This window comes from Salmo salar, chromosome 04 (assembly GCF_965601325.2).
Source record: "Salmo salar chromosome 04, fSalSal1, whole genome shotgun sequence".
Taxonomy (NCBI): Eukaryota; Metazoa; Chordata; class Actinopteri; order Salmoniformes; family Salmonidae; genus Salmo; species Salmo salar.
In genome coordinates this window covers 94915792-94987880 of record NC_138294.1, presented here as the reverse complement: position 1 = coordinate 94987880, position 72089 = coordinate 94915792, and the positions used below count along the sequence as shown (strand labels likewise).

Sequence of the window (72089 nt, the reverse complement as noted above, 5' to 3'; positions counted from 1 at the left end):
TCAGCATTTCACTGTAAGGTCTACTACACCTGTTGTATTCAGCATTTCACTGTGAGGTCTACTACACCTGTTGTATTCAGCATTTCACTGTGAGGTCTACTACACCTGTTGTATTCAGCATTTCACTGTGAGGTCTACTACACCTGTTGTATTCAGCATTTCACTGTGAGGTCTACTACACCTGTTGTATTCAGCATTTCACTGTGAGGTCTACACCTGTTGTATTCAGCATTTCACTGTAAGGTCTACTACACCTGTTGTATTCAGCATTTCACTGTGAGGTCTAGTACACCTGTTGTATTCAGCATTTCACTGTGAGGTCTACTACACCTGTTGTATTCAGCATTTCACTGTGAGGTCTACTACACCTTTTGTATGCAGCATTACACTGTGAGGTCTACCTACACCTGTTGTATTCAGCATTTCACTGTAAGGTTTACTACACCTGTTGTATTCAGCATTTCACTGTGAGGTCTACTACACCTGTTGTATTCAGCATTTCACTGTGAGGTCTACTACACCTGTTGTATTCAGCATTTCACTGTGAGGTCTACTACACCTGTTGTATTCAGCATTTCACTGTGAGGTCTACTACACCTGTTGTATTCAGCATTTCACTGTGAGGTCTACACCTGTTGTATTCAGCATTTCACTGTAAGGTCTACTACACCTGTTGTATTCAGCATTTCACTGTGAGGTCTAGTACACCTGTTGTATTCAGCATTTCACTGTGAGGTCTACTACACCTGTTGTATTCAGCATTTCACTGTGAGGTCTACTACACCTTTTGTATGCAGCATTACACTGTGAGGTCTACCTACACCTGTTGTATTCAGCATTTCACTGTAAGGTTTACTACACCTGTTGTATTCAGCATTTCACTGTGAGGTCTACTACACCTGTTGTATTCAGCATTTCACTGTGAGGTCTACACCTGTTGTATTCAGCATTTCACTGTAAGGTCTACTACACCTGTTGTATTCAGCATTTCACTGTGAGGTCTACTACACCTGTTGTATTCAGCATTTCACTGTGAGGTCTACACCTGTTGTATTCAGCATTTCACTGTAAGGTCTACTACACCTGTTGTATTCAGCATTTCACTGTAAGGTCTACTACACCTGTTGTATTCAGCATTTCACTGTCAGGTCTACTACACCTGTTGTATTCAGCATTTCACTGTGAGGTCTACTACACCTGTTGTATTCAGCATTTCACTGTGAGGTCTACTACACCTGTTGTATTCAGCATTTCACTGTGAGGTCTACTACACCTGTTGTATTCAGCATTTCACTGTGAGGTCTACACCTGTTGTATTCAGCATTTCACTGTAAGGTCTACTACACCTGTTGTATTCAGCATTTCACTGTAAGGTCTACTACACCTGTTGTATTCAGCATTTCACTGTCAGGTCTACTACACCTGTTGTATTCAGCATTTCACTGTGAGGTCTACTACACCTGTTGTATTCAGCATTTCACTGTGAGGTCTACTACACCTGTTGTATTCAGCATTTCACTGTGAGGTCTACTACACCTGTTGTATTCAGCATTTCACTGTGAGGTCTACTACACCTGTTGTATTCAGCATTTCACTGTAAGGTCTACTACACCTGTTGTATTCAGCATTTCACTGTGAGGTCTACTACACCTGTTGTATTCAGCATTTCACTGTGAGGTCTACTACACCTGTTGTATTCAGCATTTCACTGTAAGGTCTACTACACCTGTTGTATTCAGCATTTCACTGTGAGGTCTACTACACCTGTTGTATTCAGCATTTCACTGTGAGGTCTACTACACCTGTTGTATTCAGCATTTCACTGTAAGGTCTACTACACCTGTTGTATTCAGCATTTCACTGTGAGGTCTACTACACCTGTTGTATTCAGCATTTCACTGTGAGGTCTACTACACCTGTTGTATTCAGCATTTCACTGTGAGGTCTACTACACCTGTTGTATTCAGCATTTCACTGTGAGGTCTACTACACCTGTTGTATTCAGCATTTCACTGTGAGGTCTACTACACCTGTTGTATTCAGCATTTCACTGTGAGGTCTACTACACCTGTTGTATTCAGCATTTCACTGTGAGGTCTACTACACCTGTTGTATTCAGCATTTCACTGTGAGGTCTACTACACCTGTTGTATTCAGCATTTCACTGTGAGGTCTACTACACCTGTTGTATTCAGCATTTCACTGTGAGGTCTACTACACCTGTTGTATTCAGCATTTCACTGTGAGGTCTACACCTGTTGTATTCAGCATTTCACTGTAAGGTCTACTACACCTGTTGTATTCAGCATTTCACTGTAAGGTCTACTACACCTGTTGTATTCAGCATTTCACTGTCAGGTCTACTACACCTGTTGTATTCAGCATTTCACTGTGAGGTCTACTACACCTGTTGTATTCAGCATTTCACTGTGAGGTCTACTACACCTGTTGTATTCAACATTTCACTGTGAGGTCTACACCTGTTGTATTCAGCATTTCACTGTAAGGTCTACTACACCTGTTGTATTCAGCATTTCACTGTGAGGTCTAGTACACCTGTTGTATTCAGCATTTCACTGTGAGGTCTACTACACCTGTTGTATTCAGCATTTCACTGTGAGGTCTACTACACCTTTTGTATGCAGCATTACACTGTGAGGTCTACCTACACCTGTTGTATTCAGCATTTCACTGTAAGGTTTACTACACCTGTTGTATTCAGCATTTCACTGTGAGGTCTACTACACCTGTTGTATTCAGCATTTCACTGTGAGGTCTACACCTGTTGTATTCAGCATTTCACTGTAAGGTCTACTACACCTGTTGTATTCAGCATTTCACTGTGAGGTCTACTACACCTGTTGTATTCAGCATTTCACTGTGAGGTCTACACCTGTTGTATTCAGCATTTCACTGTAAGGTCTACTACACCTGTTGTATTCAGCATTTCACTGTAAGGTCTACTACACCTGTTGTATTCAGCATTTCACTGTGAGGTCTACTACACCTGTTGTATTCAGCATTTCACTGTGAGGTCTACTACACCTGTTGTATTCAGCATTTCACTGTGAGGTCTACTACACCTGTTGTATTCAGCATTTCACTGTGAGGTCTACTACACCTGTTGTATTCAGCATTTCACTGTGAGGTCTACACCTGTTGTATTCAGCATTTCACTGTAAGGTCTACTACACCTGTTGTATTCAGCATTTCACTGTGAGGTCTACTACACCTGTTGTATTCAGCATTTCACTGTGAGGTCTACTACACCTGTTGTATTCAGCATTTCACTGTCAGGTCTACTACACCTGTTGTATTCAGCATTTCACTGTGAGGTCTACTACACCTGTTGTATTCAGCATTTCACTGTGAGGTCTACTACACCTGTTGTATTCAGCATTTCACTGTGAGGTCTACTACACCTTTTGTATGCAGAATTACACTGTAAGGTCTACTACACCTGTTGTATTCAGCATTTCACTGTGAGGTCTACTACACCTGTTGTATTCAGCATTTCACTGTGAGGTCTACACCTGTTGTATTCAGCATTTCACTGTAAGGTCTACTACACCTGTTGTATTCAGCATTTCACTGTGAGGTCTACCTACACCTGTTGTATTCAGCATTTCACTGTAAGGTTTACTACACCTGTTGTATTCAGCATTTCACTGTGAGTTCTACTACACCTGTTGTATTCAGCATTTCACTGTAAGGTCTACTACACCTGTTGTATTCAGCATTTCACTGTAAGGTCTACTACAACTGTTGTATTCAGCATTTCACTGTGAGGTCTACTACACCTGTTGTATTCAGCATTTCACTGTGAGGTCTACTACACCTGTTGTATTCAGCATTTCACTGTGAGGTCTACTACACCTGTTGTATTCAGCATTTCACTGTGAGGTCTACACCTGTTGTATTCAGCATTTCACTGTAAGGTCTACTACACCTGTTGTATTCAGCATTTCACTGTAATGTCTACTACACCTGTTGTATTCAGCATTTCACTGTCAGGTCTACTACACCTGTTGTATTCAGCATTTCACTGTGAGGTCTACTACACCTGTTGTATTCAGCATTTCACTGTGAGGTCTACTACACCTGTTGTATTCAGCATTTCACTGTGAGGTCTACTACACCTTTTGTATGCAGCATTACACTGTAAGGTCTACTACACCTGTTGTATTCAGCATTTCACTGTGAGGTCTACTACACCTGTTGTATTCAGCATTTCACTGTGAGGTCTACACCTGTTGTATTCAGCATTTCACTGTGAGGTCTACTACACCTGTTGTATTCAGCATTTCACTGTGAGGTCTACTACACCTGTTGTATTCAGCATTTCACTGTGAGGTCTACTACACCTGTTGTATTCAGCATTTCACTGTGAGGTCTACTACACCTGTTGTATTCAGCATTTCACTGTGAGGTCTACTACACCTGTTGTATTCAGCATTTCACTGTGAGGTCTACTACACCTGTTGTATTCAGCATTTCACTGTGAGGTCTACTACACCTGTTGTATTTAGCATTTCACTGTGAGGTCTACTACACCTGTTGTATTCAGCATTTCACTGTGAGGTCTACTACACCTGTTGTATTCAGCATTTCACTGTGAGGTCTACACCTGTTGTATTCAGCATTTCACTGTAAGGTCTACTACACCTGTTGTATTCAGCATTTCACTGTAAGGTCTACTACACCTGTTGTATTCAGCATTTCACTGTCAGGTCTACTACACCTGTTGTATTCAGCATTTCACTGTGAGGTCTACTACACCTGTTGTATTCAGCATTTCACTGTGAGGTCTACTACACCTGTTGTATTCAGCATTTCACTGTGAGGTCTGCTACACCTTTTGTATGCAGCATTACACTGTAAGGTCTACTACACCTGTTGTATTCAGCATTTCACTGTGAGGTCTACTACACCTCTTGTATTCAGCATTTCACTGTGAGGTCTACACCTGTTGTATTCAGCATTTCACTGTAAGGTCTACTACACCTGTTGTATTCAGCATTTCACTGTGAGGTCTAGTACACCTGTTGTATTCAGCATTTCACTGTGAGGTCTACTACACCTGTTGTATTCAGCATTTCACTGTGAGGTCTACTACACCTTTTGTATGCAGCATTACACTGTAAGGTCTACTACACCTGTTGTATTCAGCATTTCACTGTGAGGTCTACTACACCTGTTGTATTCAGCATTTCACTGTGAGGTCTACACCTGTTGTATTCAGCATTTCACTGTAAGGTCTACTACACCTGTTGTATTCAGCATTTCACTGTGAGGTCTAGTACACCTGTTGTATTCAGCATTTCACTGTGAGGTCTACTACACCTGTTGTATTCAGCATTTCACTGTGAGGTCTACTACACCTGTTGTATTCAGCATTTCACTGTGAGGTCTACACCTGTTGTATTCAGCATTTCACTGTGAGGTCTACTACACCTGTTGTATTCAGCATTCCACTGTGAGGTCTACTACACCTGTTGTATTCAGCATTTCACTGTGAGGTCTACTACACCTGTTGTATTCAGCATTTCACTTTAAGGTCTACTACACCTGTTGTATTCAGCATTTCACTGTGAGGTCTACACCTGTTGTATTCAGCATTTCACTGTAAGGTCTACTACACCTGTTGTATTCAGCATTTCACTGTGAGGTCTAATACACCTGTTGTATTCAGCATTTCACTGTGAGGTCTACTACACCTGTTGTATTCAGCATTTCACTGTGAGGTCTACTACACCTGTTGTATTCAGCATTTCACTGTAAGGTCTACTACACCTGTTGTATTCAGCATTTCACTGTGAGGTCTACTACACCTGTTGTATTCAGCATTTCACTGTAAGGTCTACTACACCTGTTGTATTCAGCATTTCACTGTGAGGTCTACTACACCTGTTGTATTCAGCATTTCACTGTGAGGTCTACTACACCTGTTGTATTCAGCATTTCACTGTGAGGTCTACTACACCTGTTGTATTCAGCATTTCACTGTGAGGTCTACTACACCTGTTGTATTCAGCATTTCACTGTAAGGTCTACTACACCTGTTGTATTCAGCATTTCACTGTGAGGTCTACTACACCTGTTGTATTCAGCATTTCACTGTGAGGTCTACTACACCTGTTGTATTCAGCATTTCACTGTGAGGTCTACTACACCTGTTGTATTCAGCATTTCACTGTGAGGTCTACTACACCTGTTGTATTCAGCATTTCACTGTGAGGTCTACTACACCTGTTGTATTCAGCATTTCACTGTGAGGTCTACTACACCTGTTGTATTCAGCATTTCACTGTAAGGTCTACTACACCTGTTGTATTCAGCATTTCACTGTGAGGTCTACACCCTGTTGTATTCAGCATTTCACTGTGAGGTCTACTACACCTGTTGTATTCAGCATTTCACTGTGAGGTCTACACCTGTTGTATTCAGCATTTCACTGTAAGGTCTACTACACCTGTTGTATTCAGCATTTCACTGTGAGGTCTACTACACCTGTTGTATTCAGCATTTCACTGTGAGGTCTACTACACCTGTTGTATTCAGCATTTCACTGTGAGGTCTACACCTGTTGTATTCAGCATTTCACTGTAAGGTCTACTACACCTGTTGTATTCAGCATTTCACTGTAATGTCTACTACACCTGTTGTATTCAGCATTTCACTGTCAGGTCTACTACACCTGTTGTATTCAGCATTTCACTGTGAGGTCTACTACACCTGTTGTATTCAGCATTTCACTGTGAGGTCTACTACACCTGTTGTATTCAGCATTTCACTGTGAGGTCTACTACACCTTTTGTATGCAGCATTACACTGTAAGGTCTACTACACCTGTTGTATTCAGCATTTCACTGTGAGGTCTACTACACCTGTTGTATTCAGCATTTCACTGTGAGGTCTACACCTGTTGTATTCAGCATTTCACTGTGAGGTCTACTACACCTGTTGTATTCAGCATTTCACTGTGAGGTCTACTACACCTGTTGTATTCAGCATTTCACTGTGAGGTCTACTACACCTGTTGTATTCAGCATTTCACTGTGAGGTCTACTACACCTGTTGTATTCAGCATTTCACTGTGAGGTCTACTACACCTGTTGTATTCAGCATTTCACTGTGAGGTCTACTACACCTGTTGTATTCAGCATTTCACTGTGAGGTCTACTACACCTGTTGTATTCAGCATTTCACTGTGAGGTCTACTACACCTGTTGTATTCAGCATTTCACTGTGAGGTCTACTACACCTGTTGTATTCAGCATTTCACTGTGAGGTCTACACCTGTTGTATTCAGCATTTCACTGTAAGGTCTACTACACCTGTTGTATTCAGCATTTCACTGTAAGGTCTACTACACCTGTTGTATTCAGCATTTCACTGTCAGGTCTACTACACCTGTTGTATTCAGCATTTCACTGTGAGGTCTACTACACCTGTTGTATTCAGCATTTCACTGTGAGGTCTACTACACCTGTTGTATTCAGCATTTCACTGTGAGGTCTGCTACACCTTTTGTATGCAGCATTACACTGTAAGGTCTACTACACCTGTTGTATTCAGCATTTCACTGTGAGGTCTACTACACCTCTTGTATTCAGCATTTCACTGTGAGGTCTACACCTGTTGTATTCAGCATTTCACTGTAAGGTCTACTACACCTGTTGTATTCAGCATTTCACTGTGAGGTCTAGTACACCTGTTGTATTCAGCATTTCACTGTGAGGTCTACTACACCTGTTGTATTCAGCATTTCACTGTGAGGTCTACTACACCTTTTGTATGCAGCATTACACTGTAAGGTCTACTACACCTGTTGTATTCAGCATTTCACTGTGAGGTCTACTACACCTGTTGTATTCAGCATTTCACTGTGAGGTCTACACCTGTTGTATTCAGCATTTCACTGTAAGGTCTACTACACCTGTTGTATTCAGCATTTCACTGTGAGGTCTAGTACACCTGTTGTATTCAGCATTTCACTGTGAGGTCTACTACACCTGTTGTATTCAGCATTTCACTGTGAGGTCTACTACACCTGTTGTATTCAGCATTTCACTGTGAGGTCTACACCTGTTGTATTCAGCATTTCACTGTGAGGTCTACTACACCTGTTGTATTCAGCATTCCACTGTGAGGTCTACTACACCTGTTGTATTCAGCATTTCACTGTGAGGTCTACTACACCTGTTGTATTCAGCATTTCACTTTAAGGTCTACTACACCTGTTGTATTCAGCATTTCACTGTGAGGTCTACACCTGTTGTATTCAGCATTTCACTGTAAGGTCTACTACACCTGTTGTATTCAGCATTTCACTGTGAGGTCTAATACACCTGTTGTATTCAGCATTTCACTGTGAGGTCTACTACACCTGTTGTATTCAGCATTTCACTGTGAGGTCTACTACACCTGTTGTATTCAGCATTTCACTGTAAGGTCTACTAAACCTGTTGTATTCAGCATTTCACTGTGAGGTCTACTACACCTGTTGTATTCAGCATTTCACTGTAAGGTCTAATAAACCTGTTGTATTCAGCATTTCACTGTGAGGTCTACTACACCTGTTGTATTCAGCATTTCACTGTAAGGTCTACTACACCTGTTGTATTCAGCATTTCACTGTGAGGTCTACTACACCTGTTGTGTTCAGCATTTCACTGTGAGGTCTACTACACCTGTTGTATTCAGCATTTCACTGTGAGGTCTACTACACCTGTTGTATTCAGCATTTCACTGTGAGGTCTACTACACCTGTTGTATTCAGCATTTCACTGTGAGGTCTAGTACACCTGTTGTATTCAGCATTTCACTGTGAGGTCTACTACACCTGTTGTATTCAGCATTTCACTGTGAGGTCTACTACACCTGTTGTATTCAGCATTTCACTGTGAGGTCTACACCTGTTGTATTCAGCATTTCACTGTGAGGTCTACTACACCTGTTGTATTCAGCATTCCACTGTGAGGTCTACTACACCTGTTGTATTCAGCATTTCACTGTGAGGTCTACTACACCTGTTGTATTCAGCATTTCACTTTAAGGTCTACTACACCTGTTGTATTCAGCATTTCACTGTGAGGTCTACACCTGTTGTATTCAGCATTTCACTGTAAGGTCTACTACACCTGTTGTATTCAGCATTTCACTGTGAGGTCTAATACACCTGTTGTATTCAGCATTTCACTGTGAGGTCTACTACACCTGTTGTATTCAGCATTTCACTGTGAGGTCTACTACACCTGTTGTATTCAGCATTTCACTGTAAGGTCTACTAAACCTGTTGTATTCAGCATTTCACTGTGAGGTCTACTACACCTGTTGTATTCAGCATTTCACTGTAAGGTCTAATAAACCTGTTGTATTCAGCATTTCACTGTGAGGTCTACTACACCTGTTGTATTCAGCATTTCACTGTAAGGTCTACTACACCTGTTGTATTCAGCATTTCACTGTGAGGTCTACTACACCTGTTGTGTTCAGCATTTCACTGTGAGGTCTACTACACCTGTTGTATTCAGCATTTCACTGTGAGGTCTACTACACCTGTTGTATTCAGCATTTCACTGTGAGGTCTACTACACCTGTTGTATTCAGCATTTCACTGTGAGGTCTACTACACCTGTTGTATTCAGCATTTCACTGTGAGGTCTACTACACCTTTTGTATGCAACATTACACTGTAAGGTCTACTACACCTGTTGTATTCAGCATTTCACTGTGAGGTCTACACCTGTTGTATTCAGCATTTCACTGTGAGGTCTACTACACCTGTTGTATTCAGCATTTCACTGTGAGGTCTACACCTGTTGTATTCAGCATTTCACTGTAAGGTCTACTACACCTGTTGTATTCAGCATTTCACTGTGAGGTCTACCTACACCTGTTGTATTCAGCATTTCACTGTAAGGTTTACTACACCTGTTGTATTCAGCATTTCACTGTGAGGTCTACTACACCTGTTGTATTCAGCATTTCACTGTAAGGTCTACTACACCTGTTGTATTCAGCATTTCACTGTAAGGTCTACTACAACTGTTGTATTCAGCATTTCACTGTGAGGTCTACTACACCTGTTGTATTCAGCATTTCACTGTGAGGTCTACTACACCTGTTGTATTCAGCATTTCACTGTAAGGTCTACTACACCTGGTGTATTCAGCATTTCACTGTAATGTCTACTACACCTGTTGTATTCAGCATTTCACTGTGAGGTCTACTACACCTGTTGTATTCAGCATTTCACTGTGAGGTCTACTACACCTATTGTATGCAGCATTACACTGTAAGGTCTACTACACCTGTTGTATTCAGAATTTCACTGTGAGGTCTACTACACCTGTTGTATTCAGCATTTCACTGTGAGGTCTACTACACCTGTTGTATTCAGCATTTCACTGTGAGGTCTACTACACCTGTTGTATTCAGCATTTCACTGTGAGGTCTAGTACACCTGTTGTATTCAGCATTTCACTGTGAGGTCTACTACACCTGTTGTATTCAGCATTTCACTGTGAGGTCTACTACACCTGTTGTATTCAGCATTTCACTGTGAGGTCTACTACACCTGTTGTATTCAGCATTTCACTGTGAGGTCTACTACACCTGTTGTATTCAGCATTTCACTGTGAGGTCTACTACACCTGTTGTATTCAGCATTTTACTGTGAGGTCTACTACACCTGTTGTATTCAGCATTTCACTGTGAGGTCTACTACACCTGTTGTATTCAGCAGTTCACTGTGAGGTCTACTACACCTGTTGTATTCAGCATTTCACTGTGAGGTCTACTACACCTGTTGTATTCAGCATTTCACTGTGAGGTCTACACCTGTTGTATTCAGCATTTCACTGTGAGGTCTACTACACCTGTTGTATTCAGCATTTCACTGTGAGGTCTACACCTGTTGTATTCAGCATTTCACTGTAAGGTCTACTACACCTGTTGTATTCAGCATTTCACTGTAAGGTCTACTACAACTGTTGTATTCAGCATTTCACTGTAAGGTCTACTACACCTGTTGTATTCAGCATTTCACTGTGAGGTCTAGTACACCTGTTGTATTCAGCATTTCACTGTGAGGTCTACTACACCTGTTGTATTCAGCATTTCACTGTGAGGTCTACTACACCTTTTGTATGCAGCATTACACTGTAAGGTCTACTACACCTGTTGTATTCAGCATTTCACTGTGAGGTCTACTACACCTGTTGTATTCAGCATTTCACTGTGAGGTCTACACCTGTTGTATTCAGCATTTCACTGTAAGGTCTACTACACCTGTTGTATTCAGCATTTCACTGTGAGGTCTAGTACACCTGTTGTATTCAGCATTTCACTGTGAGGTCTACTACACCTGTTGTATTCAGCATTTCACTGTGAGGTCTACTACACCTGTTGTATTCAGTATTTCACTGTGAGGTCTACACCTGTTGTATTCAGCATTTCACTGTGAGGTCTACTACACCTGTTGTATTCAGCATTTCACTGTGAGGTCTACTACACCTGTTGTATTCAGCATTTCACTGTGAGGTCTACTACACCTGTTGTATTCAGCATTTCACTTTAAGGTCTACTACACCTGTTGTATTCAGCATTTCACTGTGAGGTCTACACCTGTTGTATTCAGCATTTCACTGTAAGGTCTACTACACCTGTTGTATTCAGCATTTCACTGTGAGGTCTAATACACCTGTTGTATTCAGCATTTCACTGTGAGGTCTACTACACCTGTTGTATTCAGCATTTCACTGTGAGGTCTACTACACCTGTTGTATTCAGCATTTCACTGTAAGGTCTACTAAACCTGTTGTATTCAGCATTTCACTGTGAGGTCTACTACACCTGTTGTATTCAGCATTTCACTGTAAGGTCTACTAAACCTGTTGTATTCAGCATTTCACTGTGAGGTCTACTACACCTGTTGTATTCAGCATTTCACTGTAAGGTCTACTACAACTGTTGTATTCAGCATTTCACTGTCAGGTCTACTACACCTGTTGTATTCAGCATTTCACTGTGAGGTCTACTACACGTGTTGTATTCAGCATTTCACTGTGAGGTCTGCTACACCTTTTGTATGCAGCATTACACTGTAAGGTCTACTACACCTGTTGTATTCAGCATTTCACTGTGAGGTCTACTACACCTCTTGTATTCAGCATTTCACTGTGAGGTCTACACCTGTTGTATTCAGCATTTCACTGTAAGGTCTACTACACCTGTTGTATTCAGCATTTCACTGTGAGGTCTAGTACACCTGTTGTATTCAGCATTTCACTGTGAGGTCTACTACACCTGTTGTATTCAGCATTTCACTGTGAGGTCTACTACACCTGTTGTATTCAGCATTTCACTGTAAGGTCTACTACACCTGTTGTATTCAGCATTTCACTGTGAGGTCTACACCTGTTGTATTCAGCATTTCACTGTAAGGTCTACTACACCTGTTGTATTCAGCATTTCACTGTGAGGTCTACTACACCTGTTGTATTCAGCATTTCACTGTGAGGTCTACCTACACCTGTTGTATTCAGCATTTCACTGTAAGTTCTACTACACCTGTTGTATTCAGCATTTCACTGTGAGGTCTACTACACCTGTTGTATTCAGCATTTCACTGTAAGGTCTACTACACCTGTTGTATTCAGCATTTCACTGTGAGGTCTACTACACCTGTTGTATTCATCATTTCACTGTGAGGTCTACTACACCTGTTGTATTCAGCATTTCACTGTGAGGTCTACTACACCTGTTGTATTCAGCATTTCACTGTGAGGTCTACTACACCTGTTGTATTCAGCATTTCACTGTAAGGTCTACTACACCTGTTGTATTCAGCATTTCACTGTGAGGTCTACTACACCTGTTGTATTCAGCATTTCACTGTGAGGTCTACTACACCTGTTGTATTCAGCATTTCACTGTGAGGTCTACTACACCTGTTGTATTCAGCATTTCACTGTGAGGTCTACTACACCTGTTGTATTCAGCATTTCACTGTGAGGTCTACTACACCTGTTGTATTCAGCATTTCACTGTGAGGTCTACTACACCTGTTGTATTCAGCATTTCACTGTGAGGTCTACTACACCTGTTGTATTCAGCATTTCACTGTGAGGTCTACTACACCTGTTGTATTCAGCATTTCACTGTGAGGTCTACTACACCTGTTGTATTCAGCATTTCACTGTGAGGTCTGCTACACCTGTTGTATTCAGCATTTCACTGTGAGGTCTACTACACCTGTTGTATTCAGCATTTCACTGTGAGGTCTACTACACCTGTTGTATTCAGCATTTCACTGTAAGGTCTACTACACCTGTTGTATTCAGCATTTCACTGTAAGGTCTACACCTGTTGTATTCAGCATTTCACTGTAAGGTCTACACCTGTTGTATTCAGCATTTCACTGTGAGGTCTACTACACCTGTTGTATTCAGCATTTCACTGTGAGGTCTACTACACCTGTTGAATTCAGTATTTCACTGTGAGGTCTACTACACCTGTTGTATTCAGCATTTCACTGTGAGGTCTACTACACCTGTTGAATTCAGTATTTCACTGTGAGGTCTACTACACCTGTTGTATTCAGCATTTCACTGTAAGGTCTACTACACCTGTTGTATTCAGCATTTCACTGTGAGGTCTAGTACACCTGTTGTATTCAGCATTTCACTGTGAGGTCTACTACACCTGTTGTATTCAGTATTTCACTGTGAGGTCTACACCTGTTGTATTCAGCATTTCACTGTGAGGTCTACTACACCTGTTGTATTCAGCATTTCACTGTGAGGTCTACTACACCTGTTGTATTCAGCATTTCACTGTGAGGTCTACTACACCTGTTGTATTCAGCATTTCACTTTAAGGTCTACTACACCTGTTGTATTCAGCATTTCACTGTGAGGTCTACACCTGTTGTATTCAGCATTTCACTGTAAGGTCTACTACACCTGTTGTATTCAGCATTTCACTGTGAGGTCTAATACACCTGTTGTATTCAGCATTTCACTGTGAGGTCTACTACACCTGTTGTATTCAGCATTTCACTGTAAGGTCTACTACACCTGTTGTATTCAGCATTTCACTGTGAGGTCTACTACACCTGTTGTATTCAGCATTTCACTGTGAGGTCTACCTACACCTGTTGTATTCAGCATTTCACTGTAAGTTCTACTACACCTGTTGTATTCAGCATTTCACTGTGAGGTCTACTACACCTGTTGTATTCAGCATTTCACTGTAAGGTCTACTACACCTGTTGTATTCAGCATTTCACTGTGAGGTCTACTACACCTGTTGTATTCATCATTTCACTGTGAGGTCTACTACACCTGTTGTATTCAGCATTTCACTGTGAGGTCTACTACACCTGTTGTATTCAGCATTTCACTGTGAGGTCTACTACACCTGTTGTATTCAGCATTTCACTGTAAGGTCTACTACACCTGTTGTATTCAGCATTTCACTGTGAGGTCTACTACACCTGTTGTATTCAGCATTTCACTGTGAGGTCTACTACACCTGTTGTATTCAGCATTTCACTGTGAGGTCTACTACACCTGTTGTATTCAGCATTTCACTGTGAGGTCTACTACACCTGTTGTATTCAGCATTTCACTGTGAGGTCTACTACACCTGTTGTATTCAGCATTTCACTGTGAGGTCTACACCTGTTGTATTCAGCATTTCACTGTAAGGTCTACTACACCTGTTGTATTCAGCATTTCACTGTGAGGTCTAGTACACCTGTTGTATTCAGCATTTCACTGTGAGGTCTACTACACCTGTTGTATTCAGTATTTCACTGTGAGGTCTACACCTGTTGTATTCAGCATTTCACTGTGAGGTCTACTACACCTGTTGTATTCAGCATTTCACTGTGAGGTCTACTACACCTGTTGTATTCAGCATTTCACTGTGAGGTCTACTACACCTGTTGTATTCAGCATTTCACTGTGAGGTCTACTACACCTGTTGTATTCAGCATTTCACTGTGAGGTCTGCTACACCTGTTGTATTCAGCATTTCACTGTGAGGTCTACTACACCTGTTGTATTCAGCATTTCACTGTGAGGTCTACTACACCTGTTGTATTCAGCATTTCACTGTAAGGTCTACTACACCTGTTGTATTCAGCATTTCACTGTAAGGTCTACACCTGTTGTATTCAGCATTTCACTGTAAGGTCTACACCTGTTGTATTCAGCATTTCACTGTGAGGTCTACTACACCTGTTGTATTCAGCATTTCACTGTGAGGTCTACTACACCTGTTGAATTCAGTATTTCACTGTGAGGTCTACTACACCTGTTGTATTCAGCATTTCACTGTGAGGTCTACTACACCTGTTGAATTCAGTATTTCACTGTGAGGTCTACTACACCTGTTGTATTCAGCATTTCACTGTAAGGTCTACTACACCTGTTGTATTCAGCATTTCACTGTGAGGTCTAGTACACCTGTTGTATTCAGCATTTCACTGTGAGGTCTACTACACCTGTTGTATTCAGTATTTCACTGTGAGGTCTACACCTGTTGTATTCAGCATTTCACTGTGAGGTCTACTACACCTGTTGTATTCAGCATTTCACTGTGAGGTCTACTACACCTGTTGTATTCAGCATTTCACTGTGAGGTCTACTACACCTGTTGTATTCAGCATTTCACTTTAAGGTCTACTACACCTGTTGTATTCAGCATTTCACTGTGAGGTCTACACCTGTTGTATTCAGCATTTCACTGTAAGGTCTACTACACCTGTTGTATTCAGCATTTCACTGTGAGGTCTACTACACCTGTTGTATTCAGCATTTCACTGTGAGGTCTACTACACCTGTTGTATTCAGCATTTCACTGTGAGGTCTACTACACCTGTTGTATTCAGTATTTCACTGTGAGGTCTACTACACCTGTTGTATTCAGCATTTCACTGTGAGGTCTGCTACACCTGTTGTATTCAGCATTTCACTGTGAGGTCTACTACACCTGTTGTATTCAGCATTTCACTGTGAGGTCTACTACACCTGTTGTATTCAGCATTTCACTGTAAGGTCTACTACACCTGTTGTATTCAGCATTTCACTGTAAGGTCTACACCTGTTGTATTCAGCATTTCACTGTAAGGTCTACACCTGTTGTATTCAGCATTTCACTGTGAGGTCTACTACACCTGTTGTATTCAGCATTTCACTGTGAGGTCTACTACACCTGTTGAATTCAGTATTTCACTGTGAGGTCTACTACACCTGTTGTATTCAGCATTTCACTGTGAGGTCTACTACACCTGTTGAATTCAGTATTTCACTGTGAGGTCTACTACACCTGTTGTATTCAGCATTTCACTGTAAGGTCTACTACACCTGTTGTATTCAGCATTTCACTGTGAGGTCTAGTACACCTGTTGTATTCAGCATTTCACTGTGAGGTCTACTACACCTGTTGTATTCAGTATTTCACTGTGAGGTCTACACCTGTTGTATTCAGCATTTCACTGTGAGGTCTACTACACCTGTTGTATTCAGCATTTCACTGTGAGGTCTACTACACCTGTTGTATTCAGCATTTCACTGTGAGGTCTACTACACCTGTTGTATTCAGCATTTCACTTTAAGGTCTACTACACCTGTTGTATTCAGCATTTCACTGTGAGGTCTACACCTGTTGTATTCAGCATTTCACTGTAAGGTCTACTACACCTGTTGTATTCAGCATTTCACTGTGAGGTCTAATACACCTGTTGTATTCAGCATTTCACTGTGAGGTCTACTACACCTGTTGTATTCAGCATTTCACTGTAAGGTCTACTACACCTGTTGTATTCAGCATTTCACTGTGAGGTCTACTACACCTGTTGTATTCAGCATTTCACTGTGAGGTCTACCTACACCTGTTGTATTCAGCATTTCACTGTAAGTTCTACTACACCTGTTGTATTCAGCATTTCACTGTGAGGTCTACTACACCTGTTGTATTCAGCATTTCACTGTAAGGTCTACTACACCTGTTGTATTCAGCATTTCACTGTGAGGTCTACTACACCTGTTGTATTCATCATTTCACTGTGAGGTCTACTACACCTGTTGTATTCAGCATTTCACTGTGAGGTCTACTACACCTGTTGTATTCAGCATTTCACTGTGAGGTCTACTACACCTGTTGTATTCAGCATTTCACTGTAAGGTCTACTACACCTGTTGTATTCAGCATTTCACTGTGAGGTCTACTACACCTGTTGTATTCAGCATTTCACTGTGAGGTCTACTACACCTGTTGTATTCAGCATTTCACTGTGAGGTCTACACCTGTTGTATTCAGCATTTCACTGTGAGGTCTACTACACCTGTTGTATTCAGCATTTCACTGTGAGGTCTACTACACCTGTTGTATTCAGCATTTCACTGTGAGGTCTACTACACCTGTTGTATTCAGCATTTCACTTTAAGGTCTACTACACCTGTTGTATTCAGCATTTCACTGTGAGGTCTACACCTGTTGTATTCAGCATTTCACTGTAAGGTCTACTACACCTGTTGTATTCAGCATTTCACTGTGAGGTCTAATACACCTGTTGTATTCAGCATTTCACTGTGAGGTCTACTACACCTGTTGTATTCAGCATTTCACTGTAAGGTCTACTACACCTGTTGTATTCAGCATTTCACTGTGAGGTCTACTACACCTGTTGTATTCAGCATTTCACTGTGAGGTCTACCTACACCTGTTGTATTCAGCATTTCACTGTAAGTTCTACTACACCTGTTGTATTCAGCATTTCACTGTGAGGTCTACTACACCTGTTGTATTCAGCATTTCACTGTAAGGTCTACTACACCTGTTGTATTCAGCATTTCACTGTGAGGTCTACTACACCTGTTGTATTCATCATTTCACTGTGAGGTCTACTACACCTGTTGTATTCAGCATTTCACTGTGAGGTCTACTACACCTGTTGTATTCAGCATTTCACTGTGAGGTCTACTACACCTGTTGTATTCAGCATTTCACTGTAAGGTCTACTACACCTGTTGTATTCAGCATTTCACTGTGAGGTCTACTACACCTGTTGTATTCAGCATTTCACTGTGAGGTCTACTACACCTGTTGTATTCAGCATTTCACTGTGAGGTCTACTACACCTGTTGTATTCAGCATTTCACTGTGAGGTCTACTACACCTGTTGTATTCAGCATTTCACTGTGAGGTCTACTACACCTGTTGTATTCAGCATTTCACTGTGAGGTCTACACCTGTTGTATTCGGCATTTCACTGTGAGGTCTACTACACCTGTTGTATTCAGCATTTCACTGTGAGGTCTACTACACCTGTTGTATTCAGCATTTCACTGTGAGGTCTACTACACCTGTTGTATTCAGCATTTCACTGTGAGGTCTGCTACACCTGTTGTATTCAGCATTTCACTGTGAGGTCTACTACACCTGTTGTATTCAGCATTTCACTGTGAGGTCTACTACACCTGTTGTATTCAGCATTTCACTGTAAGGTCTACTACACCTGTTGTATTCAGCATTTCACTGTAAGGTCTACACCTGTTGTATTCAGCATTTCACTGTAAGGTCTACACCTGTTGTATTCAGCATTTCACTGTGAGGTCTACTACACCTGTTGTATTCAGCATTTCACTGTGAGGTCTACTACACCTGTTGAATTCAGTATTTCACTGTGAGGTCTACTACACCTGTTGTATTCAGCATTTCACTGTGAGGTCTACTACACCTGTTGAATTCAGTATTTCACTGTGAGGTCTACTACACCTGTTGTATTCAGCATTTCACTGTAAGGTCTACTACACCTGTTGTATTCAGCATTTCACTGTGAGGTCTACTACACCTGTTGTATTCAGCATTTCACTGTGAGGTCTACTACACCTGTTGAATTCAGTATTTCACTGTGAGGTCTACTACACCTGTTGTATTCAGCATTTCACTGTGAGGTCTACTACACCTGTTGAATTCAGTATTTCACTGTGAGGTCTACTACACCTGTTGTATTCAGCATTTCACTGTAAGGTCTACTACACCTGTTGTATTCAGCATTTCACTGTGAGGTCTACTACACCTGTTGTATTCAGCATTTCACTGTGAGGTCTACTACACCTGTTGAATTCAGTATTTCACTGTGAGGTCTACTACACCTGTTGTATTCAGCATTTCACTGTGAGGTCTACTACACCTGTTGAATTCAGTATTTCACTGTGAGGTCTACTACACCTGTTGTATTCAGCATTTCACTGTAAGGTCTACTACACCTGTTGTATTCAGCATTTCACTGTGAGGTCTACTACACCTGTTGTATTCGGCGCATGTAACAAAGAAAAATGCATTTGATTTAATTTAGCTTTGATAAGATACAACCATCCCAGCTCTGCATATTTTGCTGTGAAGAGACAGAATCATTAGATCACATATTTTGGTACCGTCCTTATGTAGCTTGTTTTTGGTCGCAGGTTCAGGAATGGCTGAACCTGCGTGTATCTGGAGCAAACCCTGCAGACAGTGCTGCTGGGTGATTTGAAAAGTCAAAACTGGATGGTCTACGGATATGGATGGGAGGGGTTGATGGTAGCTGAATAATGGGATTAAAAACAAACAAAAGACAACTATTGTAAAATACATTGTGTCCGTAAAATGTATATAGTCTGTATAAACTGGAAGTAGAAGCCTAAGTGTTCATTAGTTTACACCGATTAGGGGGAAATAATAAAGAAGGAAAATATTTTTTTAATATTTGGGGAATTGTAAATGATGCAGCCAATTATAGTGATGGAAAATACAATCTATCTACAATAATAAAGCTGACCTACCCCCTAAAAAAAACTTTAAAAAACACTAACAACCAACTGATTCCCCTGAAACTCCATTTCAGAATGATGGAGGCCACTGTGTTCTTGTGGACTTTTAATGCTGCAGAATTTTTTTGGTACCCTTCCCCATATCTGTGCATCGACACAATCCTGTCTCAGAGCTCTACGGACAATTCCTTCGACCTCATGGCTTGGTTTTTGCTCTGACATGCACTGTTAACTGTGGGACCTTTATATAGACAGGTGTGTGCCTTTCCAAATCATGTCCAATTGAATTTACCACAGGTGGACTCCAATCAAGTTCTAGAAACATCTCAAGGATGATCAATGATCTCAGCACCTGAGCAACATTTTGAGTCTCATAGCAAAGGGTCTGAATACTTATGCAAATAAGGTTTTTATTTTTGAAAAGATTTGCAAAAATTTCTAAAAAACTGTTTTGTCTTTGTCAGTATAAGGTATTGTGTGAATATTGATAAAAAAACATTTTTTTAATTTGATCCATTTTATAATTTCTGAATGCACTGTATAACCTCAGTAACAGTTAAACATTTAATTTGGGAGGTATTTCATCTGTTACATGTGTCAAATCTCCAAATCAGACATAAACAAATTTACGTGACATATAATTAGGCACGCCTCCCCATTATTTTTGTATAAAATTGTGCAAACTCCAAACATATCTCAGTGCGTGTCGGGATATCACTTCGCTCTGAAGCTTGCAGCCTTGCTGACCCGGTTGAAGTGTTTATATGAGGGTCTAATTCTCACTCCCTCAGCTTTGGGGCACGAAGTTGCGTACGAAGTTGCGTAAATGGAAAGCCAAGGATCGAGGAGAAGGGGATGTTTTGAACTCAGCGCCTCTGTTTTCTGGAGAGGTGGATAGGGATGGAACTTGTAGTGACATTCAATCATCTCTCCACTCTCTGCTCCCTAACTTAATAATAATAATAATAATAATAATAATATATTACATTTAGCAGACACTTTTATCCAAAGCGACTCACTGTCATGCGTGCATACATTTTATGTATGAGTGGTCCCTGGTATTGAACCCACTACCCTGGTGTTAAACACACCATACTCTACAAACTGAACTACAGAGGACCAACGTAGCCCCGTTTCCACTTCCTCTTCTCCAGGGTCTGTCTTCTCTCCTCTCTTCACCTCTCCTCCACTTCTTCCTCTATGTTTTGAACCAGTTCTCTCCTCCTATCTTCTCCTCCCCTCGCATCATCCCCAGTCCTCTCCTCCTCTCCTCCCTCTATGATTTGTAGCAGGCAGAGCAGGTCCCAGGTTGTGAGTCGTCTAGCTATGGTTTGTAGCAGGCAGAGCAGGTCCCAGGTTGTGAGTCGTCTAGCTATGGTTTGTAGCAGGCAGAGCAGGTCCCAGGTTGTGAGTCGTCTAGCTATGGTTTGTAGCAGGCAGAGCAGGTCCCAGGTTGTGAGTCGTCTAGCTATGGTTTGTAGCAGGCAGAGCAGGTCCCAGGTTGTGAGTCGTTTAGTTTTGGAGAGATGGTGTCTGGGACCACTGACTTTAGGAAATCATTCTCTGTAGCCATGATGTGTTTCACCAGGAAGTTCGCTGCCTCACTGATGTTGGTGTTCTCCTAAAGGGACACGGCAGAATAAAACAACAAGGTTAAAAGCTAGCGGCTAGTCTCAGAGTTAAGGTTAAAAGCTAGCGGCTAGTCTCAGAGTTAAGGTTAAAAGCTAATGGCTAGTCTCAGAGTTAAGGTTAAAAGCTAATGGCTAGTCTCAGAGTTAAGGTTAAAAGCTAGTGGCTAGTCTCAGAGTTAAGGTTAAAAGCTAATGGCTAGTCTCAGAGTTAAGGTTAAAAGCTAATGGCTAGTCTCAGAGTTAAGGTTAAAAGCTAGTGGCTAGTCTCAGAGTTAAGGTTAAAAGCTAGCGGCTAGTCTCAGAGTTAAGGTTAAAAGCTAGCAGCTAGTCTCAGAGTTAAGGTTAAAAGCTAGCGGCTAGTCTCAGAGTTAAGGTTAAAAGCTAATGGCTAGTCTCAGAGTTAAGGTTAAAAGCTAATGGCTAGTCTCAGAGTTAAGGTTAAAAGCTAATGGCTAGTCTCAGAGTTAAGGTTAAAAGCTAGCGGCTAGTCTCAGAGTTAAGGTTAAAAGCTAGCGGCTAGTCTCAGAGTTAAGGTTAAAAGCTAGCGGCTAGTCTCAGAGTTAAGGTTAAAAGCTAGCGGCTAGTCTCAGAGTTAAGGTTAAAAGCTAGTGGCTAGTCTCAGAGTTAAGGTTAAAAGCTAATGGCTAGTCTCAGAGTTAAGGTTAAAAGCTAATGGCTAGTCTCAGAGTTAAGGTTAAAAGCTAGTGGCTAGTCTCAGAGTTAAGGTTAAAAGCTAGCGGCTAGTCTCAGAGTTAAGGTTAAAAGCTAGTGGCTAGTCTCAGAGTTAAGGTTAAAAGCTAGTGGCTAGTCTCAGAGTTAAGGTTAAAAGCTAGTGGCTAGTCTCAGGGTTAAGGTTAAAAGCTAGTGGCTAGTCTCAGAGTTAAGGTTAAAAGCTAGTGGCTAGTCTCAGAGTTAAGGTTAAAAGCTAGTGGCTAGTCTCAGAGTTAAGGTTAAAAGCTAATGGCTAGTCTCAGAGTTAAGGTTAAAAGCTAATGGCTAGTCTCAGAGTTAAGGTTAAAAGCTAGTGGCTAGTCTCAGAGTTAAGGTTAAAAGCTAATGGCTAGTCTCAGAGTTAAGGTTAAAAGCTAGCAGCTAGTCTCAGAGTTAAGGTTAAAAGCTAGCGGCTAGTCTCAGAGTTAAGGTTAAAAGCTAATGGCTAGTCTCAGAGTTAAGGTTAAAAGCTAATGGCTAGTCTCAGAGTTAAGGTTAAAAGCTAATGGCTAGTCTCAGAGTTAAGGTTAAAAGCTAGCGGCTAGTCTCAGAGTTAAGGTTAAAAGCTAGCGGCTAGTCTCAGAGTTAAGGTTAAAAGCTAGCGGCTAGTCTCAGAGTTAAGGTTAAAAGCTAGCGGCTAGTCTCAGAGTTAAGGTTAAAAGCTAGTGGCTAGTCTCAGAGTTAAGGTTAAAAGCTAATGGCTAGTCTCAGAGTTAAGGTTAAAAGCTAATGGCTAGTCTCAGAGTTAAGGTTAAAAGCTAGTGGCTAGTCTCAGAGTTAAGGTTAAAAGCTAGCGGCTAGTCTCAGAGTTAAGGTTAAAAGCTAGCGGCTAGTCTCAGAGTTAAGGTTAAAAGCTAGTGGCTAGTCTCAGAGTTAAGGTTAAAAGCTAGTGGCTAGTCTCAGGGTTAAGGTTAAAAGCTAGTGGCTAGTCTCAGAGTTAAGGTTAAAAGCTAGTGGCTAGTCTCAGAGTTAAGGTTAAAAGCTAGTGGCTAGTCTCAGAGTTAAGGTTAAAAGCTAATGGCTAGTCTCAGAGTTAAGGTTAAAAGCTAATGGCTAGTCTCAGAGTTAAGGTTAAAAGCTAGTGGCTAGTCTCAGAGTTAAGGTTAAAAGCTAATGGCTAGTCTCAGAGTTAAGGTTAAAAGCTAGTGGCTAGTCTCAGAGTTAGGGTTAAAAGCTAGTGGCTAGTCTCAGAGTTAAGGTTAAAAGCTAGTGGCTAGTCTCAGAGTTAAGGTTAAAAGCTAGTGGCTAGTCTCAGAGTTAAGGTTAAAAGCTAATGGCTAGTCTCAGAGTTAAGGTTAAAAGCTAGTGGCTAGTCTCAGAGTTAGGGTTAAAAGCTAGTGGCTAGTCTCAGAGTTAAGGTTAAAAGCTAGTGGCTAGTCTCAGAGTTAAGGTTAAAAGCTAGTGGCTAGTCTCAGGGTTAAGGTTAAAAGCTAGTGGCTAGTCTCAGAGTTAAGGTTAAAAGCTAGTGGCTAGTCTCAGAGTTAAGGTTAAAAGCTAGTGGCTAGTCTCAGAGTTAAGGTTAAAAGCTAGTGGCTAGTCTCAGGGTTAAGGTTAAAAGCTAGTGGCTAGTCTCAGAGTTAAGGATAAAAGCTAATGGCTAGTCTCAGAGTTAAGGTTAAAAGCTAATGGCTAGTCTCAGAGTTAAGGTTAAAAGCTAGTGGCTAGTCTCAGAGTTAAGGTTAAAAGCTAGTGGCTAGTCTCAGAGTTAAGGTTAAAAGCTAGTGGCTAGTCTCAGAGTTAGGGTTAAAAGCTAGTGGCTAGTCTCAGAGTTAAGGTTAAAAGCTAGTGGCTAGTCTCAGAGTTAAGGTTAAAAGCTAGTGGCTAGTCTCAGAGTTAAGGTTAAAAGCTAGTGGCTAGTCTCAGGGTTAAGGTTAAAAGCTAGTGGCTAGTCTCAGAGTTAAGGTTAAAAGCTAATGGCTAGTCTCAGAGTTAAGGTTAAAAGCTAGTGGCTAGTCTCAGAGTTAAGGTTAAAAGCTAGTGGCTAGTCTCAGAGTTAAGGTTAAAAGCTAGTGGCTAGTCTCAGAGTTAAGGTTAAAAGCTAGTGGCTAGTCTCAGAGTTAAGGTTAAAAGCTAGTGGCTAGTCTCAGAGTTAAGGTTAAAAGCTAGTGGCTAGTTTCAGAGTTAAGGTTAAAAGCTAGTGGCTAGTCTCAGAGTTAAGGTTAAAAGCTAATGGCTAGTCTCAGAGTTAAGGTTAAAAGCTAATGGCTAGTCTCAGAGTTAAGGTTAAAAGCTAGTGGCTAGTCTCAGAGTTAAGGTTAAAAGCTAGTGGCTAGTCTCAGAGTTAAGGTTAAAAGCTAGTGGCTAGTCTCAGAGTTAAGGTTAAAAGCTAGTGGCTAGTCTCAGAGTTAAGGTTAAAAGCTAGTGGCTAGTCTCAGGGTTAAGGTTAAAAGCTAGTGGCTAGTCTCAGAGTTAAGGTTAAAAGCTAATGGCTAGTCTCAGAGTTAAGGTTAAAAGCTAGTGGCTAGTCTCAGAGCTAAGGTTAAAAGCTAGTGGCTAGTCTCAGAGTTAAGGTTAAAAGCTAATGGCTAGTCTCAGAGTTAAGGTTAAAAGCTATGGCTAGTCTCAGAGTTAAGGTTAAAAGCTAGTGGCTAGTCTCAGAGATAAGGTTAAAAGCTAATGGCTAGTCTCAGAGTTAAGGTTAAAAGCTAATGGCTAGTCTCAGAGTTAAGGTTAAAAGCTAGTGGCTAGTCTCAGAGTTAAGGTTAAAAGCTAGTGGCTAGTCTCAGAGTTAAGGTTAAAAGCTAGTGGCTAGTCTCAGAGTTAAGGTTAAAAGCTAATGGCTAGTCTCAGAGTTAAGGTTAAAAGCTAATGGCTAGTCTCAGAGTTAAGGTTAAAAGCTAGTGGCTAGTCTCAGAGTTAAGGTTAAAAGCTAGTGGCTAGTCTCAGAGTTAAGGTTAAAAGCTAGTGGCTAGTCTCAGAGTTAAGGTTAAAAGCTAGTGGCTAGTCTCAGAGTTAAGGTTAAAAGCTAGTGGCTAGTCTCAGAGTTAAGGTTAAAAGCTAGTGGCTAGTCTCAGAGTTAAGGTTAAAAGCTAGTGGCTAGTCTCAGAGTTAAGGTTAAAAGCTAGTGGCTAGTCTCAGAGTTAAGGTTAAAAGCTAGTGGCTAGTCTCAGAGTTAAGGTTAAAAGCTAGTGGCTAGTCTCAGAGTTAAGGTTAAAAGCTAATGGCTAGTCTCAGAGTACTCAGAGCTGTTGCCTTGGTTAAACAAAAACAGGTGCTACGTTAACATGGTTCAGTACACTTATATTAACACATTTTCATTGTATGAAATGGCAATGTTTTTATTGATCCTTACAGTACATTCAGAAAGTATTCAGACCCCTTGACTTTTTGCACATTTTGTTACGTTACAGCCTTATTCTAAAATGTATTAAATTATATTTTTCCTCATTAATCTACAAACAATATATTATAATGTCAAAGAGAAAACATGTTTTTAGAAATGTTTGCAAACAGAAATACCTTATTTACATAAGTATTCAGACCCTTCGCTATGAGACTCAAAATTGAACTCAGTTTCATCCTGTTTCCATTGATCATCCTTGAGATGTTTCTACAACTTGATTGGAGTCCACCTGTAGTAACTTCAATTGATTGGAAATGATATGGAAAGGCACACACCTGTCTATATAAAGGTCCCACAGTAGACAGTGCATGTCAGAGCAAAAACCAAGCCACGAGGTCAAAGGAATTGTTTGTAGAGCTCTGAGACAGAATTGTGTCGAGGCACAGATCTGGGGAAGGGTACCTAAACATTTCTGCAGCATTGAAGGTCCCCAAGAACACAGTGGCCTCCATCATTCTTGAATGGAATAAGTTTGGAACCACCAAGACTCTTCCTAGAGCTGGCCGCCCAGCCAAACTGACCAATCGGAGTGGAAGGGCCTTGGTCAAGGAGGTGATCAAGAACCCGATGGTCACTCTGACAGAGCTCCAGAGTTCCTCTCTGAAAATAGCTGTGCAGCAACGCTCCTCATCCAACCTGACAGAGCTTGAGAGGATCTGCGGAGAAGAATGGGGAGAAACTCCCCAAATACAGGTGTGCCAAGCTTGTAGCGTCATACCCAAGAAGACTTATTAAGAAATTGAAGAAATTGCTGCCAAAGGTGCTTCAACAAAGTACTGAGTAAAGGGTCTGAATGCTTATGTAATTGTGATATTTCTGTTTTTAATTTTTAATAAATGTGCAAAATGTTCTAAAAACCTGTTTTTACTTTGTCATCGTGGGGTATTGTGGGGTATTATGGGGCATTATGGGGTATTATGGGGTATTGTGGGGCATTGTGGGGCATTGTGGGGTATTATGGGGCATTATGGGGTATTATGGGGTATTATGAGGTATTATGGGGTATTGTGGGGTATTGTGGGGCATTGTGGGGTATTGTGGGGCATTGTGGGGCATTGTGGGGCATTGTGGGGCATTGTGGGGCATTATGGGGTATTATGGGGCATTATGGGGCATTATGGGGTATTATGGGGCATTATGGGGCATTATGGGGCATTATGGCGTATTATGGGGTATTATGGGGCATTATGGGGTATTGTGTGTAGATTGATAAGAAAAAAAACCAATTTCATCTATTTTAGAATAAGGCTGTAACATAACAAATGTGGAAAAAGTCAAAGGGGTCTGAATATTTTCCGTATCCACTGTACACAGGTAAAACAGCCTGGTTCAACTGATTTAGAAGCAGTGGGAATGTGCAGCGACTGTCTGATTGGACAGCAGTTTTAGCCCATGACCTCTGACCCCTGTAGAACCTCCTAACCCTAAACCCTGTCCCTAACCTTAACCATAAACCATATCCCTAACCCTAAACCATATCCCTAACCCTAAACCCTGTCCCTAACCTTAAACCTAAACCTAAACCCTGTCCCTAACCCTAAACCATATCCCTAACCTTAAACCATATCCCTAACCCTAAACCATATCCCTAACCCTAACCCATATCCCTAACCCTAAACCATATCCCTAACCCTAAACCATATCCCTAAACCATATCCCTAACCCTAAACCATATCTCTAACCCTAAACCATATCCATAACCCTAATCCCTAACCCTAAACCATATCCCTAAACCATATCCCTAACCCTAAACCATATCCCTAACCCATATCCCTAAACCATATCCCTAACCCTAAACCATATCCCTAACCCTAAACCATATCCCTTACCCTAAACCATATCCCTAACCCTAAACCATATCCCTAACCCTAAACCATATCCCTAACCCTAAACCATATCCCTTACCCTAAACCATATCCCTAACCCTAAACCATATCCCTAACCCATATCCCTAACCCTAAACCATATCCCTAACCCTAAACCATATCCCTAACCCATATCCCTAACCCATATCCCTAACCCTAAACCATATCCCTAACCCTAACCCATATCCCTAACCCTAAACCATATCCCTAACCCTAAACCATATCCCTAACCCTATCCCTAACCCATATCCCTAACCCTAAACCATATCCCTTACCCTAACCATATCCCTTACCCTAAACCATATCCCTAACCCTAAACCATATCCCTAACCCTAAACCATATCCCTAACCCTAACCCATATCCCTAACCCTAACCCATATCCCTAACCCTAACCCATATCCCTAACCTTAACTCTTAACGAACTAAACTTAAGTTTGAGTTTCACTTTTGTGGAATTTGACTGACAGCTAAGAAACGGCTACTCATGGCGTAATTCTGTTGCTGCAGTTATGCCACTGGTTGGCATTTTAGTCATTTAGCAGACGCTCTTATCCAGAGCGACTTACGGTAGTGAATGCATACATTTCATGCATTTTTTTATTTTTTATATATATATATACATATTTTTTTGTACTGGCCCCCCGTGGGAATCGAACCCACATGGGAATCGAACCCACAACCCTAGCGTTGCACACACCATGCTGACATTGCAAACACCATGCTCTACCAACTGAGCCACAGGGAAGACTATTTGGAGATTAAGTTGATGTGTCTGAATTTGTATTTACTTATTTTATTTAACCTTTATTTAACTAGGCAAGTCAGTTAAGAACAAATTCTTATTTACAATGACGGCCTAACAAAATGTAAAAGGCCTCCTGCAGGGATTAAAAATAAACACACAACACAACACTACATAAAAGAGACCTAAGACAACAACACAGCATGGTAGCAACACATGACAACACAGCATGGTAGCAACATAACATGACAACACAGCATGGCAGCAACACAACAACACAACATGGCAGCAACACATGACAACACAGCATGGCAGCAACACAACAACACAACATGGCAGCAACACATGACAACACACCATGGCAGCAACACAACAACACAGCATGGCAGCAACACATGACAACACAGCATGGCAGCAACACAACAACACAGCATGGCAGCAACATATGACAACACAGCATGGCAGCAACACAACCATGACAACACAGCATGGCAGCAACACAACAACATAGCATGGCAGCAACACAACCATGACAACACAGCATGGCAGCAACACAACATGGCAGCAACACATGACAACACAGCATGGCAGCAACACATGACAACACAGCATGGCAGCAACACATGACAACACAGCATGGTAGCAACACAACATGGCAGCAACACATGACAACACAGCATGGCAGCAACACATGACAACACAGCATGGTAGCAACACATGCCAACACAGCATGGCAGCAACACATGACAACACAGCATGGCAGCAACACATGACAACACAGCATGGTAGCAACACATGACAACACAGCATGGCAGCAACACATGACAACACAGCATGGTAGCAACACAACATGGCAGCAACACATGACAACATAGCATGGCAGCAACACATGACAACACAGCATGGCAGCAACACATGACAACACAGCATGGTAGCATTACAACATGGCAGCAACACATGACAACATAGCATGGCAGCAACACATGACAACACAGCATGGCAGCAACACATGACAACACAACATGGTAGCAACACAACATGGCAGCAGCACAAAACATGGTACAAACATTATTGGGCACAGACAACAACACAAAGGGCGTGAAGGTAGAGACAACAATAGATCACGCAAAGCAGCCACATTGAGCCATGATTGAGTCATGGAATGAAGAGATGGAGATAAAACTGTCCAGTTTGAGTGTTTGTTGCAGCTCGTTCCAGTCGCCAGCTGCAGTGAACTGAAAAGAGGAGCGACCCAGAGATGTGTGCGCTTTGGGGACCTTTAACAGAATGTGACTGGCAGAACGGGTGTTGTATGTGGAGGATGAGGGCTGTAGGAGATATCAAATTTTATTGGTCACATACACATGGTTAGAAGATGTTAATGCGAGTGTAGCGAAATGCTTATCTCAGATAAGGGGAGTATAAGGATCAGGGTAATAAGGGTATACAGAGTTGACCAGTTTACAGAGGAGTATAGAGTGTGTGTGTGTGTGTGTGTGTGTGTGTGTGTGTGTGTGTGTGTGTGTGGTGTGTTCCCACCTTGGCGGAGGTCTCGAACCAGCCCACAAAACCGTTGTCTTTACAGAACTGGTCCATCTTCACGCCGTTATTGGTCAGAACCTCCCGCCCATGGTCACATTTATTAGCCAATAGGACCGTGGCGATGCTCTGTCCAATAGAACGGTAAAAGACAAGAAGGTGATGATTTAAATAGTACTTTACCAATGGTATTTATTTATTTCACCTTTATTTATTTGTTTATTTATTTAACACTGACAACAACAGAGTTACACATGGAGTAAACAATAAACAAGCCAATAACACAATAAACTGGTAGAATCAACTCACTGTCCTGTACTCACCTCTCTGTTGGTCAGCATGAGTTTAGAGTCCAGGTCCTCCTTCCACTTGGTGATGGCTTCGAAGGTAGTCGGCCGCGTCACGTCAAACACGATGAACGCCCCCATGGCCTCTCGGTAGTACACACGGGTCATGTTCCCAAACCGCTCTTGACCTACAGCGGAGAGAGAGAGAGAGAGAGAGAGAGACAGAGAGACGAGAGAGAGAGAGAGAGAGAGCAGAGAGACAGAGAGACAGAGAGACAGAGAGACAGAGAGACAGAGAGACAGAGAGACAGAGAGAGAGAGAGAGAGAGAGAGAGAGAGAGAGAGAGAGAGAGAGAGAGAGAGAGAGATACTGTTATTGTAACTGGTGGGATTTGAACCTTGTTTCTCCAACATAGTAATGCAAAATGTTTATCATTAGACCAAGAGGACATCCTTGTGATCAAAGGATGACAATTGGGTTCCATGCCTCAGACAGGACTGCTCAGTAACATTATCTTCCATGTCTCAGACAGGACTGCTCAGTAACATTATCTTCTGTCTCAGACAGGACTGCTCAGTAACATTATCTTCCATGTCTCAGACAGGACTGCTCAGTAACATTATCTTCCATGTCTCAGACAGGACTGCTCAGTAACATTATCTTCCATGTCTCAGACAGGACTGCTCAGTAACATTATCTTCTGTCTCAGACAGGACTGCTCAGTAACATTATCTTCCATGTCTCAGACAGGACTGCTCAGTAACATTATCTTCCATGTCTCAGACAGGACTGCTCAGTAACATTATCTTCTGTCTCAGACAGGACTGCTCAGTAACATTATCTTCTGTCTCAGACAGGACTGTTTAGTAACATTATCTTCTGTCTCAGACAGGACTGTTTAGTAACATTATCTTCTGTCTCAGACAGGACTGCTCAGTAACATTATCTTCTGTCTCAGACAGGACTGTTCAGTAACATTATCTTCTGTCTCAGACAGGACTGCTCAGTAACATTATCTTCCATGTCTCAGACAGGACTGCTCAGTAACATTATCTTCCATGTCTCAGACAGGACTGCTCAGTAACATTATCTTCCATGTCTCAGACAGGACTGCTCAGTAACATTATCTTCCATGTCTCAGACAGGACTGCTCAGTAACATTATCTTCTGTCTCAGACAGGACTGCTCAGTAACATTATCTTCCATGTCTCAGACAGGACTGCTCAGTAACATTATCTTCCATGTCTCAGACAGGACTGCTCAGTAACATTATCTTCTGTCTCAGACAGGACTGCTCAGTAACATTATCTTCTGTCTCAGACAGGACTGTTTAGTAACATTATCTTCTGTCTCAGACAGGACTGTTTAGTAACATTATCTTCTGTCTCAGACAGGACTGCTCAGTAACATTATCTTCTGTCTCAGACAGGACTGTTCAGTAACATTATCTTCTGTCTCAGACAGGACTGCTCAGTAACATTATCTTCCATGTCTCAGACAGGACTGCTCAGTAACATTATCTTCCATGTCTCAGACAGGACTGCTCAGTAACATTATCTTCTGTCTCAGACAGGACTGCTCAGTAACATGATCTTCCATGTCTCAGACAGGACTGCTCAGTAACATTATCTTCCATGTCTCAGACAGGACTGCTCAGTAACATGATCTTCCATGTCTCAGACAGGACTGCTCAGTAACATGATCTTCCATGTCTCAGACAGGACTGCTCAGTAACATTATCTTCTATCTCAGGCAGGATAAGGTTCCCACCACTGTTCAGGAGACAGAAGGAAAAGGTGCAGAGAAAGTCTTGCTGGGGTTCCTTAGTGATGAGTGTAGCTACTACTCTTCAAAACAGACAGTTACAGCTCATTCCATTCTATAGTCTAGGGGACTAACAGCAAATCAGTGGATAAGGTGGTTAAATTAGTGTCCATTTCAGTGACAGTAAACAGTCTTCACATTCCATCTTGAACAGACCCATTCCAGATTGAGTTAACAACAGTCTTCACATTCCATCTTGAACAGACCCATTCCAGATTGAGTTAACAACAGTCTTCACATTCCATCTTGAACAGACCCATTCCAGATTGAGTTAACAACAGTCTCCACATTCCAAGTCATTACATAGGCTCAGTGAAGCAGCATATTCTGCAGGTCTGAGTCTGGTCCTAGTCTGGTCTAGTCTGGTCTAGTGTAGTCTAGTATGGTCTAGTGTAGTCTAGTCTGTTCTGGTGTAGTCTAGTATGGTCTAGTTTATTTATTTTAATTGTATTTTATTTCACCTTTATTTAACCTGGTAGGCTAGTTGAGAACAAGTTCTCATTTACAACTGCGACCTGGCCAAGATAAAGCAAAGCAGTGCGACACATACAACACAAAGTTACACATGGAATAAACAAGCGTAAAGTCAATAACACAATAGAAAAAAAAGAAAGTCTATAGACTTGTAAATGAGAACTTGTTCTCAACTATCTCACCTGGTTAAATACAGGTGAAATAAAAAACCGGAGGACGTAAGGCAATAAATAGGCCATAGTAGCAAAGTAATTATAATTTAGCAGATTAACACTGGAGTGATAGATGAGCAGATGATGATGAGCAGATGATGGTGTGTAAGTAGTGATACTGGTGTGCAAAAGAGCAGCAGAGTAAATAAAAACAATATGGGGATGAGGTAGGTAGATTGGGAGGGCTATTTACAGATGGACTATGTACAGCTGCAGCAATCGGTAAGCTTCTCAGATAGCTGATGTTTAAAGGTAATGAGGGAAATGTAAGTCTCCAACTTCAGCGATTTTTGCAATTCGTTCCAGTCACTGGCAGCAGAGAACTGGAAGGAAAGGTGGCCAAAGGAAGTGTTAGTTTTGGGGATGACCAGTGAGATATACCTGCTGGAGCGCGTGCTACGGGTGGGTGTTGTTATCGTGACCAGTGAGCTGAGATAAGGCGGAGCTTTACCTAGCATAGACTTATAGATGACCTGGAGCCAGTGGGTCTGGCGACGAATATGTAGTGAGGGCCAGCCAACGAGAGCGTACAGGTCGCAGTGGTGGGTAGTATATGGGGCTTTGGTGACGAAACGGATGGCACTGTGATAGACTACATCCAATTTGCTGAGTAGAGTATTGGAAGCTATTTTGTAGATGACATCGCTGAAGTCGAGGATCGGTAGGATAGTCAGTTTTACTAGGGTATGTTTGGCGGCATGAGTGAAGGAGGCTTTGTTGTGAAATTGGAAGCCGATTCTAGATTGAATTTTGGATTGGAGATGTTTAATATGAGTCTGGAAGGAGAGTTTACAGTCTAACCAGACACCTAGGTATTTGTAGATGTCCACGTATTCTAAATCAGAACCATCCAGAGTGGTGGTGCTAGTCGGGCGGGAGGGTGTGGGCAGCGAACGGTTGAAGAGCATGCATTTGGTTTTACTAGCGTTTAAGTGCAGTTGGAGGCCACGGAAGGAGTGTTGTATGGCATTGAAGCTGACCACTTTTTTATAGACTGAGTCACTGGTGCTTCCTGCTTTAATTTTAGCTTGTAAGCAGGAATCAGGAGGATGGAGTTGTGGTCGGATTTACCAAATGGAGGGCGAGGGAGAGTCAACTCTTTGTGTTTAGTCAACTCTCTGAGTTTATAATCAACCCTCCTTCAATTTAGATTCAACTTTCTGAGTTTAGAGTCAACTCAGTGTTCAGTCACACACACACACACACACACACACACACACACACACACACACACACACACACACACACACACACACACACACACACACACACACACACACACACACACACACACACACGGATGGCAATGTAGATTATTGTACTCTATTTTGTCCTATTTTCAAACAAAACAAATAACATTTTAATATAAAGTGATAACAATAAAATGCAGATGAACAGTGTGTAGCTGGTGGCTCACATTAGATATCAGGGCAAGTGGAGAAGAGGAAATGGAACAACGACAGGGGAGGAGAAGAGGAAATGGAACAGCAACAGGGGTGGAGAAGAGGAAATGGAACAGCTACAGGGGTGGAGAAGAGGAAATGGAACAGCAACAGGGGTGGAGAAGAGGAAATGGAACAGCAACAGGGGTGGAGAAGAGGAAATGGAACAACGACAGGGGAGAGAAGAGGAAATGGAACAGCTACAGGGGTGGAGGAGAGGAAATGGAACAGCAACAGGGGTGGAGAAGAGGAAATGGAACAGCAACAGGGGTGGAGAAGAGGAAATGGAACAACGACAGGGGAGAGAAGAGGAAATGGAACAGCTACAGGGGTGGAGGAGAGGAAATGGAACAGCAACAGGGGTGGAGAAGAGGAAATGGAACAGCAACAGGGGAGAGAAGAGGAAATGGAACAGCAACAGGGGTGGAGAAGAGGAAATGGAACAACGACAGGGGAGAGAAGAGGAAATGGAACAGCTACAGGGGTGGAGGAGAGGAAATGGAACAGCAACAGGGGTGGAGAAGAGGAAATGGAACAGCAACAGAGGTGGAGAAGAGGAAATGGAACAGCTACAGGGGTGGAGAAGAGGAAATGGAACAGCAACAGGGGTGGAGGAGAGGAAATGGAACAGCAACAGGGGTGGAGAAGAGGAAATGGAACAACGACAGGGGAGAGAAGAGGAAATGGAACAGCTACAGGGGTGGAGAAGAGGAAATGGAACAGCAACAGGGGTGGAGAAGAGGAAATGGAACAGCAACAGGGGTGGAGAAGAGGAAATGGAACAGCTACAGGGGTGGAGAAGAGGAAATGGAACAGCAACAGGGGTGGAGAAGAGGAAATGGAACAGCAACAGGGGTGGAGAAGAGGAAATGGAACAGCAGCAGAGGTGGAGAAGAGGAAATGGAACAGCAACAGGGGTGGAGAAGAGGAAATGGAACAGCAACAGGGGTGGAGAAGAGGAAATGGAACAGCTACAGGGGTGGAGAAGAGGAAATGGAACAGCAACAGGGGTGGAGAAGAGGAAATGGAACAGCAACAGGGGTGGAGAAGAGGAAATGGAACAGCAACAGGGGTGGAGAAGAGGAAATGGAACAGCTACAGGGGTGGAGAAGAGGAAATGGAACAGCAACAGGGGTGGAGAAGAGGAAATGGAACAGCAACAGGGGTGGAGAAGAGGAAATGGAACAGCAACAGGGAGGAGAAGAGGAAATGGAACAGCAACAGGGAGGAGAAGAGGAAATGGAACAGCAACAGGGGTGGAGAAGAGGAAATGGAACAGCAACAGGGGTGGAGAAGAGGAAATGGAACAGCAACAGAGGTTGTATTTCAGGCCCTGGTTGTTGTGTAAATAAAACAGCTGTCATAACTAACTCAAAAGAGAGTATCTGTCTGTCTGTCTGTCTGTCTGTCTATCTGTCTGTCTGTCTGCATGTCTGTGTGCCTGACGAGGAGAGTGTCTGTCTGTCTTCCTGCCTGTCTGTCTGTCTGCCTGTCTGTGTGGCTGACGAGGAGAGTGTCTGTCTGTCTGTCTGTCTGTCTGTGGATAAAAAGTTGATATAGTAATATTGTATTGTTCATTAACAGACAGCCAAGTCTGTAAAGCCAGTTATAGGCAGACAGGTAGTGAGACAAGAGCTGTGTGTGTGTGTGTGTGTGTGTGTGTGTGTGTGTGTGTGTGTGTGTGTGTGTGTGTGTGTGTGTGTGTGTGTGTGTGTGTGTGTGTGTGTGTGTGTGTGTGTGTTTACAATGGTTCTACTGTGACTTGCCCTTAAATCTCCCTCACATGGGCTCACATGATCCCACCAATACCTCCACGAGATAGATGAACCGTGAGAAAGAAAGAGAGAGAGAGAGAGAGAGAGAGAGAGAGAGAGACAGCGAGAGAGAGAAAAAGACAGAGAGACAGAGAGACAGAGAGAGAGAGAGAGAGTTTTCTCCAACAGAGATAGTTCATGAACTCTTCAACCCTGATCTATTAACTTATGAACTCTGATCCATGAACTCTGATCTATGAACTCTGATGGGACCACTGCTTTTAAACCAGTACAATCCAAAGCCAGCAGGAATGATGAACACATGTTACATACTAAGATGCAGCAACCTCACATTCCATATGGCAGTTGTACTTGGCTGACATACGCAGCAGCCTAGGCTCTCTTCTTGTTCATAATACAAACTGTGTGGACACCTACTTGTTGAACATCTCATTCCAATATCATGTCTATTAATATGGAGTTGGTCCCCCCCTTTTCTGCTATAACAGCCTCCACTCTTCTGGGAAGGCTTTCCACTAGATGTTGGAACATTGCTGCGAGGACTTGCTTCCATTCAGCCATAAGAGCATTAGTGAAGTCGGGCACTGATGTTGGGCGATTAGGGCCTGACTCGCAGTCGGTGTCCCAATTCATCCCAAAGGTGTTTGATGGGGTTGAGGTCAGGGCTCTGTGCAGGCCAGTCAGGTTCTTCCACACCGATCTCGACAAACCATTTCTGTATGGACCTCGCTTTGTGCAGGGTGGCATTGTCACGCTGAAACAGGAAAGGGCCTTCCCCAAACTGTTGCCACAAAGTTGGAAGCACAGAATCATCTAGAATGTCATTGTATGCTGTAGCGTTAAGATTTCCCTTCACTGGAACTAAGGGGCCTGAACCATGAAAAACAGCCCCAGACCATTATTCCTCCTCCACCAAACTTTACAGTTGCCACTATGCATTGGGGCAGGTAGCGTTCTCCTGGCATCTGCCAAACCCAGATTCATCCGTCGGACTGCCAGATGGTGAAGCGTGATTCATCACTCCACAGTTCTCGTTTCCACTGCTCCACAGTCCAACAGCGGCGAGCTTTACACCACCGCAGCCGACGCTTGTCATTGCGCATGGTGATTTTAGGATTATGTGCGGCTGCTCTGCCATGGAAACCCATTTCATGAAGCTCCCGACGAACCGTTCTTGTGCTGACGTTGCTTCCATAGGCAGTTTGGAACTCGGTAGTGAGTGTTGCAACCCGAGGACAGACGATTCTTACGCACTACGTGCTTCAGCACTCAGCGGTCCCCGTTCTGTGAGATTGTGTGGCCTGCCACTTCGCGGCTGAGCCGTTGTTGCTCCTAGATGTTTCCACTTCACATAACAGCACTTCACATAACAGCACAGCTCTAGCAAGGCATACATTAGACGACTTGTTGGAAAGGTGTTATTGTGAAGCGTTAGAGCTTTTACACATTGAAAAAGTCACTGAGCTCTTCAAGTTCAGGCCATTTTACTGTCAATGTTTGTCTATGGAGATTGCATGGTTGCGTCCTCAAATTTTATACACCTGTGAGCAATTGGATGTGGCTGAAATAGCCAAATCCAATGATTTGAAAGGATTGGATGTGGCTGAAGGGGTGTCCAAATACTGTTGACCATGTAGCGTACATTATCCTTCTCACCTGTCCATTATCCTTCTCACCTGTCCATTATCCTTCTCACCTGTCCATTATCCTTCCCACCTGTCCATTATCCTTCCCACCTGTCCATTATCCTTCCCACCTGTCCATTATCCTTCTCACCTGTCCATTATCCTTCCCACCTGTCCATTATCCTTCTCACCTGTCCATTTTAATATATTACAGACAGTCAACATCATTCCCAGTCCTTCAAATGGATTAACAAGAGTTTTTCCACCCAATAAGATGTCGTGTTGCCCAACAGCTGTTAAACCATATAAATAACATTTTCCCGTATGAACGAAGTTTGACATTTGGATAAAAATGTGTTCTAATTGATAGTGATTTAATTTAATTGATAGGGAGGAATACAGTATAACAGAAGTTGAGATAAGAAACGTGATTACTCAGTCGGCAAGATAAGGAGATGTCTATCCTACCGGCGATGTCCCAAAGTTGTAGCCGGACGGTTTCAGAGTCCCAGTTCAGGACCTTCAGGGCGAAATCCACGCCAATGGTGGCGCGGTAGTTCGTAGAGTAAGTCTGATGGACGTATCGCTTAATGATTGAGGTCTTCCCCACACCCAAGTCCCCGATCACCAACACCTGGAATTACAGAGCACAAGCAGATCCACATCATGTATCATAATTCTCTATTAGAAATCATTAGAAATTGTCAGAAGACATCACCCATCATTCTCCACTATAGGAGACTAAAATCATAAGACATTTCATTCAAAATATCTTATCGTATCATAATAAATTCATAAATACATTGAAAATATAAATATGAGGTTACCTTGTAGAGGTGTTCCTTCCCGGGGTTCTGCATCACGCCGGCGGGTGACAGAGGAAGTCGTTGGTTGGTCATGCCAGTTTAGGGTACTGTTTAAACCCCCCGTAGTTTAATAATGTGTTTAGAAGGAAAAGCTGTGTTTGGTTCGAAATGTTGTTTTAAATAGCAGTTCCCCTTTCTTCTGTCTTCTCCTTTCCACTCCTCTCTGCTCTGCTCGCAAGCAGACACACACACACACACACACACACACACACACACCCATACGGCAGGGAGGAATGCCTAGCTGCCGGGGAACATGTGACCCAGTAGCAACAGCTTTGGTCTCGCCTCGTGCCACGGGGAGGGAGACACATGCTAGGAAGCTCGTGAGAGCCACATTCATGTTGAGTTGTCATGTCTGCGTCACGGGAGATTGTAAAGAAAATCAGCTGGTTGTTAACCAACAATACCGGCTCTGTGACTGGCTGCCATTACGGCTCCTCAAATATAAATAGTTTATAGTCCACTACAATCACTGTGACTGGCTGCCATTACGGCTCCTCTAATACAAGTAGTTTATAGTCCACTACAATCACTGCTGGCTGCCATTACGGCTCCTCTAATACAAGTAGTTTATAGTCCACTACAATCACTGTGACTGACTGCCATTACGGCTCCTCTAATATAAGTAGTTTATAGTCCGCTACAATCACTGTGACTGGCTGCCATTACGGCTCCTCTAATACAAGTAGCTTATAGTCCACTACAATCACTGTGAATGCTGCCATTACGGCTCCTCTAGTATAGGTCGTTTATAGTCCACTACAATCACTGCTGGCTGCCATTACGGCTCCTCTAATACAAGTAGTTTATAGTCCGCTACAATCACTGTGACTGACTGCTATTACGGCTCCTCTAATATAAATAGTTTATAGTCCACTACAATCACTGCTGGCTGCCATTACGGCTCCTCTAATACAAGTAGTTTATAGTCCACTACAATCACTGTGACTGGCTGCCATTACAGCTCCTCTAATTCAAGGAGCTTATAGTCCACTACAATCACTGTGAATGCTGCCATTACGGCTCCTCTAATACAAGTAGTTTATAGTCCACTACAATCACTGTGACTGCTGCCATTACGGCTCCTCTAATACAAGTAGCTTATAGTCCACTACAATCACTGTGACTGGCTGCCATTACGGCTCCTCTAATATAAATAGTTTATAGTCCACTACAATCACTGTGACTGGCTGCCATTACAGCTCCTCTAATTCAAGTAGTTTATAGTCCACTACAATCACTGTGAATGCTGCCATTACGGCTCCTCTAATACAAGTAGTTTATAGTCCACTACAATCACTGTGACTGGCTGCCATTACAGCTCCTCTAATTCAAGGAGCTTATAGTCCACTACAATCACTGTGACTGGCTGCCATTACGGCTCCTCTAATACAAGTAGTTTATAGTCCACTACAATCACTGTGACTGGCTGCCATTACGGCTCCTCTAATATAAATAGTTTATAGTCCACTACAATCACTGCTGGCTGCCATTACGGCTCCTCTAATACAAGTAGTTTATAGTCCACTACAATCACTGTGACTGACTGCTATTACGGCTCCTCTAATATAAATAGTTTATAGTCCACTACAATCACTGTGACTGGCTGCCATTACGGCTCCTCTAATACAAGTAGTTTATAGTCCACTACAATCACTGTGACTGGCTGCCATTACGGCTCCTCTAATACAAGTAGTACAAGTAGTACACCTGTACTGACCTCACCTTCTGGATGATAGCGGTGTGAACAGGCAGTGGATCGGGTGGTTGTTGTCCTTGATAAGCTTTTTGTTTTTCCTGTGACTTTGGGTGGTGTAGGTGTCCTGGAGGGCAGGTAGTTTGCCCCCGGTGATGCGTTGTGCAGACCGCACCACCCTCAGGAGTGCCCTGTGGTTGCCGTACAGGGCGGTGATACAGCCCGACAGGATGCTCTCAATTGTGCATCTGTAAAAGTTTGTGAGGGTTTTAGGTGCTAAGACAAATTTCTTCAGCCTCTTGAGGTTGAAGAGGAGGTGTTGCGCCTTCTTCACCACACTGTCTGACCATTTCAGTTTGTTAGTGACGTGTACGCCGAGGAACTTGAAACTTTCCCCCTTCTCCACTGCGGTCCCGTCTCCCTCTGCTGTTTCTTGAAGTCCACGATCAGCTCCTTAGTTTTGTTGATGCTGGGTTATTTTCCTGACACCAAATCAAATCAAAATCAAATCAAATGTATTTATATAGCCCTTCTTACATCAGCTGATATCTCAAAGTGCTGTACAGAAACCCAGCCTAAAACCCCAAACAGCAAGCAATGCAGGTATAGAAGCACGGTGGATAGGAAAAACTCCCTAGAAAGGCCAAAACCTAGGAAGAAACCTAGAGAGGAACCAGGCTATGAGGGGTGGCCAGTCCTCTTCTGGCTGTGACGGGTGGAGATTATAACAGCACATGGCCTAGATGTTCAAATGTTCATAAATGACCAGCATTGTCAAATAATAATAATCATAGTAGTTGTCGAGGGTGCAACAAGTCAGTAACACAAGAGTAAGTGTCAGTTGGCTTTTTCATAGCCGATCTTTGAGAGTATCTCTACTGCTCCTGCTGTCTCTAGAGAGTTGAAAACAGCAGGTCTGGGACAAGGTAGCACGTCCGGTGAATAGGTCAGGCTTCCATAGCTGCGGGCAGAACAATTGGAACTTTATTTTGACAGCAAATGGCTGGGTAATCAAGAGCCCAGGAAATGACCGGTAAGGGTAATCAAGAGCCCAGGAAATGGCGCCGCTACATACCTGAGCAGGCTGAGGCTGTTCCTGAGGAGCTGGCGGTGGGGAGGAGAGTAGCTGAGGTGGCCCGAGAGTTAGGGATGCCACACACCACTCTCCAAGATTATAAAAATAGGAAATATCCCAATTCCCCTCACTCCAATCTGGCCATCACCCCAGAAGAGTAGCGCCAGCTCGTCGCGCCAGCTCGTCCCTTTGAGCCGGACTGTGGTCAAGCCCTTGGCTCTCGCATTCATCAAAGAAAGTGGTCGACCGACCATTGTAAATCTGAAGAGTGGGTTGAGCGATAACTGGGTGGTCCAGTTTCCGGGTTCGCCACCCTGAACTGAACACTAGAATTCCAGACCGTTTGGAGCAGGCCAGGGTCCACGGAGCAATGCCACGAGCCAGTCTACATCAAACATGGTTTTTGAAGACAAACCACACCTCGTCTACGACTGTGACGAAACAGGGTTCGGGTCCAAACCCAGGTCAAGAGAGAGGGTGCTGTGGCAGAACAGTCACAGTTTAATTCTGCTGAGAGCACAGAACACTTCCTTCAGAATGTTTCGTGTTCTACGTTGTTATGTGTTGCTAAGTGTCTTGACCATAAATGAAGTTCTGTCCCAGGAAATAAAAGTTATTTGAATTGATACACACACACACTAGGCTTGACAGTAACAACGGTCAAGCGAACTGATATATGACACAGAAGGGCTTTCTTTTTCACTCTTGTTATATTTACGTCACTTAGCAGACAATCTTATCCAGAGCGACTTACAGTAGTGAATGCATACATTTCATGGAGACAAACACATACAGAGTCTTTGGTGAACTTTCTTGGTCACTGCTGTTACCATATATACAGGATCTTCAGAAATTATATATACAATAAAAATAAAAAAAACACTAGGATCCCAGAATAGGTTGAATTACAACTTCAGGTTTGCCTGTGTAACACGGAGCAAAGGTTGAAACAATAGCTTCTCTTTTTTAACAGTCTTTATGCAATTAATTATTGTTTCGGGTGTTATCGATAGTCACATTGCTATTAACTTGTGAAAGATTAGTCTAATATAGGCCATAATAACATGAATAAATAATATAGGCCATAATAACATGAATAATATAGGCCATAATAACATGAATGAATAATATAGGCCATAATAACATGAATGAATAATATAGGCCATAATAACATGAATAATATAGGCCATAATAACATGAATAATATAGGCCATAATAACATGAATAATAATAATATTTCTTTAAAGGGCATAAATAATGAAGGTTTCTTTAAAGTTGATATAGTGAAGCATGTTTCCATCTGCGGTATATATATAGTAGAAGAGCGGCCCCTGCTGGACAGAGGCAGAACGGCAGCACAGTAACGTGTGCAGGATCAGGGGTGTTTAAAAAAATAATAATCTCAAATAACATTGGTCCAATACCATGTCAATCAAGTCTAAAGGAAAAAAAAGGTAGATCATTTGCAATATTTTGAAGCAAAAAGCCATTTCAAATAAAATGAAATCACATTTAGTCACATGCTCCTATTACAACAGGTGTAGACCTCAGTGAAATGCTGAATACAACAGGTGTAGTAGACCTCAGTGAAATGCTGAATACAACAGGTGTAGTAGACCTCACAGTGAAATGCTGAATACAACAGGTGTAGTAGACCTTACAGTGAAATGCTGAATACAACAGGTGTAGTAGACCTTACAGTGAAATGCTGAATACAACAGGTGTAGTAGACCTTACAGTGAAATGCTGAATACAACAGGTGTAGTAGACCTCACAGTGAAATGCTGAATACAACAGGTGTAGTAGACCTCACAGTGAAATGCTGAATACAACAGGTGTAGTAGACCTCACAGTGAAATGCTGAATACAACAGGTGTAGTAGAACTTACAGTGAAATGCTGAATACAACAGGTGTAGTAGACCTCACAGTGAAATGCTGAATACAACAGGTGTAGTAGACCTCACAGTGAAATGCTGAATACAACAGGTGTAGTAGACCTCACAGTGAAATGCTGAATACAACAGGTGTAGTAGACCTCACAGTGAAATGCTGAATACAACAGGTGTAGTAGACCTCACAGTTAAATGCTAGTTAAACAATGAACCATAATCCCAACTCATAACATTACTACCCTGCATGAATCTACAGGTAGCTAAAGCTAACCAACTAGCTAGCTAACATTAGGCTATAACTAGTAATGCAAATGGCTCAGAGATAAGAATAATATTACTATACAGATCACATAATTAACGTTAGTTAGCGTGCCAGCCAGCCAGCTAACATTAGCTAGCTAGCTAACAGTATGCTTTAACTTGCAATGAAAACGACTTTCTGACAAAATTAGAAATGTATAATATTTGAAAATATAGTAAGCTAGACTCTCTTAACCGGATACATGGATGAACACTTCTCCCTCTCTGTCACGGATGCCATGGTTACCCCTTAGTTTGAAGATGTAATCCAGAGACAGGTGTTTTATACAACAGCCTTATGTGTTCTCTTTTTGACTCCCTCCGCATTTGCAATCAAAAGTCACAATTTTCTCCATCTCTTTAGCTATCATACTCTGCTTCCAAAGGGTATCCCACTGATTAAAACTTGGTCCTCCAGAAAGTGGAGCGCAACACCGATGCAGTTCTTCCTGATGTCTTTCAAAAAAGCAGTGTTAGAAACGATTACCTAGACATACTGACCAGCTCATGTTATATACAGAAGCGCGCTACATGGCAGACCAATCCGAACTCATCTCTAGGCATGTCCAACCCACTCATTATCTCAGCCAATCATAGCTAGCAGGAAGGTTACTAACTTTTTCTGAGGCTAAACCAACTAGGCTCGTAATTTAACAATGTTATTCGTATGTACAGATGGCATACAAGTTTGATATTAAGGCACATGGAAGTTCACATGTTCCAGAACGCATTTCTGCCAAAAAATGCATGTTTACATTCGCCTAGTTTCCTGAAACGAGTCACAAATCACAATTGGCCTCCCTTGCAGTTTCCTTCCTCTCTGGCAACTGAGTTAGGAAGGATGCCTGTATCTTTGTATTGACTGGGTGTATTGATACACCATCCAAAGACTAATTATTAACTTCACCATGCTCAAAGGGATATTCAGTGTCTGCTATTTTGCATTTTTATACATCTAAAAAAAAAAAAAAAAAAATGGTAAAAAAATGTCTACCAATCGGTTCTTGGCGAGGCATTGATAAACCTCCTTGGTCTTTGTAGTTTAATCTGCACCCCACACATTCAATTTCTTATGCGATTTGTTAAGCAGGTTTTTACTCCTGAACTTATTTAGGCTTGCCATAACAAAGGGCTTGAATACTTATTGACTCAAGACATAGGTTCCGTGTGGCTCAGTTGGTAGAACATGGTGTTTAAAATGCCAGGGTTGTGGGTTCGATTCCCACGGGGGACCAGTACGGAGAAAAATGTATGAAATGTATGCATTCACTACTGTAAGTCGCTCTGGATAAGAGCGTCTGCTAAATGACTAAAATGTAAAAAAAATTCGGTGTTACATTTTTTATGAATACATTTTTTTAAAGAATAATAACTTTGTGTAGATCAGTGACACAAAATCTAAATGTTTAATTCAAGCTGTAACACAACAAAATGTGTAAAAAGTGGGTGTGAATACTTTCTGAAGGCAGTATATCAGAACTGTTACGAACCGGCTCTGAGTTCGCAACAAAAGGGAGACAACGTGGAGACAAGGGGTATCAAAATATATATTTATTATATAAAGTAACTAAATAATTAATTAACAATGGCGTGTGTGTAATCAGTAGTGTAAGTGAGTGTTCTGCATACCTGAAAGTAATAATGCAGGGTGTTGTAAGGTGCCAAAGGAAATAACCAAAAAAGCCACAACTACACAACCAAAATCAACAAAGTGTCTGCATGGAGAGAGTCCTCTCAATAACTGTGGAAGAGGTCTCTTTATCCTGGGACACAGCTGGGCCCAGGTGCTTCCCATTTAGCTGACGACCCTTCCAACTCCGCCCACCGGCATCCTAACAAGGAAACAAGAACGGAGAGAGAGAATACGGCAGACAGAGTGGGAGGGTCGTCACACACCCCCCCATAAAACCGGGGACCAACAAGGGCCCCGGAACAACGTACCAGCCTCTGCGTCCCAAATTGACACAGGCCTCTGCGTCCCAAATTGACACAGGCCTCTGCGTCCCAAATTGACACAGGCCTCTGCGTCCCAAATTGACACAGGCCTCTGCGTCCCAAATTGACACAGGCCTCTGCGTCCCAAATTGACACAGGCCTCTGCGTCCCAAATTGACACAGGCCTCTGCGTCCCAAATTGACACAGGCCTCTGCGTCCCAAATTGACACAGGCCTCTGCGTCCCAAATTGACGAGAGGTTACATGTTCACCTTCCACTTGCCCCAGCCAACCTCCTTCTCCCCAGACCTCAGCAACCTTTGTGCACAGGAAGCAACATTTAAGAGGAAAGGAGAACACAAGACCAGGAGGGAACAGACAGGAAAGTTAGAACATGATAAAACCAAACAATGGTCAGTCACATAACATTCAGGAACAGGGCACACAAGAGACCACATCAGCTACAAACGCAAACAACATCTCCCAACGGTTCATAGTCACTTCTCAACAGTTGTCATTTCCCAACGATTCATAGTGACTCCAACGATTCATAGTCACTCCAACGATTCATAGTCACTCCAACGATTCATAGTCACTCCAACGATTCATAGTCACTCCAACGATTCATAGTCACGCCAACGATTCATAGTCACTAAACTCATAACCGAATACGAGTACAGACCAGAGGGTGTAATAAAGGCAAAAATGTCATGTGCCCTACTCGTCAGTGGCACCTGCCAATAGCACAATAACAGGTCAAATTTGCTCACAAACTTAGCTGCGCCGACTTGATCAACGCAGTCCTCCCTCCGAGGAAGAGGAAATTAATCTGGCTTAGTGACTCCGTTTACCTTACGGTGGTCCGTTCCATCCGGTTTACTGACCAAGATACAGGGAGAAGCCCAACTGGAGAAAGAAGGCTCTGCTATCTTACTCTCCAGCATGTACCTGACCTCAGCATCCAGACAACGCAGTTTCTCTACAGAGACTCTATAGAACCGCTGACGAATGTGGTCAGCATCTCCAATGTCAATATCATGCTCTATCAAGTTTGTACGTGTAGGTGTCACAGAAAACAAACCTGGAATTTTCCGAATCAGACCAACCAGCTCTTTCCGCCCATCAACAGGTAGCTGAGTAAAAGGGCTATCCAAAATATCCAGTGTCTCTGAATTTTTCAATCTACCCTGCAGTATGCAATCATCGGGACCAGGAACATTTTCGTCCTCATGCACAGTGTACAAGAACCAAGGGAAGTAACGGTATCAGCCAAACGAACAGTTTTACCATCCTCTGTAGACTCCCACTTTCTCATCAGAACATCCTCTTGGAGAAAATAACCATGTGCGACATCTCCCAAGTGTTCCACAGGCACAATTTGGTCACGCAACTCTTCTAATGTGGGGTCAGTCCGTGGCGCATTGATTAGATCGGAGCGGAATACAGATAACGGGATAACAGGGAAAACAGTGAGAGACTTCTTTGTGGTATTCTCATTTACCGGAGCAGGGACCGGGTCACCATGGCTCATAGACCGCGTCACTGCACCCGCAGAGAACGCCGCTGGGAAACTCTGCGCACTCTCATCAGGAATCCCTACAATTGACGGTTTAGTGGAAACCACTAGAGACGGAAACACGACAGGCCACACACGCTCACCAGCCAAGTTATTCCCAAGGATAACGTCGATACCCTCAATAGGCAACGAAGGACGCACCCCCACAACAACCTCACCTTTCACCAGTCCACAATCCAACATCAGTTTATGCAATGGAACTGACAGATTGTTCAAACCTATTCCCCTAATTAGAACACTGTTCCCAGAATCAGTCTCAGCAGAGAAAGGTAACACAGATTCCAACACAAACGATTCCGAGGCACCTGTGTCTCGTAGGATCTTCACTGGCACTAGGTTCTTACTTCCAAACATAGACACAAAACCCTCCGTAATGAAAGGTAAATAGCCTGGGTCAATATGGACTTTCACTTGCCCATGGGCCTGAGACAATGTGTCAGGAGTAAACTGATGTGGAACAGACGCAGCTAACGCCGTAGGCCTAGATTTAACGTTAACACACGTACTGAATTTACCCCTAGACCTGAGAACCGGACATTCGTTTTTCCAATGACCTGAGCCTTGACAGTAGTGACACTCTTGACCAAAGTCAGTTTTACCACGGGAGTCAGGCTCAACCCTAGTTGTATAAAACTCTGCCCGTGAACCAGAGTATCTCGGTGAGCGAGGCCCAAATCTCTCCGAACGCCCCCACTCACTCCAAGTACGGGGTTCTACAAAAAACACTTTTGTGAGTCAAAACATATTCGTCCGCCAAAACCGCAGCTTCAGCGACAGTCTTTACTTTTCGTTCGTTAATATACGTCGCTATATGACCAGGGATTGTGTCCTTAAATTGCTCTAGCATAATCAGATCACACAGCCCTTGAAAAGACATAACCGCAGAGGCGGAACACCAGCGATTAAACTGTTAAGATCATTTTCGCGCAAACTCGACATGAGTCTGCCTATCATCCCTTTCTAAAGTTCTAAATCGTTGGCGGTAAGCCTCAGGAACCAATTCGTAAATCTGTAACACCGCCCTTTTAACCTTACCATAACTGACACTGTCGGCTACACTAAGAGCTGAATATGCTTCCTGCGCTTTACCAGTCAGCACACACTGCAACATTAAAGTGCGGTCAGAACCAGGCCAACTCCTAGCGTCAGCAACACGCTCAAACAACGAGAAGAACGTCTCAGGGTCCTTTTCATTAAACGGAGGCAACAACCGTAAATTCCCAACAATATGAAATGTGTCCGGGGTACGACCCAAAGAGGAGCGACCCCTAGGTAAATCTGGGTCATCTTCCCAGAGCTAACTCTCCCCTGAGAGCTTTCCTTCCCTAACCAACTCTAGTCGCTCTTGTTGCAGCTTGATTTTAGCACGCTCCATATCCTGTTTAAATTCCAATTCCTTGTCATATTTTACACGATCGTGCTCTAGCTTCTCACGATCGTGCTGTAGCTGTAACAGAAGCACCTCTTTCTGCTGTTCAAAAAGAAGACTACTAGGACTAACCGATGGAGCGGTAATTGTAACATATCGGGGAGACGGCGAGTCCTCAGCAGAGGCTGCCCCAGTGGTATCTTCAAGAATACCACTCTCCATCAGATTGGCCTTCAATATTAACCTAATAGAGTTTTTTTTTACGTTTATCACTAATTTCAACGTTGTAGTGTTCAGCAACCTTCAACAGCTGTTCTTTAGTACATACATCTAACAGTTCCTTTGATGGAAAGCGAATGAACTCGTCTACATTAGACGCCATAGTCAAAAAAAATTCTCACTCAACCCCTCTACTGAGCACACCAGACCACAAAAAGAGAAAATACAATCACACCGGGCACCACAGAAAAGAGATGAGAAATGGAGCTTCCCCAAAATCTACAATAACTCAACCCTAGTCTTCATGCAGATTTGCGGTGGGTAATTATGCACTGTAGCCCGCTGGCAAGGAAGTAACCCCCAGCACGCTGGTAGATTCCACCAAGCCACAGATGTGCCCCCGAGACAACTACTCAGTCCACAGACACCACACAAAAATAACAAACATTAACAATGCCCAACATATTCCAAAATGAAACACGTCGCTAAGCCTATCAGGGGAAAAAGGTTATAGCTCCGGGTAGTAAGTTTCACTACCCTATCCAAATCTCCCACCAAGGTACACAGCTGATTGTACTCACCTCCTCAGACCAACGTCCCAACAGCAAGTAGAACAAGCGTTTCCAGGCTAGGCAGGGGCCTGGAAACTAACCAATGTATTCTCTCCAACACAGCACACAAACCAAACAAACAAAGGCAACCAATACTAAGCACCAAACTCAAACTAACAAACAAAGCACCTCAATTTAACATACCGCCACGTTTTCTCCCAAACACAAGTTCAATATCCCGGATGAGCCCCCACTTGTTACGAACCGGCTCTGAGTTCGCAACAAAAGGGAGACAACGTGGAGACAAGGGGTATCAAAATATATATTTATTAACTGAAGTAACTAAATAATTAACAATGGCGTGTGTGTAATCAGTAATGTAAGTGAGTGAGTGTTTTGCATACCTGAAAGTAATAATGCAGGGTGTTGAAAGGTGCCAAAGCAAATAACCAAAAAAAAGCCACAAAACTACACAACCAAAATCAACAAAGTGTCTGCATGGAGAGAGTCCTCTCAATAACTGTGGAAGAGGTCTCTTTATCCTGGGACACAGCTGGGCCCAGGTGCTTCCCATTTAGCTGACGACCCTTCCAACTCCGCCCACCGGCATCCTAACAAGGAAACAAGAACGGAGAGAATACGGCAGACAGAGTGGGAGGGTCGTCACAGAACATAACACAGATCAAAATGTGTCACACTTTCACAGCATTAATTTCATCAAGTGTTGTACAATATGATGCAAAACACAGGAAGAAAAAACCAGCATTTTGACTGTACTGGACCTCACTGCGTTTGACTAGTAATATAGAGTAGGTTTTATGAAATATTTAAAACAGAGTATTGAGTTTGTAAATATAAGAAAAAGACACCGTTTCACACCATGTATGTGCTTGATATGGTCCGGGTTGTGCGCTAACCTGTGGAAATCCATTGGTTTTCCAGCGGGATATTTGCCCAGCGGCGCCACAGGCGAGCTTAATCAAGCGCACCATTGGATAGACCTGGGAGCGTGTGTCTGGTGCGTCGCACTCAATCACCAGCACGGAGACGCACCTGTCGTCCTTCTGAAGATGTATTTAAACTCCCGACAACATTACGGGAGGTATTCGGCTGTTGTGTCTCAAAGAGAGAACTTTGTTCGTCTGAACTAACCCGACGGTCAACATGCCCACCACGAATGCTACTGATGACCGTCTGAATAAGTTTAAGAACAAGGGCAAAGAGCCGTCGGTAAGTCGGATTTTTCTAAACGGTCGAGTTAGTTGACGTTTCCTCCCTGTTTTTGTTTTTGTTTTTGTTCTGCGTTTATTTTTTCCACATTTCGGTTTGGATCTTTTCCCTCCATTCAACTCCATGAGTACAGGATGACAGCACGTATAGCCTTCAATCGTAACGATTTTTTTTTCAAAAATGTGACAACTTTTAATTGAATACCTTGTAGCCTGATATAAGTGTCCTTTTTTTTGTCTATAGAAGCTCCGTGAGCGGCGGATAGCGGAGTGCGTAGAGTTGCGTAAAGCCGCGAAGGACGAGAACTTCCTCAAGAGGAGGAACATCTCCACTCTGGCGGAGGATGCGGTCCAGTCACCGGAGTTCAACACCGACAACGAGGTACATCTTTGAGTTGCTACAGTAAAGGGATGGTTCTCCCAAATTACAATGTCTTTTGAGGAAAAAAAATGTTTTTACTTCCGCTGTGAAGTCATGGACCAGATATGACGCCGGTAATCCGTAGTTTACTGTGTCACTGTCTCCATATGCAATGTTTTATCAACAATTGTAGTACCAAACCCATTCAAGTCATGGGATTTGGTATTAGAGGATTTTGAACTTTTTTTTTTGGACGTTGTGTGAAATGTTAGTATTGACCTAATGGTATTTGTGCACATACTAAAATGAGGAATCATTTCTGGGGAAACTAAACCATGGATTGATGGCGAACTGTACCTTAAAGTAATCACTAGTTAACAGTCATATTTGTGGCCTACAATCAAACCATGGTTAAGGGAGGTTATGCAGAGTACCTGGACACAACCCTTAGCTGTGGTATATTGGCCATATACCACAACCCCCCCCCCCCCCCCCGAGGTGCCTTGCTATTATAAACTTGTTACCAACATAAATAAATATTTGTCATGCCCATTTTTATTTTGTCTGATATACCATGGCTTTCAGCCAATCAGCATTCAGGGCTCAAACCACCCAGTTTATAATATAACTTGTTTTGGCCCTTTCAGGATATTGTTGGCTTATTGAAGTTAAAACGGCATCCCAAATAACACCCTTCTGTACTTAATTTACTACTTTAGCCTCTATGCACCCTGGTTAAAAGTCCTCTATAGTAGGGACTAGGGTGTCATTTGGGAAGCACATCTGGGCAAGGTTGGTCAATTCAGGAAGTAACCTCAAATTCCTATATCACATGTCAGAGTACTGTGGGGATTCTATATTTGACTGAATTGAAATTGACCCTGAATTACTATTGAAAAGGATATGACCCCCCCCACCTCAGGTTTTTGTTGTAGAGTATTTGTTGTAACTCGCTGTCACGGCATTTGTCTCCAGGTGACTGTGACAACCATCGAGGAGGTTGTTGGTCATGTGAACAGTGACTGCCAGGAGAGACAGACCAGAGGATGTCAGGCTGCCAGGTAAGGTCCTCCAATGAGTTGGTTCCTTAGGTAATTGACCCTGACTTTGGTTGTTACTAGCAACGCTTACCTAATGAAACGCATGACCGCTTCTGGTTATGTTGTCACTTTGGCAGCAGCCTCATTTCTCACAACCTGTTTAAGTCTAACTGAGATGCACAGCGAAGACTAATCAGTCAAATGATGGTTTGAAGGCACTGGTAAGGTCATAATCATGTCCACTGGCAAGCGAGGGAACATTGCAACGTTGACTGTTTCTAATACATCGATGCTAATGTCTGTGGGGAAAGGGGGATATGTAGCCGGTTGCACCACTGAATGCATTAATTACAGGACTAGGTTGACGAGACCTAAGGGGTAACTCATTCCCCCCCCCCACCTCGTAGGAAGCTGCTGTCCCGTGAGCGTAACCCCCCTCTAAAGGAGATTGTGGAAGCAGGGCTGCTGTCCAGATTTGTTGAGTTCCTGGGGAGAGATGATGACCCCTGTCTGCAGTTTGAAGCCGCCTGGGCTCTTACCAACATCGCCTCGGGGACCTCCTGGCACACACAACAGGTGCATGCACACACAGCCCTGGGTTTTAACCGTGTGGAGTCACTCACTCAGATAGCTATGGCTCGGATAACCTGGTGAGTCCCTCTCGGTGGTGAAAGCCTACTATACTGAACAAAAAAATATATAAAACGCAAAAAATGTAAAGTGTTGGTTCCATGTTTCATGAAGTGAAATAAAAGATCCCAGAAATGTTCCAAGCTTATTTCTCATTTTGTGCACAGTTTACATCCCTGTTAGTGAGCATTTCTCCTTTGCCAAGAGAAACTATCCCCCTGACAGGTGTGGCATATCAAGAAGCTGTTTAAACAGCATGATCATTACACAGGTGCACCTTGTGCTGGGGACAAAAGGCCACTGTAAAATGTGCAGTTTTGTCACAACACAATGCCACAGATGTCTCAAGTTGAGGTGAGTGTAATTGGCATGCTGACTGCAGGAATGTCAACCAGAGCTCTTGCCAGAGAATTGAAAATTAATTTCTCTACCATAAGCCGCTCAATGTTTTAGAGAATTTGGCAGTATGTCCAACCGGCCTCACAATGGCAGACCACATGTAAACGTGCCAGGACTGCTTCACCTGGGGGATAGTCTGAGACGGCCACCCCAACAGATGAAACTGAAGTATTTCTAGCTAAAGTGCTTTTATGGGGGAAACACTTTGATTGGCTGGGTCTGGCTGCCAAGTGGGCTGGTCCCCTGCCCAATCATGTGAAATCCATAGATTAGGGCATACCTTTCAATTAATTTCCTTATGAACTGTGTTAATGTTTATTTTTGTTCAGTATATTTCCAAACTGTTGTACTGCTCAGCATCCTCTAGATGGCACTAATGTGGATAACACAGTTAGGGCTTGTAAGTAAACATTTACTAAGGTCTACACCTGTTGTATTTGACCCATGTGATATAACCTTTGATTTGATCTATTACTTGGCTGTAGTTGACTGGTGCAATGTCTCCCCCTACAGGTGGTAGAGCATGGTGCAGTCCCAGCTTTCATAGCTCTGCTGGCATCCCCCATGTTGCACATCAGTGAGCAGGCTGTCTGGGCCCTGGGCAACATAGCAGGTAACACAGAGCCCAGGAAACAGGAGGGGCAACTGGGCTTAAACAAAAGCCTACATACTAAGACTGTTTCCTGTTTTCAGGTGATGGTCCGGCGTATCGAGATATTCTGATAGAATGTAACGTGATCCCTGCTCTGCTGTCTAGAATCACCCCAGACACACCTGTAAGTTGACGTACACCTGTCCTAGGTAAACACTCTGTAGGGTCCTTAATGTACACCTGTTCTCATCTACTTTTCATGTGATGGTTTGTTTTTACCCACCAGGTGGCCTACCTTTGTCACCTGTCATGTTTGAACCGATTTTACGTTCTGTTCTGACCTGCAAAATACAATTCTTAACCTCTTCGGAATCAAATAAACTGTTTTAAGATTTCACCAATTAGTGTGGCTCGAACAGCTGTTCTATGGAGTGGGCAAGCTATTTACATGCTTTGACCAGATGAGTACATTTACGTCATTTAGCAGACGCTCTTATCCAGAGCGACTTAGTGGGCGGTGGGGGGAGGAGGCTTGGCTTTAATGCATGTCACTGGCCTCCCTGTGGCTCAGTTGGTAGAGCATGGTGTTTGCAACGCCAGGGTTGTGGGTTCGATTCCCATGGGGGGCCAGTAAGGGAAAAAAAATGTATGCATTCACTACTGTAAGTCGCTCTGGATAAGAGCGTCTGCTAAATGACTAAAATGTGCATAAGATGCCCAGTGCTGAATTAAGCCCGCAGTATCAGTACATCGGAAAAGACTCAGACCCCTTGACTTATTCCACGTTCTGTTACATTACCGACTTATTCTCAAATTTTAAGGTAGGAACAGAATGAATATGGTTCCCCCCCCCCCTTTTCAGTTTCCTGAACTGGTTACAAATCATCTCTCCTCTCCAGGTGGGATACCTTCGTAACTTGACATGGACCCTGTCTAACCTCTGTAGGAACAAGAACCCTTTCCCTCCCCTATCTGCTGTCCAACAGGTAACCCTCCACAAACATGCACTACGTTCCACTCAGTTCTCAACCCCCCCCCCCCCTCATCTAGAAGTGTGCACTTCCTCTCCCCTAGGTGCTGCCTTCTCTGGTTCAACTCCTCCACCTGAGTGATCAGGATATCTTGAGTGATGCATGCTGGGCCGTGTCCTACCTGACTGATGGTGCTAACGACCGTATCGATATTGTGGTCCAGACCGGTATTGTCCCCCGTCTGGTGTCCCTCATGGGCTTTGAGGCGCTCACTGTGGTGGTAAATAAATTTAATTGGTTTGTCTTTAAAAGACTATTGCTTCTTTACTGTCAGTGGGAATGTCCCAGGGCCAGCTGTGGCGGGTGGGAATGTCCCAGGGCCAGCTGTGGCGGGTGGGAATGTCCCAGGGCCAGCTGTGGCGGGTGGGAATGTCCCAGGGCCAGCTGTGGCGGGTGGGACCGACCCAGGGCCAGCTGTGGAGACTCTAAACACTACATCTGAATGCCTATGGTGTTCTAAACTGACAGTAACTCAAAGCTTATCTCTTCCTCTCCAGACCCCAGCTCTGCGCTCAATAGGGAACATAGTGAGTGGCTCAGACGTCCAGACTCAGGTGACTAACTATGGACTGATGCACTTTATCACTTAGTGTTTGGCCTGTAGTTGCTGTTCATCTCGTCAGCTCATGGAACGAGATTACTACAAAGCTTTGGACAGTCCATTTGTATTATGAGTTCATTAGGATAAATTATTTTGATCAGGTGGTTAGAGGATACTGAACTACCTGTAAGCTTGATTTTTAACTTTGTTACTTTAATAATTTTATTCCTGGCAGGTGGCCATCGATGCAGGGGTGCTGTCCGTCCTACCTAGTTTAATGAGACACAGCAAGCCCAGCGTTCAGAAGGAGGCAGCCTGGGCTGTATCCAACATCGCTGCTGGTCCCGCTCAACAGATACAACAACTGCTCACCTGCGGCCTGCTGCCCCCGCTTATTGACCTGCTACGCAATGTTGGTGACACCTCGCCACACTAGCCAACTGATACAGCAGCTACTCGCATGTGCTTTTTAAACCTCTCCTTTGGACCCCCCCCCACTAGCCAACTGATACAGCAGCTACTCGCATGTGCTTTTTAAACCTCTCCTTTGGACCCCCCCCCACTAGCCAACTGATACAGCAGCTACTCGCATGTGCTTTTTAAACCTCTCCTTTGGACCCCCACCCCCCCAGATGTTACAATGTATTTGTAGCCCTGAACTAGAACATATTAAGCAAGGGGCTTGATTAGTTGACTAGCTCTATCAGATTAGCTAGTTCTGGAACGGCTGGCTGTGGGTTGGGAACCACTAGTCTACCGACTGTACTTATAGGCCAGAGGTGTCCTACGAAGCGGGTTTATAGGCCAGAGGTGTCCTACGAAGCGGGTTTATAGGCCAGAGGTGTCCTACAAAGCGGGTTTAAGTTCACAGAAGTTAGCTGGCTGAGTTCAACATTGGATAAACGGTCATACAAGTGTGGCGACCTTTAGCCAGGTACATGTTATGAAGGGTTCGTTGCCATAGACAACTCCAACTCCACTCACCCCGAAATGAAGTGTCTGAGCAATTAGTTGAGGACCAAATGGATCAGATTCCCTCGCAAAGGTTTGTCATCCTTTTCATTTGATGAAAAAATATTTAATGAACAATTTTTTGGTGTGTGAAATAGTAGTAAAAATAAGCATCATGCACAGTAAGACATAATAACACATATCAACAGGCGAGGGGAGAAAGGTGGTGCATTGATAAGCTCAAGTCTGCATTAACAATCCGTAATAGACTGACTTCTAAAAGCCTCACACTCGTTTTGATTCAGCATTGTTTCAGTGAGTTCAGCATTTGACTAGCCTTGTGGGACATGCAGTTACAAGCCTGCTGGAGTTAGCAGGAGGCAATAGCCACGTCGTAGTGTGGATGATCCCTGGAATGTGCTGCTGGCTAGGTCGTGGCGTGGCTGGCTAGGTCGTGGCTTGGCTGATCCCTGGAATGTGCAGCTGGCTAGGTCGTAGTGTGGCTGGCTAGGTCGTGGCGTGGCTGATCCCTGGAATGTGCAGCTGGCTAGGTCGTGGTGTGGCATGGATGATCAGGGTTTGACTTGTATAGGAGGATACCCCTCTGCTACGCAATGGTAGTTAAACACCACTCGCTCCACATTAGATGCACTCACAGGTGGCAATTTGATGGACTCATAACTTTACTGTAAAGGGCATAAGCATTTACCCTGTTTCTAGTTTCTCGGTGACTGATACAGTGTGGGCCACAACTAACCACCCCAGTCTAATCCCTGTATCTGGTATTCTCTCAGGGTGACTTCAAGACCCAGCGTGAGGCAGTGTGGGCCGTAACGAACTTCACCAGCGGGGGCACTGTGGAGCAGGTTATCCAACTGGTCCAATCAGGAGGCTTGGAGGCCATCCTCAACCTACTGACTGTCAAAGACTCCAAGACCATCCTCGTCATATTGGACGCCATCAACAACCTCTTCATGGTGAGATACTTAGTCATTGCTGCTACTTTTAAAGTTTAGAGGGTTACCTGCTTTTCCTCCCAGGCAAGCAGAGAAGCAGTCTGAGGAGTTACCTCGTTACGTTCGTTCGCTCATCCCCCTCTTGTCCCAGGCAGCAGAGAAGCATTATGTTTGAGGAGATACCTTGTCAAACCTCGTTACGTTCGTTCTCTCATCTCCTCCCCCCCCCCCCCCCTTGTTCCAGGCAGCAGAGAAGATGGGCGAGACTGACAAACTGTGTCTACTGGTTGAGGAGTTGGGAGGTCTGGATAAGATCGAGATGCTGCAGAACCATGAGAATGACACCGTGTACCGTAGTGCCCAGGGACTCATAGAGAAGTTCTTCACTGATGTCAGTAAATATCACCAGGAAGTAGTCCTTGATCTCTCATGTCCCCCTCCACTTGGTGCAATGCTTCTCTTCCTCCAATTTGCTTTTGCTTGATAACTCATTGAGTTGACTGCTTTTACCCTTCAGACGGGGCCCCCTTCAGACGGGGCCCCCTTCAGACGGGGCCCCCTTCAGACAGGGCCCCCTTCAGACAATCTTATTGCATTTTCACTTTGTGAAACCATTTGTAGTTTAAAATCTTAATAATATATCAGGTGGATCTAATAACGTCTTGCATTGTCCCAGGAGGAGGCTGACGGTCTGCGGACTGAAGCCACTGACGCGGCCTTGGATGTCCAGAAGACCTTTCGGTTTTAATAATCCAACAGGATGTCCAGTGTTAAAATGCCACATGATTTTTGGAATATGTAATAAATATATATATTTTTTTTGCACTTCTGGGCCAGTTGACTCGTTTATCATCCCCACTGTAATGTTTCATTACTAGGGTGGTATCAGATTCATACCCTTCTGGAGAATATGATATTACAGTGCACATGGTTCTATGATATTACAGTGCACATGGTTCTATGATATTACAGTGCACATGGTTCTATGATATTACAGTGCACATGGTTCTATGATATTACAGTGCACATGGTTCTATGATATTACAGTGCACATGGTTCTATGATATTACAGTGCACATGGTTCTATGATATTACAGTGCACATGGTTCTATGATATTACAGTGCACATGGTTCTATGATATTACAGTGCACATGGTTCTATGATGTTACAGTGCACATGGTTCTATGATGTTACAGTGCACATGGTTCTATGATATTACAGTGCACATGGTTCTATGTCATACCAAGGTGGGTGCAATTGGCACCTCCTGAGCTTTTGGGTGGCACAACCCCCGCCCCTCCCAACTTTTTTGATAACAGTTTTTAATCACGCCCTGATCACATGATCACGGTCAATTCTAAACCATAATATTTAGTACATGTAAAAACAAGATAAAAATCAGGAATAGTCTGATTGGTGACAATATTAGCCTATCAGTTGTGAAAGATATATTATCACTTGTGAATGATGCATAAGGCAAGAAACGTTTTCTAATCATAGTCCCACACCTCATGTAGCTTAGCCCATAGGCCTATATGTTAAGTAAGGTTAGTAGCCCATAGGCCTATATGTTTAATAAGGTTAGTAGCCCATAGTCCTATATGTTTTAATAGGGTTAGTAGCCCATAGTCCTATATGTTTTAATAAGGTTAGTAGCCCATAGTCCTATATGTTTTAATAAGGTTAGTAGCCCATAGTCCTATATGTTTAATAAAGTTAGTAGCCCATAGTCCTATATGTTTAATAAGGTTAGTAGCCCATAGTCCTATATGTTTAATAAGGTTAGTAGCCCATAGTCCTATATGTTTTAATAGGGTTAGTAGCCCATAGTCCTATATGTTTTAATAAGGTTAGTAGCCCATAGTCCTATATGTTTAATAAGGTTAGTAGCCCATAGTCCTATATGTTTTAATAAGGTTCGTATCACACCTCATGTAGCCTAGCCCATAGTCCTATATGTTTTAATAAGGTTAGTAGTCCATAGTCCTATATGTTTTAATAGGGTTTGTATCACAACTAAAGTGGCCAAATAACTTGTTAAAACTAAGCACATTAATCCGCTTTCCAAGGAGTGTAGAGCCTAACTACATATATAAGCAGCGTGTGAGTTTCCAGTTTGTGGGAAGATCATTTTCACCATAAAAATGCACCTTTTATAATAAAAGCATTACCTGCATAATCTCATTTACGGTCACTGATGATAATGGTGTTTTCCCGCTAATGGAAGATTCACGCTTATAGCCTACTGCCGTGTGCGCATTGCTGTGCTGATAATGTGAAGCAATAGACGAATAGTTTATCAACATTTTAAGCTAAATGTTCTGATCTGTTTCGTCAGCCTCATTGTTTTTTTTATGCTAGTGGTTGTATTAAAACTAAATAACATCAAAGTGCTGAGATCACATGGCTTAGAGCTCAGGGAGGGGTTGGCCCAGACAATCACACTGGCTGACTGGCTGGCTGACTGGCTGGCTGACTGGCTTAGAGCTCAGGGAGGGGTTGGCCCAGACAATCACACTGGCTGACTGGCTGGCTGACTGGCTTAGAGCTCAGGGAGGGGTTGGCCCAGACAATCACACTGGCTGACTGGCTTAGAGCTCAGGGAGGGGTTGGCCCAGACAATCACACTGGCTGACTGGCTTAGAGCTCAGGGAGGGGTTGGCCCAGACAATCACACTGGCTGACTGGCTTAGAGCTCAGGGAGGGGTTGGCCCAGACAATCACACTGGCTGACTGGCTTAGAGCTCAGGGAGGGGTTGGCCCAGACAATCACACTGGCTGACTGGCTGGCTGACTGGCTTAGAGCTCAGGGAGGGGTTGGCCCAGACAATCACACTGGCTGACTGGCTTAGAGCTCAGGGAGGGGTTGGCCCAGACAATCACACTGGCTGACTGGCTGGCTGACTGGCTTAGAGCTCAGGGAGGGGTTGGCCCAGACAATCACACTGGCTGACTGGCTGGCTGACTGGCTTAGAGCTCAGGGAGGGGTTGGCCCAGACAATCACACTGGCTGACTGGCTGGCTGACTGGCTGGTTGACTGGCTTAGAGCTCAGGGAGGGGTTGGCCCAGACAATCACACTGGCTGACTGGCTGGCTGACTGGCTTAGAGCTCAGGGAGGGGTTGGCCCAGACAATCACACTGGCTGACTGGCTTAGAGCTCAGGGAGGGGTTGGCCCAGACAATCACACTGGCTGACTGGCTGGCTGACTGGCTTAGAGCTCAGGGAGGGGTTGGCCCAGACAATCACACTGGCTGACTGGCTGGCTGACTGGCTTAGAGCTCAGGGAGGGGTTGGCCCAGACAATCACACTGGCTGACTGGCTTAGAGCTCAGGGAGGGGTTGGCCCAGACAATCACACTGGCTGACTGGCTTAGAGCTCAGGGAGGGGTTGGCCCAGACAATCACACTGGCTGACTGGCTGGCTCGGGAGGGGGGCCCGCTCCCGGCTGCGGCTGGTGACTGGCTTAGAGCTCAGGGAGGGGTTGGCCCAGACAATCACACTGGCTGACTGGCTGGCTGACTGGCTTAGAGCTCAGGGAGGGGTTGGCCCAGACAATCACACTGGCTGACTGGCTGGCTGACTGGCTTAGAGCTCAGGGAGGGGTTGGCCCAGACAATCACACTGGCTGACTGGCTGGCTGACTGGCTTAGAGCTCAGGGAGGGGTTGGCCCAGACAATCACACTGGCTGACTGGCTGGCTGACTGGCTTAGAGCTCAGGGAGGGGTTGGCCCAGACAATCACACTGGCTGACTGGCTTAGAGCTCAGGGAGGGGTTGGCCCAGACAATCACACTGGCTGACTGGCTGGCTGACTGGCTTAGAGCTCAGGGAGGGGTTGGCCCAGACAATCACACTGGCTGACTGGCTGGCTGACTGGCTTAGAGCTCAGGGAGGGGTTGGCCCAGACAATCACACTGGCTGACTGGCTTAGAGCTCAGGGAGGGGTTGGCCCAGACAATCACACTGGCTGACTGGCTTAGAGCTCAGGGAGGGGTTGGCCCAGACAATCACACTGGCTGACTGGCTGGTTGACTGGCTTAGAGCTCAGGGAGGGGTTGGCCCAGACAATCACACTGGCTGACTGGCTGGCTGACTGGCTTAGAGCTCAGGGAGGGGTTGGCCCAGACAATCACACTGGCTGACTGGCTGGCTGACTGGCTTAGAGCTCAGGGAGGGGTTGGCCCAGACAATCACACTGGCTGACTGGCTGGCTGACTGGCTTAGAGCTCAGGGAGGGGTTGGCCCAGACAATCACACTGGCTGACTGGCTGGCTGACTGGCTTAGAGCTCAGGGAGGGGTTGGCCCAGACAATCACACTGGCTGACTGGCTTAGAGCTCAGGGAGGGGTTGGCCCAGACAATCACACTGGCTGACTGGCTGGCTGACTGGCTTAGAGCTCAGGGAGGGGTTGGCCCAGACAATCACACTGGCTGACTGGCTGGCTGACTGGCTTAGAGCTCAGGGAGGGGTTGGCCCAGACAATCACACTGGCTGACTGGCTTAGAGCTCAGGGAGGGGTTGGCCCAGACAATCACACTGGCTGACTGGCTGGCTGACTGGCTTAGAGCTCAGGGAGGGGTTGGCCCAGACAATCACACTGGCTGACTGGCTGGCTGACTGGCTTAGAGCTCAGGGAGGGGTTGGCCCAGACAATCACACTGGCTGACTGGCTGGCTGACTGGCTTAGAGCTCAGGGAGGGGTTGGCCCAGACAATCACACTGGCTGACTGGCTTAGAGCTCAGGGAGGGGTTGGTCCAGACAATCACACTGGCTGACTGGCTTAGAGCTCAGGGAGGGGTTGGCCCAGACAATCACACTGGCTGACTGGCTGGCTGACTGGCTTAGAGCTCAGGGAGGGGTTGGCCCAGACAATCACACTGGCTGACTGGCTGGCTGACTGGCTTAGAGCTCAGGGAGGGGTTGGCCCAGACAATCACACTGGCTGACTGGCTTAGAGCTCAGGGAGGGGTTGGCCCAGACAATCACACTGGCTGACTGGCTTAGAGCTCAGGGAGGGGTTGGCCCAGACAATCACACTGGCTGACTGGCTGGCTGACTGGCTTAGAGCTCAGGGAGGGGTTGGCCCAGACAATCACACTGGCTGACTGGCTGGCTGACTGGCTTAGAGCTCAGGGAGGGGTTGGCCCAGACAATCACACTGGCTGACTGGCTTAGAGCTCAGGGAGGGGTTGGCCCAGACAATCACACTGGCTGACTGGCTGGCTGACTGGCTGGTTGACTGGCTTAGAGCTCAGGGAGGGGTTGGCCCAGACAATCACACTGGCTGACTGGCTGGCTGACTGGCTTAGAGCTCAGGGAGGGGTTGGCCCAGACAATCACACTGGCTGACTGGCTTAGAGCTCAGGGAGGGGTTGGCCCAGACAATCACACTGGCTGACTGGCTTAGAGCTCAGGGAGGGGTTGGCCCAGACAATCACACTGGCTGACTGGCTTAGAGCTCAGGGAGGGGTTGGCCCAGACAATCACACTGGCTGACTGGCTGGCTGACTGGCTTAGAGCTCAGGGAGGGGTTGGCCCAGACAATCACACTGGCTGACTGGCTTAGAGCTCAGGGAGGGGTTGGCCCAGACAATCACACTGGCTGACTGGCTTAGAGCTCAGGGAGGGGTTGGCCCAGACAATCACACTGGCTGACTGGCTTAGAGCTCAGGGAGGGGTTGGCCCAGACAATCACACTGGCTGACTGGCTTAGAGCTCAGGGAGGGGTTGGCCCAGACAATCACACTGGCTGACTGGCTGGCTGACTGGCTTAGAGCTCAGGGAGGGGTTGGCCCAGACAATCACACTGGCTGACTGGCTGGCTGACTGGCTGGTTGACTGGCTTAGAGCTCAGGGAGGGGTTGGCCCAGACAATCACACTGGCTGACTGGCTGGCTGACTGGCTTAGAGCTCAGGGAGGGGTTGGCCCAGACAATCACACTGGCTGACTGGCTGGCTGACTGGCTTAGAGCTCAGGGAGGGGTTGGCCCAGACAATCACACTGGCTGACTGGCTGGCTGACTGGCTGGTTGACTGGCTTAGAGCTCAGGGAGGGGTTGGCCCAGACAATCACACTGGCTGAGTGACTGACTGGCTGGTTGACTGGCTGGTTGACTGGCTTAGAGCTCAGGGAGGGGTTGGCCCAGACAATCACACTGGCTGACTGGCTGGCTGACTGGCTGGTTGACTGGCTTAGAGCTCAGGGAGGGGTTGGCCCAGACAATCACACTGGCTGACTGGCTGGCTGACTGGCTGGCTGGTTGGCTGGCTGGCTGACTAACTGACTGAGTGGCTGGCTGACTGGCTGGCTGACTGACTGGCTGACTGGCTTAGAGCTCAGGGAGGGGTTGGCCCAGACAATCACACTGGCTGACTGGCTGGCTGACTGGCTGGCTGACTGGCTTAGAGCTCAGGGAGGGACAATCACACTGGCTGACTGGCTGGCTGACTGGCTTAGAGCTCAGGGAGGGGTTGGCCCAGACAATCACACTGGCTGACTGGCTGGCTGACTGGCTGGCTGACTGGCTGGCTGACTGGCTGGCTGACTGGCTGGCTGACTGGCTGGCTGACTGGCTGGCTGACTGGCTTAGAGCTCAGGGAGGGGTTGGCCCAGACAATCACACTGGCTGGCTGGCTGACTAACTGACTGAGTGGCTGGCTGACTGGCTGGCTGGCTGGCTGGCTGACTGACTAACTGACTGAGTGGCTGGTTGACTGGCTGACTGACTGGCTGACTGAGTGGCTGGTTGACTGGCTCTTTGGCTGGCTGGTTGACTGACTGACTGACTGGCTGACTGGCTGGCTGACTGAGTGGCTGACTGACTGACTGATTGACTGGCTGAGTGGCTGACTGACTGGCCGACTGACTGACTGAGTGTCTGGTTGACTGACTGACTGACTGGCTGGCTGACTGGCTGACTGACTGGCTGAGTGACTGACTGACTGGCTGACTGGCTGGCTGACTAACTGACTGAGTGGCTGGTTGACTGGCTCTTTGGCTGGCTGGTTGACTGACTGACTGACTGGCTGGCTGACTGGCTGGCTGACTGAGTGGCTGGTTGGCTGGCTGACTGACTGACTGGCTGAGTGGCTGACTGGCTGACTCACTGACTGACTGACTGGCTGACTGGCTGGCTGACTGGCTGACTGACTGACTGACTGACTGGCTGACTGACTGACTGGCTGACCTCTCCTATCCAGAGGTGGTGAGAATAAGGGCTGTCCAGCTTGTCTCCTATCCAGAGGTGGTGAGAATAAGGGCTGTCCAGCTTGTCTCCTATCCGGAGGCGGTGAGAAGAGTGGAAGAAGGGAGGAACGTTGAACAAACCATGGTAGTAGGATTAGAGACATCAGGAAATGTTCCTCGCCAACAGGATCCTGACATGTTAAAAAGGCGGACTTTTGTATAGTTTATTGCATTGGTTATAAACTGCACATAGCAGAGAGGAAAATAGAAGAAAATAGGAATTGTGGGTGTGGCTGAACGTTTATTGGGGAGTCCTTCATCACAGGCCCCTGAGTCTGTATAGGGATGTGATCTGGACTATGACTGAAGGAGTGGGATGGGTTTTTTGTATTGTATTTGTTGTTTCCCCCCCCCCCCCTTTCCCACAATGGATTTTAGTTTTTTTTCTCGTTCATTACCTATACAGTAGGTGGCGGCATGCACCTTTAACGTCGGTTTGCGGACCGGCGTAACACCACAGAAGAAGAAGGTACGTCCTAAGGATCCCGAATAGCACTAACCTGAAAGTCAACCTACTCCATTCTGCCATAGCAACGTGATTATTTTCAGTCGTATGTTCTCTTCATTGTAATTATTATTATTATTATATGTTTTTTACTTATTCATACATGAACTGCACATCGTGTGGAGGCGTCTTTTCAGTTCAATTACAAACGATAGAGGCTGGCAAGATAATTTCAACGCTAACACATTGAACGTAAAGCTAGGAAGCTAGCTAGCTAAGCTAACTAGCCGCTTTGACAGGACGTTACACCATGGAGCCCGAAGCACAAATACGAAACGTAAGTTCATCTCATGTGATCATGCTTTTATCCACGGACATGTTATAAATGTAGCCATGAGATGACTCCCAAGACGAGGCATTTTGTGTTGATCTTATGTTTGGTTGTTTTAGCTACGGGACTTTCTGATGGTCTACAACCGTATGACAGAGATCTGTTTCCAGAGATGCACCAGTAACTTCAACTACAGAAGTCTCACCATGGACGAGGTGAGGTCGGGCACATTGGGTGTGTGTGTGTGTGTGTGTGTGTGTGTGTGTGTGTGTGTGTGTGTGTGTGTGTGTGTGTGTGTGTGTGTGTGTGTGTGTGTGTGTGTGTGAGGCCTGGCACATTACATGGCTGTAAAACTGAAAATTGACATAAGTGTTCAGACCCTTTACTCAGTACTTTGTTGAAGCACCTTTGGCAGTGATTGTAGCCTCAAGTCTTCCTGGGTGACGCTACAAGCTTGGTACACCTGTATTTGGGGAGTTTCTCCCATTCTTCTCTGCAGATCCTCTCAAGCTCTGTCAGGTTGGATGAGAAGCGTTGCTGCACAGCTATTTTCAGGTCTCTCCAGAGTATTTGATTGGGTTCAAGTCTGGACATTCAGAGACTTGTCCCGAAGCCACTCCTGTGTTGTCTTGGCTGTGTTTAAGATCGTTGTCCTGTTGGAAGGTGAACCTTCGTCCCCTGTCTGAGGTCCTGAGAGCTCTGGAGCACCCAACATCAGTGCCCAACCTCACTAATGCTCTTATGGCTGAACGGAAGCAAGTCCCCTCAGCAATGTTCCAACATCTAGTGGAAAGCCTTCCCAGAAGAGTGGAGGCTGTTATAGCAGCAATGTTCCCACATCTAGTGGAAAGCCTTCCCAGAAGAGTGGAGGCTGTTATAGCAGCAATGTTCCAACATCTAGTGGAAAGCCTTCCCAGAAGAGTGGAGGCTGTTATAGCAGCAATGTTCCAACATCTAGTGGAAAGCCTTCCCAGAAGAGTGGAGGCTGTTATAGCAGCAATGTTCCAACATCTAGTGGAAAGCCTTCCCAGAAGAGTGGAGGCTGTTATAGCAGCAATGTTCCCACATCTAGTGGAAAGCCTTCCCAGAAGAGTGGAGGCTGTTATAGCAGCAATGTTCCAACATCTAGTGGAAAGCCTTCCCAGAAGAGTGGAGGCTGTTATAGCAGCAATGTTCCAACATCTAGTTGAAAGCCTTCCCAGAAGAGAGGAGGCTGTTATAGCAGCAAAGGGGGGACCAACTCCATATTAATGACCATGTTTTTGGGATGAGATGTTCAACGAGCAGGTGTCCACATACTTTTGGTCATGCTGTATATATATTCAGAGCCACACCCCTGTAATGCTTAGAGAAGATCTTATGTCCAGTGTTATTGAAGTGTTGTGGTTGCAGGTTCACTTGGCACATCGAAAGCCTTTTCTTTTGGGGTGTTGCTATTGGCCACCAAGTGCTAACAGTCAGTACCTAAATAATATGTGTGAAATGCTTCATAGTGTATGTGATGTAAACAGAGAGGTCTACTTTCTTGGGGACCTTTCTTGGGGGCCTGAGGGAAGCCTTTGTCCTCAGGCCCGGAGGGAAGCCTTTATCCTCTGGTCCGGAGGGAAGCCTTTTGTCCTCAGGCCCGGAGGGAAGCCTTTGTCCTCTGGTCCGGAGGGAAGCCTTTTGTCCTCAGGCCCGGAGGGAAGCCTTTTGTCCTCAGGCCCGGAGGGAAGCCTTTTGTCCTCAGGCCCGGAGGGAAGCCTTTTGTCCTCAGGCCCGGAGGGAAGCCTTTTGTCCTCAGGCCCGGAGGGAAGCCTTTTGTCCTCAGGCCCGGAGGGAAGCCTTTTGTCCTCAGGCCCGGAGGGAAGCCTTTTGTCCTCAGGCCCGGAGGGAAGCCTTTTGTCCTCAGGCCCGGAGGGAAGCCTTTTGTCCTCAGGCCCGGAGGGAAGCCAAAGTAACACCTCTAACCAATAGTGGTAAATCAGTCTTTACTGGTTCTAACAGCAGACCTATCAGCTTGCTGCCAGCTTTTAGAAAACTGTTGGAACAAGTAGTGTTTGACCAAATACAATGCTGTTTCTCTGTAAACAAATGAACAACAGACTTTCACCACGCTTTATAGAGAAGGGCACTCGACATCTACAGCACTGACACAAATGACTGACGATTGGTTGAAAGATATTGAATAACAATAAGATTGTGGGAGATGTACTGTTCTATTTCAGTGCAGCCTTTTGATACTGAAGGACCAAACCATTGAACCCCAGTATTTATAATGAGATGTGATTTAAAACACCTGGCCTGTGTTTTAATCCTCCCGTCCTCTAGGAGCGCTGTGCAGACAGCTGTGCCGGGAAGTTGATCCGCTCTAACCACCGTCTGATGGGGACCTATGTCAACCTGATGCCTGGGATGGTGCAACGCCGCATGGCTGAGATGGAGAAGAAGAACGCTGAGCTGGTCACAGCAGAGGCTGAGGCTGTAGGTGCGCTGGAGGGGACGACTAACTTGGCTGATCGAGGTCTACCTATAGTCTCGACCGGGGGTAAAACCTCCGCTTCTGCCTTGGGGACAGGTGAGGCTGTGATGGCTTCAGAGGTATCAGTGATGGCTGCATCGGTCTTAAAGCCTGCTGTTTTAGATTTCTCTGCAGATCTGGGTCCAGCTGCCTCACCCGCCACTCCAGAACCAGAACCACTGGTGCTTTCCTCTCTCTCCCAGGCTGTGAGTGGAGTAGGGCTCACCAGGCTGACTTCAGGCCCAGTTTTAGAGTCGTCCCCTGTTAAATGTGATCAATCCACGGTCACTGCTTCTCCTAGTGCAGCACCAAGTGGTCCCCACCATAGTAGATAACCAGGCACCAGGAATGTTAGTTCCGCCCACATTTACACATCTGGTGCCTGAAGAGGCGACACCAGCGCCTACAGTAGAGGTTCCTATGGTAACACAGAGATCCACCCCCAGCCCTAACCCCACCCCTAGCCCCACCCCCAGCCCTAACCCCGCCCCTAGCCCCACCCCCAGCCCTAACCCCAGCCCTAACCCCACCCCCAGCCCTAACCCCAGCCCTAACCCCACCCCCACCCCTAACTCCACCCCTAACTCCAGCCCTAGCCCCACCCCCAGCCCTAACCCCAGCCCTAGCCCCACCCCCAGCCCTAGCCCCACCCCCAGCCCTAGCCCCACCCCCAGCCCTAGCCCCACCCCCAGCCCTAGCCCCACCCCCAGCCCTAACCCCACCCCAGGCCCTAAACTCAGGCCCTAACCCCACCCCCAGCCCTAACCCCAGGCCCAGCCCTAACCCCAGCCCTAACTCCACCCCACCCCCACCCCTAACCCCACCCCCAGCCCTAACCCCAGGCCCAGCCCTAACCCCAGCCCTAACTCCACCCCACCCCCACCCCTAACCCCACCCTAACCCCAGGCCCTAAACTCAGGCCCTAACCAAAGCTCCAGTACAGCTTCAGTCAGTCCCAGCTCCTACCAGTGATGTCCCTCTCTCCGCCAGCCGACTGCCCCCATCCACCCTGACCACACAGGACTCTCAGCTGCCATCTTGAGTGTATGTGATCTATAGAACTGAACCAAGGTTCCTGGAGAACTACTGGAAGTGCAGGGTTTCAGTACAGCCCTGCACAAACATTGTAATAATCAAGGTCTTCAGTCAGCCTGGAGTCCTTGCTATAATTGTCTGAATAAAGTTACCCTGCAGAGTATAACTCCTTGGTCATCAGCTATACAGAGCACTATATGTCGATGATGGTTTCGTCTTGGGTGTACAACACTGGCTTTACACCATGACGGAAAAAATACTGTTCTGTCAAATATTAAACGATTCTGGAAAGGAAGTTGTCATTGTGAATTTTTTTTTTTTTTTGGTTTGATTTCCTGTCAAACCTCTTTCCTGTGATGTGTTTGTCTGTGTGATTTTTGAGGAGGGACATTGTTTGTCCCCTGAAGGAGTCAAAAAGTAGTGGAATGACCAAGACATTTCAGTCTCTGGCTCAAAGTACAATTAGTAGCTATTGCCAAAGCACTATAGTGGTACAGCATGTCAGTAAATACAGTACAATGAGGGGAATGAAATACAGTTCATTACAGTAAATACAGTACAATGAGGAGAATGAAATACAGTTCATTACAGTAAATACAGTACAATGAGGAGAATGAAATACAGTTCATTACAGTAAATACAGTACAATGAGGAGAATGAAATACAGTTCATTACAGTAAATACAGTACAATGAGGAGAATGAAATACAGTTCATTACAGTAAATACAGTACAATGAGGAGAATGAAATACAGTACATGTAATCATGTACACTGCATTCGGAAAGTATTCAGACCCCTTGACTTTTTCCACATTTTGTTACGTTACAGCATTATTCTAAAATTGATGAGGGAAAAAAACGATTTAATCAATCTACACACAATACCCCATAATGACAAAGCAAAAACTTTTTGAGAAGTTTTTGCAAATTTATAAAAATGAACATTTACATAAGTGTTCAGACCCTTTACTCAGTACTTTGTTGAAACACCTTTGGCAGTGATTGTAGCCTCGAGTCTTCTTGGGTATGACGCTACAAGCTTGGCACACCTTTATTTGGGGAGTTTCTCCCATTCTTCTCTGCAGATCCTCTCAAGTTCTGTCAGGTTGGATGGGGAGCGTTGCTGCACAGCTATTTTCTGGCCTCTCCAGAGATGTTAGATTGGGTTCAAGTCTGTCCTCTGGCTGGGGCACTAAAGGACATTGAGTCTTGTCCCAAAGCAACTCCTGTGTTGTCTCGGCTGTGTACTTAGTGTCGTTGTCTTGTTGGAAGGTGAACCTTCGCCCCAGTCTGAGGTCCTGAGCGCTCTATAGCAGGTTTTCATCAAGGATCTCTCTGTACATTTCTCTGTTCATCTTTCCCTCGACCCTGACTAGTCTACCAGTCCCCACCGCAGAAAAACATCCCCACAGCATGATGCTGCCACCACCATGCTTCACCGTAGGGATGGTGCCAGGTTTCCTCCAGACGTGACGCTTGGCATTCAGGCCAAAGAGTTCAATCTTGGTTTCATCAGACCAGAGAATCTTGTTTCTCATGGTCTGAGAGTCTTTAGGTGCCTTTTGGCAAACTCCAAGCGGGCTGTCATGTGACTTTTACTGAGGAGTGGCCACTCTACCATAAAGGCCTGATTGGTGGAGTGCTGCAGAGATGGTTGTCCTTCTGGAAGGTTCTCCCATCTCCACAGAGGAACTCTAGAGATCTGTCAGATTGATCATTGGGTTCTTCTTCTCCCCAGATTGCTCAGTTTGGCCGGGCGGCCAGCTCTAGGAAGAGTCTTGGTGGTTCCAAACTTCTTCCATTTAAGAATGATGGAGGCCACTGTGTTCTTGGGGACCTTCAATGCTGCAGAAATGTTTTGGTACCCTTCCCCAGATCTGTGCCTCGACACAATCCTGTCTCGGAGCTCTACGGACAATTCCTTCGATTTCATGGCTTGGTTTTTGCTCTGACATGACCTGTCAACTGTGGGACCAAATCATGTGCAATCAATTGAATTTACCGCAGGTGGACTCCAATCAAGTTGTGGAAACATTTCAAGGATGATCAATGGAAACAGGATGCACCTGAGCTCAATTTCAAGTCTCATAGCAAAGGGTCTGAATAACTATGTAAATAAGGTATTTCAGTTTTTAAATTTATAATAATTTTTCAAACATTTCTAAAAACCTGTTTTTCGCTTTGTCATTATGGGGTATTGTGATGTCATTATGGGGTATTGTGATGTCATTATGGGGTATTATGATGTCATTATGGGGTATTGTGTGTAGATTGTTGAGGAAAATGTTTAATCAATTTTAGAATAAGGCTGTAACGTAACAAAATGTGGAAAAGGGGAAGGGGTCTGAATACTTTCCGAATGCTCTGTATATACTGGCCCAGACAATATTACAGTAAATGAGATATGGGTATATTAAGCTGTAGTATAAAAGTCTGATAGTATAAAAGCCTGATGAACCAAACCACTCATCTTTCTGATAACAGATTTCTTCACTTTTCTACGGAAAAATGTAGTGATCTTTCCTGGTATAAATCATCAATTAGAGCTCTGAGGAATCTAGTGACTTGGTTCCATTTCATTCCAATTGAGATTATGGCTCTTTTTTTTTGAGGGGGTTAATATTTCTTATTCTAACTAGTGAAAATAATAAAAGTTGGATTTTTAACGTTTTTAAAGATTTTACAAATTATCTGGAACCATTCAGAACATTTTCCTGAGTTGGCTTCATTAATTAGCGAGTCAAAATTCTTTGTACGATTACAATCAAATTTGTATCATTAGCAAAGAGAATGGGAAGTGCGGTAGTAGACCCAGCAATAAGCAGTAAAGTTATTGATATAGATGAGAAATAACAAAAGGCCAAGTATCCAACCCTGTGGTTTACCCTGTACCACAGATGTTGTTGGAGGTGTAGCGAAATGCACCCAACAGGACATCTTTGCACTGGTCCGTTGCACAGCCGCTTGTATAAACACATCGTTCTCTAACATAAACGCCAATATGTGATGTAATCATGAGCACCTTTAATAATGCAATTTAGAAGGTAATATTTCATGATCAAACACTTCGGATAAATCTAAAAAGATGGCAAGAGAGCGTATTCTTTATTGTTCAGGGCTGTAAAGATTTGATCCACAAGTTGCAAAAGAGCCATGTCTGTGGAGTAGTTTTTACCAAAACCATATTGGTGCTCATATAGAATACAGTGTTGATTTCAAATGTTTCAACATTCTCTAGGGTTTTAGAAAAATCGGGACAGTACAGATATTAGGCAATAATTTGTAAAAGGTGTTGGATCCCCAGATTTATAGAGGGGGATAACTTTGGCAATTTTCAAATCGTTTAAGAACAATACCAGTGTGTATAGATTTGGTGAAGATATATGTTAGAGGCTCAGTCATCGAGGAAAACACTGATTTCACCAAAGAGGCACAAATGTCATCATTACGTGCTGCTGATATCGCTAAAGTTACCAATTACCTCCATCACCTCCATTACACCAGCAGGAGCAAACTGAACCAGAGAAAGGAGATGTCACTTAATTTAATCCAGGGGATTTTCATCAATTTTCTCTATTTTATTTAACAGAGAGGAACCCACATTCACAGAAAAAAAAAGTATTACATTCGCCGAATAAAACAGGTGTAGACAATACAGTGAAATTCTTACTTTACAAGCCCTTATTAACCAACAATGCTTTAAGAAGTTAAGAAAAAAATAAGTGTTAAGTAAAAAATAAGTAGAAAAGTAACAAATGATTAAACGGCAGCAGTGAAATAACAAGCGAGGCTATATACAGGGTACCCGTATAGAGTCAGTGTGTGGGGGCACCAGTTAGTCGAGGTAATTGAGGTAATATGTACATGTAGGTAGAGGTAAAGTGACTATGCATAGATAATAAACAGAGTAGCAGCAGTGTATAGGAGGGGTCTGGGTAGCCCTTTGATTAGCTGTTCAGGATCTGTTGGGGCGGTATGCGTATTGGAGTGGGTCTAGGGTTTCTGGGATAATGGT

At 44.4% G+C, this 72089-nt stretch overlaps 3 protein-coding genes across 3 annotated transcripts; 2 read left to right on the top strand and 1 right to left on the bottom strand.

Moving 5' to 3' along the window:
- Positions 1–20213: 20213 nt before the first annotated feature.
- rab38b (RAB38b, member of RAS oncogene family) lies at positions 20214–38387 on the bottom strand. Its single transcript, XM_082974834.1, has 5 exons — positions 38129–38387; positions 37770–37935; positions 29985–30136; positions 29662–29790; positions 20214–21450 (listed from the first exon to the last, which is right to left on the bottom strand). Exons 1-5 carry the CDS (start codon positions 38198–38200, stop codon positions 21298–21300), a joined length of 672 nt encoding a protein of 223 aa, XP_082830960.1. The 5' UTR covers positions 38201–38387; the 3' UTR covers positions 20214–21297.
- An 11414-nt stretch (positions 38388–49801) lies between these two features.
- kpna7 (karyopherin alpha 7 (importin alpha 8)) lies at positions 49802–57316 on the top strand. The gene is made up of 13 exons (XM_014198396.3): positions 49802–50011; positions 50255–50392; positions 51347–51432; positions 51819–51987; positions 52954–53053; positions 53134–53216; positions 53932–54018; positions 54107–54283; positions 54561–54617; positions 54840–55016; positions 56350–56532; positions 56756–56902; positions 57188–57316. The coding sequence occupies exons 1-13, from the start codon at positions 49946–49948 to the stop codon at positions 57257–57259; spliced, it is 1542 nt and encodes a 513-aa protein (XP_014053871.2). The 5' UTR covers positions 49802–49945; the 3' UTR covers positions 57260–57316.
- A 6925-nt stretch (positions 57317–64241) lies between these two features.
- timm10b (translocase of inner mitochondrial membrane 10 homolog B (yeast)) lies at positions 64242–68370 on the top strand. Its single transcript, XM_014198393.3, has 3 exons — positions 64242–64546; positions 64660–64755; positions 66851–68370. The coding sequence occupies exons 1-3, from the start codon at positions 64520–64522 to the stop codon at positions 67373–67375; spliced, it is 648 nt and encodes a 215-aa protein (XP_014053868.1). The 5' UTR covers positions 64242–64519; the 3' UTR covers positions 67376–68370.
- Positions 68371–72089: the final 3719 nt, after the last annotated feature.

What these genes read in the sequence shown, in the direction of transcription:
- rab38b (XM_082974834.1), bottom strand. Translation starts at nt 38,200, where the DNA reads ATGACCAACCAACGACTTCCTCTGTCACCCGCCGGCGTGATGCAGAAC. An exon ending in ACAACTTTGGGACATCGCCG is followed by an intron (nt 30,137 to 37,769) that starts GTAGGATAGACA and finishes TCTCCGCTGTAG; the next exon opens with GTCAAGAGCGGTTTGGGAAC. An exon ending in GGTTCGAGACCTCCGCCAAG is followed by an intron (nt 21,451 to 29,661) that starts GTGGGAACACAC and finishes GTGTCCCTTTAG; the next exon opens with GAGAACACCAACATCAGTGA.
- kpna7 (XM_014198396.3), top strand. Translation starts at nt 49,946, where the DNA reads ATGCCCACCACGAATGCTACTGATGACCGTCTGAATAAGTTTAAGAAC. An exon ending in GGCCCTGGGCAACATAGCAG is followed by an intron (nt 53,054 to 53,133) that starts GTAACACAGAGC and finishes TCCTGTTTTCAG; the next exon opens with GTGATGGTCCGGCGTATCGA. An exon ending in TTATTGACCTGCTACGCAAT is followed by an intron (nt 55,017 to 56,349) that starts GTTGGTGACACC and finishes GTATTCTCTCAG; the next exon opens with GGTGACTTCAAGACCCAGCG.
- timm10b (XM_014198393.3), top strand. Translation starts at nt 64,520, where the DNA reads ATGGAGCCCGAAGCACAAATACGAAAC. An exon ending in CCGAAGCACAAATACGAAAC is followed by an intron (nt 64,547 to 64,659) that starts GTAAGTTCATCT and finishes TGGTTGTTTTAG; the next exon opens with CTACGGGACTTTCTGATGGT. An exon ending in GAAGTCTCACCATGGACGAG is followed by an intron (nt 64,756 to 66,850) that starts GTGAGGTCGGGC and finishes CCCGTCCTCTAG; the next exon opens with GAGCGCTGTGCAGACAGCTG.